The sequence below is a fragment of the Lactuca serriola genome, chromosome 8 (genome assembly GCF_051521515.1).
Source record: "Lactuca serriola cultivar US96UC23 chromosome 8, Lser_US96UC23_V15, whole genome shotgun sequence".
NCBI classification, from domain to species: domain Eukaryota; kingdom Viridiplantae; phylum Streptophyta; class Magnoliopsida; order Asterales; family Asteraceae; genus Lactuca; species Lactuca serriola.
The window spans coordinates 234,186,315-234,258,403 of NC_136415.1; the positions used below are offsets into that span (position 1 = coordinate 234,186,315).

Consider the following 72,089-nt stretch of genomic DNA (forward strand, 5'->3'; position numbering starts at 1 on the left):
CCAAGGATGCCTCCTAGCTCTCTAATTGTCCCAGGTACCTCAAAGGTTCAAATTCCCGCTTCAGCATTTTCTGAACTGCTGTCACTGACTCGGGACATGAGTCAGCGTCTAGTTCGCATTGAGGCTGATGTTCAACAAATCAAGGAGGTTCTCCTACTTACTCCTCCCGCTGGTCCCAACCTTGATGATGCTCAAAAAGGGGGAGATACTGATGAAGATGCTGATGCTGATGATCATGCTGATGGTGCACCTCATTTTGATGGTGAACCAAATGAGAAAGACACTGAACCTGCTGCTGATAACACTATCATTCAGCATGAATCTCCCAATTCGGTTCCCGTTCGTGAATCTGATTCTGCGGGGCATAATAGTCCAGCAGCTACTGAAAAGTTGTTTGAAGATAGTGAGCATGATGAAGAGCATGATGAACCTGATGACGAATGTCAAATTCTTGACATGAACTTCATTGATCCTCTCATTCCAGTTCAGCAAGAAAGCTCAGATGACCTTGAAGAATCTCATCCGATACTAGCTGATGATATTGCTGATCCCATCATTCCGGTCCAAGGAGAGGATTCGGACGTTGCCAGTGAAGAATCTCATCCGTTGTCTCGAAAGCGGAAGGTAGTAGATACTGACTTGGATCATTCTCAAACTGATAATTCTTCGTCTGTGAAGAAACCTAAGTCCATTGTCAGTATCTCAAACCTTGCCACTGAATGGAACATGTCCCCTGATCAAGTCAAGCAAATTCTTGATGAAGCCAATCGAGCTCAGCTTCTAAAGAACATTGCTCAAGCTGATGAATCCCTTATTCAGCACAAACTTCAGGCCAAGGGATCGTTTTAAGCTCAGATGCAGAAGTTCCTGGAATTCCGGTCCAAAGCTCAGTCTTCTCAACCTCCTACTGGCTCTAGTAAGCCTAAGGCTGACAGTGTTCTTGACCGGATTGATCGAAAGAGATTTGAAGATGTTTTCAATCGGCGAATGTGTGGTGACAAGATCATCAAGGTCAAAGCTTCCAAACCTCGAAACGAGAAAATCCTTTCGTTGCTGATTACTCGTCAAGGTCCTCAGCATTCATATACTGAGGTTGTCAAAAGAGATGAGCTGATCAGATATGGGTTTTCGGAATGGATGGAACTGCTTGATCTAGCATCCAAGCAAACCTCAGCTCACTCTTCCGAACTGACTTGTGCTCTTCATCTACTGATCAAGAAGGTTCAGCGTTTGGATCTTGTTCCCAAAGAACGACCTCAGCATCAAGGACAAAGGTCGTCAGTTCCTAGATCTCAAAGGACCAAGTTTCATGTTGATGGTGAAGAAGTACTGGTTTTAGACTTCGGTGCTGATGTGATTAATAATTCTCTTCCTCTCGGTGTTGATCCGGTTCAACATCAATTCATCTCAGCTCCTGAACACGGAATGTTCTACCTTGATAAAAACAGGAGAATGTGTTTTCAGCGCACTACTGAGATTCCAAAAGCTCCAACCACTCACCTTGTTGGCTTAAGGCAAATGTGCATGAGTCATCAAGATCTATCAGGAGAATTTCACATTCTTATCTCAATGGAGCTGCTGAACAGAAGACAGGAGTTGCTGGACAGTCCTTACTGGCCAGTTAAAATTGAAGCTGAAGCTGAGTATGAAGAATTCCTTTCCAGAGGTGTCTTAATTTAGTTTGTTTTGAACATCATCATATTGGGGGAGATTGAAAGGTCAAGCCTTGAAATATGATAATGTTTAAAAGAGACTCAGCGTCAGCGTATGTCTCAGCGTCAGCACCAACGAATCAGCAGTTCAGTTTATAATAGTTTAGTGTATTCAGTACGTTGTAACAAATCTTGTATTTATCCTATTTCCTTAGTTATCTTGATTTATTAGCTGGCGTATCCCTGAATTGTAGGGATCGTCTAGAATAGCAGTATATATTATTCTGTATAGGTTTGGGAATTAAAAAAAAAAAAAAAAAAACGCTTTTCACAAACCCTAATTGTCGCTTTGTGCACACGATAATCTCTTTGTGAGATTATCTTTCTTAGTGAAAGTTTTTCTTTGTGAATTTCTCTTGTTCTTATTTATAGTCATTGTTTGATATTTCGATTGATCTAAAGACCTCTTCAATACGGGTATCATCTAAGGAGGGTATGGCTTAGTTAGGGAGTTTACTCTTCAAGAGTAAACCCTTAAGGAATATTACGGCCCAAAGACCATATCCCCATGAGTTTACAGCGGTAAACTCATGGGTGGGATGTTTTTGTTTGCTCAAAAGTCTTATATCACTTGGGGAAATAAGTTAGGTTCAATTTTAGGGCATAGGAAGTGACTAAGGTTTCAAATGGACCACTTAGGGGAGTTCATGGATGTAAACATAGAGTTTATGGCTGTAAACTCATACTTGCCCCCTCATTGCATGCTTTGATGGTTCTAGGTTAAGCATACATGTTTCTACTCCTTTATACAAGCCATGGAGGGAAGTTAGGGCACCATTTGACCTACTTAAGGGAGTTTACGGCCAAGGGACCAATTCCTTGGGGGTTTATGACTGTAATCTCATTAAGGTATTGGTTTCTTTGATGTTTAAGGTCCCTACTTCGATGCGGGTTGGTTCTAGACATTAATCCAAGCCATAGGAGGTGTTTAAGGGCAATTTAACACTTTAAAAAGCTGTTTACGGTCCATGAATGGGTGTTTACGGTCCATGAATGGGTGTTTACGATCCATGAATGTTCATGGGCCGTAAACTCATGTTTACCCCTAATTGACATGTTTTTGGTGTTCTAAACTCATTCATGCAAGTCCCTAAATCATAGCTAAGCACTAGAAATGATTTGGAAGGGTTTTGGGGCTTCAAAAACCCACTTATGGGTGTTTACGTTTTTGAGAGTGTTCCTCAACCGTAAACACATGATTTTGAGGGTTTTGGATGATTTAAACACAAATTTTCATGAATACCAAGCTAAACAATAAGCTAGGAAGGACTACTTACGATTTTGGAGCTCGAAAAGGCCAGTTTTGGATCAAAATCGACTTGTAGAGAGAGAGTAGATAGAGAAAGCAATGAGGGGTGTGAAAAAGCTTCAAATGGTGACTACTCAATCTCTTAAATAGGGTTCTAGTTTGTGGCCAGGTGGGGATCCACCCAATACCGACGTTAAACGGAGCTTATGGCCGTACCCGATTAAATGTTCGTAACCCGACTTGGTCATAACTAATAACCTTTTAAGGGATATTGAAGGTATTTCACATGTTTTTATTTCGTTCTGACACTTAAGAAATCATAACAAGAATCTTACCTGATTTGCTTAACCCAAAAGTTAACGGAAAATTTCAATAAAAGTAAATTTCACTAACAGAAATGGGTTACAGTGACGGAATAAATTCCGGGTTGTCACATCTACAATACTGAAAGTTTTAAGCTTGTTCCTTATGATAAGTTGATATGTAAGAAGCCTTTCAAAGGATTGTTGTTTGATTCATTGGGCATTGGTCTTGACTTTTACAAGACTTATGGTCAAGAATGTGGTTTTGATGTGAATATGTCAAGTCAAAAAAGATACAATGTTGGCACAATTCGTATTAGATATTCGACATGTAGTAGATCTGGTTGCACGGAGTTATTCAAGAATGAAAATGTTAATGTGAAATTTTCAGATGTTAAGAGAAGGAGAACTTCTTCTAAGAAGAATGGATGCCCTGCTGTTTCAAAGTTCAAAAATCTCTGATGTTCTTTAATGTTCTACATTTATGTGTTTGTTGAAGATCAGAACCATGAACCTGTTGCTCAAGATCAGTTGCACTTATTAAGGATTAATAGGACAATGGATTTTCTTGATGAATCCTTTATACATAAGGTTGGTACTTGTAACATTAGTGCTTCAAAGGCTTATAACTTGGTGAGTAGTATGAAGGGTGGCCTTGATTCTAGGGGAGGGACTGCAGTTGACTTTAAAAATTTTCATAGAGATTTGAATTGTAAAATTGGTGTCAAAGATTCCCAAATGGTTGTGGATATATTGGCAAACAGAAAATTGTGTTTCTCTAATTTTTCATTTGAGTTTCAAAAAGATGTTGATGATCATCTTACTGGACTTTTTTGGGCTGATGATACTTTATATGCCAACTATAAGGAATTTGGAGATGTACTATCTTTTGATGCCACTTATCAAACAAACAAGTAATTCCTAATCCTTACTTGTTCTTTTTATGGTATTTTTTCTTTTTAATAATACCTATCAAAAAAATTTAGGTATTCTATGTTATTTGTTCTTTTTACTGGAGTTGACTACCACAAGCGTTGTGTTACTTTTGTTGCTGGTTTACTAGCTCGTGAGACAGCAGATGCATATGTGTGGTTGCTTGAAGTGTTTCTTAAAGCATTTGTCAAGCCTCCTATGATGATTGTAACAGATCAGGATTCATCAATGAAGAAAGCTGTTAATTTTGTTTTTCCTGAATCGAAGCATAGACTATGCATGTGGCACATAACTCAAAAACATGAGGAAAAGGTATAATTTTTGTTTCTTGATTCCTATATATGTTTATAACCATATAGATCATAAAGCATATAGTGAATTCACAATGTAAGTTTTCATATGATGAAAGGAACAAATCTAAATCATAAATCACATTGTGAATTCATAATGTGAACCAAATGTTATGTTAATATGAATTACATCAAATACTCAACATATGTAATGATTCTTATGTGTTTCTTTTTTTTAGATTCCTATCGATGTTTATAACCATCCGGACTTCCAGAAGACATTTTTTGATATTATATGGAATCTTCAATGTTCTCCACAAGATTTTGAAAGTTCGTGGTCAACAATGTTAGATAATTTTCATCTAAAAGAAAATGGTTGGCTAAGGTCTATTTTTAAAATAAGGGATTTATGGATTCCAGCTTTTATGAGAGATCTTGAACTTTCTGGTTTGATGTGAACTACTTCAAGATCAGAGAGTCTGAATAATGCTTTCTCACATTGTTTGCATCATAAATCAAATTTGGTGAAGTTCAAGATGTCGTTTGATAGTGCAATGGAGAAGCAAAGGCATCATCAATATTTATTAGATTATCAGTCCACAACTACTACCCCCAAGCTAAGGACTCCTTTGGCTATTGAAAAGCATGCATCGGAAATTTATACACATAATATTTTCTTGGACATTCAGAAAGAGTTATATAAATCCGTGTTTTATTGTGTTCAAGTATCTGTAGTTATTTAACATGAAAGTGAAGTTTATGTTTTGAGAGATAAGAAGAAAAAAAGTTGATTGATAAAAATGTGAATGAGGATGAAGAATCTGATGACTTTTATCGAAATAGTCTTCCTTCTCATTGTCCTAATACTCGTTACAAGGTATGTCTCTTTGTCCTAATATAGTTTATTAAATATAAAATGTAGTTTCAAAATTCTTACTGTGAATGTAGGATGTTTTGCTAATTAATAGTGTGAATTTTTATAGAGTTATAAATTGGTTTGTACTTTTCATTAGATTAGTATGGAATATGTTTTTTTTTCTTTTGTGAATTTGATTTGAAGTACATATTTATATTATAGTATTATGATTTCTAATGTCATGTTGATTAATAATGTGAATTGATGTTAATTTGTATAATATTTATCGAATGGTATGAGATAGAATTTCTTATTCACATATTAATTTGTTTGTTAAAGATAATTTTGTAGGTTCTACTTAGTAGCTGCATGCTTTTTGTCCAGGAAGGATTGTTATGTCGTCATATGTTTTTCATATTAAATATGAAAGAGTATGATGAAATTCCATCAAATTTCATTTTGAGATTGGGAAAAGATATCATAGGTGATGGATTGTTGAGAAAAAAGTACTCATATCCTCATTAAGGCAGTAAAAATGAATGTTTGATTCAAGATGCATATGCTATTCTTCGTTTGTCTATTAACAAGATAGCAAATAATGAGGATGAGTTGGCTAAATATATAAAGCAACTTCAGGAGGTTGATAGTGGTATTCCTTTATGTACCTCATCAAGGGCATCTTCGAGTAGATCAGTTCACATTGAAAAAATTATTGGAGTTGCAGTACCTGATGTTATCAACATTCATAATCTAGAGGGGATCAGAAACAAGGGATGGGCTAGTGGTAAAAGAATCAAGGGCACTAGAGAGAAAGTGATTGAGAAATCTAAAAAGGGTACTAGGTTGCGAAGTTTATTTCATAAACCAAATCACAATGCTAGGAGTTGCATTTTGAGGTTTAAGAAGTCTGATTTAGAATCGGAGGTTATAGAAGGCTGATTGTTTCTAACTTTTTCTTTTTAAGACGACTAAAAAAGATTTGATTTTTGTAATGATCATTCAATGGATAGAAATGTTAAAATATTGATCTTAATTTTGATATTCATTGTTGTAGAGATTATTCCTAATAATAGAATATATTTTTTTTCAAATTTATTGTTTTTGGTTAAAGATATTTTTTTATAGTTAGTTTTTTTAATATTTTCTAATAAAAATTTCATGCTAATGATTTAATTTATGTATATTAATTATCATTGATAATCTCATATATAAAATTTTCATGTTAAAGATTGTCTTAATGTAATTTTATTTATATTATAAGTCTATTAATACTTATATTTATAATGTAAATTTAATATTCTTACCAATTCATTAGGTGCATCACGATAAGCTCTAGAAAACTTTGCAACTGAATTCCTATTATTAATGACATCCATCGCTGGTTCCTCTAAGTTTATGCAGATGATGTAAATGTGAGTTTTTTGATGAACTAGTAAAAACACCTATTTAATAATCTAAATTGTTAAACTTTGTTAAAAATATGTAACATATTCAACAAAAAGAACAGTTTATTACCAAGTGAACTTTTTCAAATGTCATAAGTTCTTTGTCCTTTTTCATTGCATCTTTGATATTTGACTCAAATTTATCAAATCTTTGATTGAAAGGGATATTTTTGTCAAATATGAACTGTCTCAGCAAAAAAAAAAAAAATTTAAATATACATCAATCTTTAAAGAGTAAATTGTTAAATTCACAATAAGTTAAGTTTTAAATTTAAAATTATTCACATTGTGAATTATAATGGGATTTACTATGTGAATTTTATTACTTATTCAGAACTATTGAAAATTATATTTATTATATTATCAACATTATCATTATATATATATTTTTAATTAACTTACCACAATTGATGAGAAATACCGATTCACTGTAGAATTTGATTTAAGCTTTTCTTCATAGTTCAAAATATCAGTCCAAGCATCAATGACATGTGCATGTACCCATAATCCTACCTGCATTGTTTCAATCATTCCTCTTCCAAGCACATACCCTCCCTTAGTCTGAAATACCTTCTCACCTAATTTGTAATCAAATAAAACAAAAAAGCAGTTAATAGAAAATTAATTTGAATTTGTATTTTATATACTATTGTATTTAAATAAAAGATAACATGAATTGTTACCTACTATTACCAATTCTGGAAATCTGATACTTTTACTTCATTTGGATCTACAAATTTCGATGCACAGACCTATTTTTTATTATAAGGAGAATATAGCTTCAGTGATGGTTTTTTTAATCTTTTTCTTGCTTCTCTTTTTTTGTCTTCATCATCTTCAATTCCCAAGATATTATTGTCACATTCTGTTTCTTCTGAATCATAACTTTCTCATTCATCAAGTTTTTCATCTTTTATTTCTTTCTTCATGTATTCATCTTCACTGCTTTCATCTCCTTCCTGAAACTCTTGTGTTAGACCAAGACCATGTCCAAGTGAAAAACTAGGCATTGATGATTTTCTAGTATTTTTTTCTTTTTTTATCATCTATTTTTTGTTCTCTAAAACTTTTTACATTTTCAAAATCATCATAATTATCAAAATTTAAAATACATTGAATATAATCGGCAATCTCATGCACTATTGGATCATTGTACAAATTTCCTGGTGTTACCATGATTGTTTGATTCTTTATTTCATGTTCATTCAAATTCTCTTCGCTTTTTTTTCATCTTCATCCCTGTCACCTTTTGCATCATCTTCATTTTGAGTTTTATAAATGAATTCTTGTTCAAAGACTTTCTTCATATCTTTCAACTCATCGCTTTTCTGTGAATTTTGTTGTTGAAAACTCAATTAACTTTCCAAACTTCATTTTATCATTCAGTAGTTTTTCGTAATCCTTTTCGCTTTGAATACCAATTCCTGCGAAATGAGATAAAAAATGTCAAAGAAAATGATTCTTTTTTAACTTTTTTCTATAATAAATTACAGTTTTAGAATATGAATGCGTTAATGAGGTATCATATTTTTAATGCATTTTAATAAATTACATATTCACTTTGATAATTTATTATAGAGAAAGTAATAAAATAAACTTTTATATTTACAATGTGAATCACTTTATGAATTTCATTTTAACTACACTTTTATAACATATATCTGTAATTTCACTTCAATTTTTTTAATTATATAGATTATTAACTTACATCGAGTTTCATATCTTCATTTTCATCGGTGTCGGATTCTTCATCATTCTCTATAACATCATCATTCCATTCCAAAGTTCCAAAGTCACCACTCTTTAACTCAGTTTTTTCCCTTTTCACCATCATTTCATAATTCCAAAAATATAGTGCATGTATTTGTCTTTTTTCATTCTTATCATTTCTCATAAACTCCAAATAAGCTAGCTGTTTATGTAAACAAAATTATGATTAATTAGTTTTCTTATAATAATATAAATAAAAGTGTTAATTATAAGAATATTCCTTACCAATAATACAAGAAGTGGCCCACAATAGTAGTTTCCTCTATCGGTTTCATCCCATGTCGTCTTTGACATTTTCAAGCAATTGGTTACAAAACCACACCAGTCAATTTCTCTCATAGGTATTTTGCCTAACAAATGTGACAATATTGTTGTCTTACACGTTCCAGGCTTATTCTGTTCACAAATGGTATTAACAAATAGTAATACAAAGTTTGTTCTGAAAATAATCCATGAATCTGATGATTTTTTAATTTTCTCTTCAACATCCGATGGTCTCATAGCCTTGAAATTGTATTGTTGCTTCCAGTCCATTAATTCTTTTCCTTTACATTGATCAGTGTTATATATATATATATATATATATATATATCTTTTCCACCTAGAGGAATTCCAAGAAAATCATGAACAAGTTCTGGTGTTATGTCTATCTTTGCATTAGGTAGATGGATTTTCGTATTTGATGGATTAAATGAATTCACAACAAAACGTGCCAATTTCCCAGAAATTCCATTGGTTGCAATTCTCAACAAAGATCCCAATCCCATTTCTCTGACAGCTTTTCTTTGTTCTTTGTTTGTAGATTTAACAATATCACAAAACTTTTTTGGGCTCATTCTTGTTCTCAAAGATACTCTGTGATTTGGATTTATTGGCACTTTTTCCTTATTTTTCTTTGACTACTTCCAGAGTCTTTGTTTTTCTTTTTCTTTTTCCTGTTAGTCAATAATTTTCGTAAACTTCTCATAATATAACATATATAATATAAAATAACTAACAATACAAGAAATTCACATGTGAATTTGTTTTGCAAAATATAATAGAATACATAAAATAAACATGTGAATTTGTTTATAACTTTGTAAATTAAACATGTGAATAGTAATAAACAAACCTGTTATTTTTTCATCTGATTCTTTCTTTACAAGGCTATCTTCAACTTTAATAGGAGTCGCAAATTTTTTGTATTCAATCATTTTAAGTCTTGGACTCAGTCTGATTTATGTTCATGTTTTAACAAATTTATAAAGAATTAATTTTATAATACCAAATTCAATTATAATTTTATAAATATTAACCTTCAGTTGTTTTCTTTTTAGGTGTCTCAAGTGTTGGAAGTGATACGGGTATCATCTAAGGAGGGTATGGCTTAGTTAGGGAGTTTACTCTTCAAGAGTAAACCCTTTAGGAAGATTACAGCCCAAAGACCATATCCCCATGAGTTTACGGCGGTAAACTCATGGGTGGGATGTTTTTGTTTGCTCACAGGTCTTATATCACTTGGGGAAATAAGTTAGGTTCAATTCTAGGGCATAGGAAGTGACTAAGGTTTCAAATGGACCACTTAGGGGAGTTCATGGCTATAAACATAGAGTTTATGGCCGTAAACTCATACTTTCCCCCTCATTGCATGCTTTGATGGTTCTAGGTTAAGCATACATGTTTCTAGTCCTTTATACAAGCCATGGAGGGAAGTTAGGGCACCATTTGACCTACTTAAGGGAGTTTACGGCCAAGGAACCAATTCCTTGGGGGTTTACGACTGTAATTTCATTAAGGTCTTGGTTTCTTTGATGTTTAAGGTCCCTACTTCGATGGTGGTTGGTTCTAGACATTAATCCAAGCCATAGGAGGTGTTTAAGGGCAATTTAACACTTTAAAAAGGTGTTTACGGTCCATGAATGGGTGTTTACGGTCCATGAATGTTCATGGGCCGTAAACTCATGTTTACCCCCTAATTGACATGTTTTTGGTGTTCTAAACTCATTCATGCAAGTCCCTAAATCATATCTAAGCACTAGAAATGATTTGGAAGGGTTTTGGGGCTTCAAAAACCCACTTATGGGTGTTTACGGTTTTGAGGGTGTTCCTCAACCGTAAACACATGATTTTGAGGGTTTTGGATGATTTAAACACAAATTTGCATGAATACCAAGCTAAACAATAAGCTAGGAAGGATTACTTTCGATTTTGGAGCTCGAAAGGGGCGGTTTTGGATCAAAATCGACTTGTAGAGAGAGAGTAGATAGAGAAAGAAATGAGGGGTGTGAAAAAGCTTCAAATGGTGACTACTCAATCTCTTAAATAGGGTTCTAGTTTGTGGCCAGGTGGGGATCCACCCAATACCGACGTTAAACGGAGCTTATGGCCGTACCCTATTAAATGTTCATAACCCGACTTGGTCGTAACTAAGAACCTTTTAAGGGATATTGAAGGTATTTCACGTGTTTTTATTTCGTTCCGAAACTTAAGAAATCATAATAAGAATCTTAACTGATTTTCTTAACCCAAAAGTCAACGGAAAATTTCAATAAAAGTAAATTTCACTAACAGAAATGGGTTACAGTGACGGAATAAATTCTGGGTTGTCACATCTACAATACTGAAAGTTTTAAGCTTGTTCCTTATGATAAGTTGATATGTAAGAAGCCTTTCAAAGGATTGTTGTTTGATTCATTGGGCATTGGTCTTGACTTTTACAAGACTTATGGTGAAGAATGTGGTTTTGATGTGAATATGTCAAGTCAAAAAAGATACAATGTTGGCACAATTCGTATTAGATATTCGACATGTAGTAGATCTGGTTGCACGGAGTTATTCAAGAATGAAAATGTTAATGTGAAATTTTCAGATATTAACAGAAGGAGAACTTCTTCTAAGAAGAATGGATGCCCTGCTGTTTCAAAGTTCAAAAATCTCTGATGTTCTTTCATGTTCTACATTTATGTGTTTGTTGAAGATCAGAACCATGAACCTATTGCTCAAGATCAGTTGCACTTATTAAGGATTAATAGGACAATGGATTTTCTTGATGAATCCTTTATACATAAGGTTGGTACTTGTAACATTAGTGCTTCAAAAGCTTATAACTTGGTGAGTAGTATGAAGGGTGGCTTTGATTCTAGGGGAGGGACTGCAGTTGACTTTAAAAATTTTCATAGAGATTTGAATTGTAAAATTGGTGTTTAAGATTCCCAAATGGTTGTGGATATATTGACAAACAGAAAATTGTGTTTCTCTAATTTTTCATTTGAGTTTCAAAAAGATGTTGATGATCATCTTACTGGACTTTTTTGGGCTGATGATACTTCATAAGCCAACTGTAAGGAATTTGGAGATGTACTATCTTTTGATGCCACTTATCAAACAAACAAGTAATTCCTAATCCTTACTTGTTCTTTTTATGGTATTTGATCTTTTTAATAATACCTATCAAAAAAATTTAGGTATTCTATGTTATTTGTTCTTTTTACTGGAGTTGACTACCACAAGCGTTGTGTTACTTTTGTTGCTGGTTTACTAGCTCGTGAGACAGCAGATGCATATGTGTGGTTGCTTGAAGTGTTTCTTAAAGCATTTGTCAAGCCTCCTATGATGATTGTAACAGATCAGGATTCATCAATGAAGAAAGCTGTTAATTTTGTTTTTCCTGAATCGAAGCATAGACTATGCATGTGGCACATAACTCAAAAACATGAGGAAAAGGTATAATTTTTGTTTCTTGATTCCTATATATGTTTATAACCATATAGATCATAAATCATATAGTGAATTCACAATGTAAGTTTTCATATGATGAAAGGAACAAATCTAAATCATAAATCACATTGTGAATTCATAATGTGAACCAAATGTTATGTTAATATGAATTACATCAAATATTCAACATATGTAATGATTCTTATGTGTTTCTTTTTTTTAGATTCCTATCGATGTTTATAACCATCCGGACTTCCAGAAGACATTTTTTGATATTATATGGAATCTTCAATGTTCTCCACAAGATTTTGAAAGTTCGTGGTCAACAATGTTAGATAATTTTCATCTAAAAGAAAATGGTTGGCTAAGGTCTATTTTTAAAATAAGGGATTTATGGATTCCAGCTTTTATGAGAGATCTTGAACTTTCTGGTTTGATGTGAACTACTTCAAGATCAGAGAGTCTGAATAATGCTTTCTCACATTGTTTGCATCATAAATCAAATTTGGTGAAGTTCAAGATGTCGTTTGATAGTGCAATGGAGAAGCAATGGCATCATCAATATTTATTAGATTATCAGTCCACAACTACTACCCCCAAGCTAAGGACTCCTTTGGCTATTGAAAAGCATGCATCGGAAATTTATACACATAATATTTTCTTGGACATTCAGAAAGAGTTATATAAATCCGTGTTTTATTGTGTTCAAGTATCTGTAGTTATTTAACATGAAAGTGAAGTTTATGTTTTGAGAGATAAGAAGAAAAAAAGTTGATTGATAAAAGTGTGAATGAGGATGAAGAATCTGATGACTTTTATCGAAATAGTCTTCCTTCTCATTGTCCTAATACTCGTTACAAGGTATGTCTCTTTGTCCTAATATAGTTTATTAAATATAAAATGTAGTTTCAAAATTCTTACTGTGAATGTAGGATGTTTTGCTAATTAATAGTGTGAATTTTTATAGAGTTATAAATTGGTTTGTACTTTTCATTAGATTAGTATGGAATATGTTTTTTTTTCTTTTGTGAATTTGATTTGAAGTACATATTTATATTATAGTATTATGATTTCTAATGTCATGTTGATTAATAATGTGAATTGATGTTAATTTGTATAATATTTATCGAATGGTATGAGATAGAATTTCTTATTCACATATTAATTTGTTTATTAAAGATAATTTTGTAGGTTCTACTTAGTAGCTGCATGCTTTTTGTCCAGGAAGGATTGTTATGTCGTCATATGTTTTTCATATTAAATATGAAAGAGTATGATGAAATTCCATCAAATTTCATTTTGAGATTGGGAAAAGATATCATAGGTGATGGATTGTTGAGAAAAAAGTACTCATATCCTCATTAAGGCAGTAAAAATGAATGTTTGATTCAAGATGCATATGCTATTCTTCGTTTGTCTATTAACAAGATAGCAAATAATGAGGATGAGTTGGCTAAATATATAAAGCAACTTCAGGAGGTTGATAGTGGTATTCCTTTATGTACCTCATCAAGGGCATCTTCGAGTAGATCAGTTCACATTGAAAAAATTATTGGAGTTGCAGTACCTGATGTTATCAACATTCATAATCCAGAGGGGATCAGAAACAAGGGATGGGCTAGTGGTAAAAGAATCAAGGGCACTACAGAGAAAGTGATTGAGAAATCTCAAAAGGGTACTAGGTTGCGAAGTTTATTTCATAAACCAAATCACAATGCTAGGAGTTGCATTTTGAGGTTTAAGAAGTCTGATTTAGAATCGGAGGTTATAGAAGGCTGATTGTTTCTAACTTTTTCTTTTTAAGACGACTAAAATAAGATTTGATTTTTGTAATGATCATTCAATGGATAGAAATGTTAAAATATTAATGTTAATTTTGATATTCATTGTTGTAGAGTTTATTCCTAATAATAGAATATATTTTTTTTCAAATTTATTGTTTTTGGTTAAAGATATTTTTTTATAGTTAGTTTTTTGAATATTTTCTAATAAAAATTTCATGCTAATGATTTAATTTATGTATATTAATTATCATTGATAATCTCATATATAAAATTTTCATGTTAAAGATTGTCTTAATGTAATTTTATTTATATTATAAGTCTATTAATACTTATATTTATAATGTAAATTTAATATTCTTACCAATTCATTAGGTGCATCACGATAAGCTCTAGAAAACTTTGCAACTAAATTCCTATTATTAATGACATCCATCGCTGGTTCCTCTAAGTTTATGCAAATGATGTAAATGTGAGTTTTTTGATGAACTAGTAAAAACACCTATTTAATAATCTAAATTGTTAAACTTTGTTAAAAATATGTAACATATTCAACAAAAAGAACAGTTTATTACCAAGTGAACTTTTTCAAATGTCATAAGTTTTTTGTCCTTTTTCATTGCATCTTTGATATTTGACTCAAATTTATCAAATCTTTGATTGAAAGGGATATTTTTGTCAAATATGAACTGTCTCTGCAAAAAAAAAAAAAAAAAAAAAAAATTAAATATACATCAATCTTTAAAGAGTAAATTGTTAAATTCACAATAAGTTAAGTTTTAAATTTAAAATTATTCACATTGTGAATTATAATGGGATTTACTATGTGAATTTTATTACTTATTCAGAACTATTGAAAATTGTATTTATTATATTATCAACATTATCATTATATATATATTTTTAATTAACTTACCACAATTGATGAGAAATACCGATTCACTGTAGAATTTGATTTAAGCTTTTCTTCATAGTTCAAAATATCAGTCCAAGCATCAATGACATGTGCATGTACCCATAATCCTACCTGCATTGTTTCAATCATTCCTCTTCCAAGCACATACCCTCCCTTAGTCTGAAATACCTTCTCACCTAATTTGTAATCAAATAAAACAAAAAAGCAGTTAATAGAAAATTAATTTGAATTTGTATTTTATATACTATTGTATTAAAATAAAAGATAGCATGAATTGTTACCTACTATTACCAATTCTGGAAAAAATTCTATCTGATACTTTTACTTCATTTGGATCTACAAATTTCGATGCACAGACCTATTTTTTATTATAAGGAGAATATAGCTTCATTGATGGTTTTTTTAATCTTTTTCTTGCTTCTCTTTTTTTGTCTTCATCATCTTCAATTCCCAAGATATTATTGTCACATTCTGTTTCTTCTGAATCATAACTTTCTCATTCATCAAGTTTTTCATCTTTTATTTCTTTCTTCATGTATTCATCTTCACTGCTTTCATCTCCTTCCTGAAACTCTTGTGTTAGACCAAGACCATGTCCAAGTGAAAAACTAGGCATTGATGATTTTCTAGTATTTTTTTCTTTTTTTGTCATCTATTTTTTGTTCTCTAAAACTTTTTACATTTTCAAAATCATCATAATTATCAAATTTTAAAATACATTGAAGATAATCGGCAATCTCATGCACTATTGGATCATTGTATAAATTTCCTGGTGTTACCATGATTGTTTGATTCTTTATTTCATGTTCATTCAAATTCTCTTCGCTTTTTTTTCATCTTCATCCCTGTCACCTTTTGCATCATCTTCATTTTGAGTTTTATAAATGAATTCTTGTTCAAAGACTTTCTTCATATCTTTCAACTCATCGCTTTTCTGTGAATTTTGTGGTTGAAAACTCAATTAAGTTTCCAAACTTCATTTTATCATTCACTAGTTTTTTGTAATCCTTTTCGCTTTGAATACCAATTCCTGCGAAATGAGATAAAAAATGTCAAAGAAAATGATTCTTTTTTAACTTTTTTCTATAATAAATTACAGTTTTAGAATATGAATGCGTTAATGAGGTATCATATTTTTAATGCATTTTAATAAATTACATATTCACTTTGATAATTTATTATAGAGAAAGTAATAAAATAAACTTTTATATTCACAATGTGAATGACTTTATGAATTTCATTTTAACTACAATTTTATAACATATATCTGTAATTTCACTTCAATTTTTTTAATTATATAGATTATTAACTTACATCGAGTTTCATATCTTCATTTTCATCGGTGTCGGATTCTTCATCATTCTCTATAACATCATCATTCCATTCCAAAGTTCCAAAGTCACCACTCTTTAACTCAGTTTTTTCCCTTTTCACCATCATTTCATAATTCCAAAAATATAGTGCATGTATTTGTCTTTTTTCATTCTTATCATTTCTCATAAACTCCGAATAAGCTAGCTGTTTATGTAAACAAAATTATGATTAAGTAGTTTTCTTATAATAATATAAATAAAAGTGTTAATTATAAGAATATTCCTTACTAAAATTACAAGAAGTGGCCCACAATAGTAGTTTCCTCTATCGGTTTCATCCCATGTCGTCTTTGACATTTTCAAGCAATTGGTTACAAAACCACACCAGTCAATTTCTCTCATAGGTGTTTTGCCTAACAAATGTGACAATATTGTTGTCTTACAAGTTCTAGGCTTATTCTGTTCACAAATGGTATTAACAAATAGTAATACAAAGTTTGTTCTGAAAATAATCCCTGAATCTGATGATTCTTTAATTTTCTCTTCAACATCCGATGGTCTCATAGCCTTGAAATTGTATTGTTGCTTCCAGTCCATTAATTCTTTTCCTTTACATTGATCAGTGTTATATATATATATATATATATATATATATATATATATATATATCTTTTCCACCTAGAGGAATTCCAAGAAAATCATGGACAAGTTCTGGTGTTATGTCTATCTTTGCATTAGGTAGATGGATTTTCGTATTTGATGGATTAAATGAATTCACAACAAAACGCGCCAATTTCCCAGAAATTCCATTGGTTGCAATTCTCAACAAAGATCCCAATCCCAATTCTCTGACAGCTTTTCTCTGTTCTTTGTTTGTAGATTTAACAATATCACAAAACTTTTTTGGGCTCATTCTTGTTCTCAAAGATACTCTGTGATTTGGATTTATTGGCACTTTTGCCTTATTTTTCTTTGACTACTTCCAGAGTCTTTGTTTTTCTTTTTCTTTTTCCTGTTAGTCAATAATTTTCGTAAACTTCTCATAATATAACATATATAATATAAAATAACTAACAATACAAGAAATTCACATGTGAATTTGTTTTGCAAAATATAATAGAATACATAAAATAAACATGTGAATTTGTTTATAACTTTGTAAATTAAACATGTGAATAGTAATAAACAAACCTGTTATTTTTTCATCAGATTCTTTCTTTCCAAGGCTATCTTCAACTTTAATAGGAGTCACAAATTTTTTGTATTCAATCATTTTAAGTCTTGGACTCTGTCTGATTTCTGTTCATGTTTTAACAAATTTATAAAGAATTAATTTTATAATACCAAATTCAATTATAATTTTATAAATATTAACCTTCAGTTGTTTTCTTTTCAGGTGTCTCAAGTGTTGGAAGTGATACGGGTATAGGGTATGGCTTAGTTAGGGAGTTTACTCTTCAAGAGTAAACCCTTAATGAAGATTACGGCCCAAAGACCATATCCCCATGAGTTTACGACGGTAAACTCATGGGTGGGATGTTTTTGTTTGCTCACAGGTCTTATATCACTTGGGGAAATAAGTTAGGTTCAATTCTAGGGCATAGGAAGTGACTAAGGTTTCAAATGGACCACTTAGGGGAGTTCATGGCTGTAAACATAGAGTTTATGGCCGTAAACTCATACTTGCCCCCTCATTGCATGCTTTGATGGTTCTAGGTTAAGCATACATGTTTCTAGTCCTTTATACAAGCCATGGAGGGAAGTTAGGGCACCATTTGACCTACTTAAGGGAGTTTACGGCCAAGGAACCAATTGCTTGGGGGTTTACGACTGTAATCTCATTAAGGTCTTGGTTTCTTTGATGTTTAAGGTCCCTACTTCGATGGTGGTTGGTTCTAGACATTAATCCAAGCCATAGGAGGTGTTTAAGGGCAATTTAACACTTTAAAAAGGTGTTTACGGTCCATGAATGGGTGTTTACGGTCCATGAATGTTCATGGGCCGTAAAATCATGTTTACCCCCTAATTGACATGTTTTTGGTGTTCTAAACTCATTCATCCAAGTCCCTAAATCATATCTAAGCACTAGAAATGATTTGGAAGGGTTTTGGGGCTTCAAAAACCCACTTATGGGTGTTTACGGTTTTGAGGGTTTTCCTCAACCGTAAACACATGATTTTGAGGGTTTTGGATGATTTAAACACAAATTTGCATGAATACCAAGCTAAACAATAAGCTAGGAAGGATTACTTACGATTTTGGAGCTCGAAAGGGGCGGTTTTGGATCAAAATCGACTTGTAGAGAGAGAGTAGATAGAGAAAGAAATGAGGGGTGTGAAAAAGCTTCAAATGGTGACTACTCAATCTCTTAAATAGGGTTCTAGTTTGTGGCCAGGTGGGGATCCACCCAATACCGACGTTAAAATGAGCTTTTGGCCGTACCCGATTAAATGTTCGTAACCCGACTTGGTCGTAACTAAGAACCTTTTAAGGGATATTGAAGGTATTTCACATGTTTTTATTTCGTTCCGACACTTAAGAAATCATAATAAGAATCTTAACTGATTTGCTTAACCCAAAAGTTAACGGAAAATTTCAATAAAAGTAAATTTCACTAACAGAAATGGGTTACAGTGACAGAATAAATTCCGGGTTGTCACATCTACAATACTGAAAGTTTTAAGCTTGTTCCTTATGATAAGTTGATATGTAAGAAGCCTTTCAAAGGATTGTTGTTTGATTCATTGGGCATTGGTCTTGACTTTTACAAGACTTATGGTGAAGAATGTGGTTTTGATGTGAATATGTCAAGTCAAAAAAGATACAATGTTGGCACAATTCGTATTAGATATTCGACATGTAGTAGATCTGGTTGCACGGAGTTATTCAAGAATGAAAATGTTAATGTGAAATTTTCAGATGTTAAGAGAAGGAGAACTTCTTCTAAGAAGAATGGATGCCCTGCTGTTTCAAAGTTCAAAAATCTCTGATGTTCTTTAATGTTCTACATTTATGTGTTTGTTGAAGATCAGAACCATGAACCTGTTGCTCAAGATCAGTTGCACTTATTAAGGATTAATAGGACAATGGATTTTCTTGATGAATCCTTTATACATAAGGTTGGTAGTTGTAACATTAGTGCTTCAAAAGCTTATAACTTGGTGAGTAGTATGAAGGGTGGCTTTGATTCTAGGGGAGGGACTGCAGTTGACTTTAAAAATTTTCATAGAGATTTGAATTGTAAAATTGGTGTTTAAGATTCCCAAATGGTTGTGGATATATTGACAAACAGAAAATTGTGTTTCTCTAATTTTTCATTTGAGTTTCAAAAAGATGTTGATGATCATCTTACTGGACTTTTTTGGGCTGATGATACTTCATAAGCCAACTGTAAGGGATTTGGAGATGTACTATCTTTTGATGCCACTTATCAAACAAACAAGTAGTTCCTAATCCTTACTTGTTCTTTTTATGGTATTTGTTCTTTTTAATAATACCTATCAAAAAAATTTAGGTATTCTATGTTATTTGTTCTTTTTACTGGAGTTGACTACCACAAGCGTTGTGTTACTTTTGTTGCTGGTTTACTAGCTTGTGAGACAGCAGATGCATATGTGTGGTTTTTGAAGTGTTTCTTAAAGCATTTGTCAAGCCTCCTATGATGATTGTAACAGATCAGGATTCATCAATGAAGAAAGCTTTCTGGTTTGATGTGAACTACTTCAAGATCAGAGAGTCTGAATAATGCTTTCTCACATTGTTTGCATCATAAATCAAATTTGGTGAAGTTCAAGATGTCGTTTGATAGTGCAATGGAGAAGCAAAGGCATCATCAATATTTATTAGATTATCAGTCCACAACTACTACCCCCAAGCTAAGGACTCCTTTGGCTATTGAAAAGCATGCATCGGAAATTTATACACATAATATTTTCTTGGACATTCAGAAAGAGTTATATAAATCCGTGTTTTATTGTGTTCAAGTATCTGTAGTTATTTAACATGAAAGTGAAGTTTATGTTTTGAGAGATAAGAAGAAAAAAAGTTGATTGATAAAAATGTGAATGAGGATGAAGAATCTGATGACTTTTATCGAAATAGTCTTCCTTCTCATTGTCCTAATACTCGTTACAAGGTATGTCTCTTTGTCCTAATATAGTTTATTAAATATAAAATGTAGTTTCAAAATTCTTACTGTGAATGTAGGATGTTTTGCTAATTAATAGTGTGAATTTTTATAGAGTTATAAATTGGTTTGTACTTTTCATTAGATTAGTATGGAATATGTTTTTTTTTCTTTTGTGAATTTGATTTGAAGTACATATTTATATTATAGTATTATGATTTCTAATGTCATGTTGATTAATAATGTGAATTGATGTTAATTTGTATAATATTTATCGAATGGTATGAGATAGAATTTCTTATTCACATATTAATTTGTTTGTTAAAGATAATTTTGTAGGTTCTACTTAGTAGAAGCGATGATAGCAATAGCATCAGTTGTAGCTGCATGCTTTTTGTCCAGGAAGGATTGTTATGTCGTCATATGTTTTTCATATTAAATATCAAAGAGTATGATGAAATTCTATCAAATTTCATTTTGAGATTGGGAAAAGATATCATAGGTGTTGGATTGTTGAGAAAAAAGTACTCATATCCTCATTAAGGCAGAAAAAATGAATGTTTCATTCAAGATGCATATGCTATTCTTCGTTTTTCTATTAACAAGATAGCAAATAATGAGGATGAGTTGGCTAAATATATAAAACAACTTCAGGAGGTTGATAGTGGTATTCCTTTATGTACCTCATAAAGGGCATCTTCGAGTAGATCAGTTCACATTGAAAAAATTATTGGAGCTGCAGTACCTGATGTTATCAACATTCATAATCCAGAGGGAATCAGAAACAAGGGATGGGTAGTGGTAAAAGAATCAAGGGCACTAGAGAGAAAGTGATTGAGAAATCTAAAAAGGGTACTAGGTTGCGAAGTTTATTTCATAAACCAAATCACAATGCTAGGAGTTGCATTTTGAGGTTTAAGAAGTCTGATTTAGAATCTGAGGTTATAGAAGGCTGATTGTTTCTAACTTTTTCTTTTTAAGACGACTAAAATAAGATTTGATTTTTGTAATGATCATTCAATGGATAGAAATGTTAAAATATTGATGTTAATTTTGATATTCATTGTTTTAGAGTTTATTCCTAACAATAGAATATATTTTTTTTCAAATTTATTGTTTTTGGTTGAAGATATTTTTTTTATTGTTAGTTTTTTTAATATTTTCTAATAAAAACTTCATGCTAATGATTTAATTTATGTATATTAATTATCATTGATAATCTCATATATAAAATTTTCATGTTAAAGATTGTCTTAATGTAATTTTATTTAGATTATAAGTCTATTAATACTTATATTTATAATGTAAATTTAATATTCTTACCAATTCATTAGGTGCATCACGATAAGCTCAAGAAAACTTTGCAACTGAATTCCTATTGTTAATGACATCAATCGCTGGTTCCTCTAAGTTTATGCAGATGATGTAAAAGTGAGTTTTTTGATGAACTAGTAAAAACACCTATTTAATAATCTAAATTGTTAAACTTGGTTAAAAATATGTAACATATTCAACAAAAAGAACAGTTTATTACCAAGTGAACTTTTTCAAATGTCATAAGTTCTTTGTCCTTTTTCATTGCATCTTTGATATTTGACTCAAATTTATCAAATCTTTGATTGAAAGGGATATTTTTGTCAAATATGAACTGTCTCTGCAAAAAAAAAAAATTAAATATACATCAATCTTTAAAGAGTAAATTGTTAAATTCACAATAAGTTAAGTTTTAAATATAAAATTATTCACATTGTGAATTATAATGGGATTTACTGTGTGAATTTTATTACTTATTCAGAACTATTGAAAATTGTATTTATTATATTATCAACATTATCATTATATATATATATATATATATATATATATATATTTAATTAACTTACCATAATTGATGAGAAATACCGATTCACTGTAGAATTTGATTTAAGCTTTTCTTCATAGTTCAAAATATCAGTCCAAGCATCAATGACATGTGCATGTACCCATAATCCTACCTGCATTGTTTCAATCATTCCTCTTCCAAGCACATACCCTCCCTTAGTCTGAAATACCTTCTCACTTAATTTGTAATCAAATAAAACAAAAAAGCAGTTAATAGAAAATTAATTTGTATTTGTATTTTATATACTATTGTATTTAAATAAAAGATAACATGAATTATTACCTACTATTACCAATTCTGGAAAAATATTCTATCTGATACTTTTACTTCATTTGGATCTACAAATTTCGATGCACATACCTATTTTTTATTATAAGGAGAATATAGCTTCAGTGATGTTTTTTTTAATCTTTTTCTTGCTTCTCTTTTATTGTCTTCATCATCTTCAATTCCCAAGATATTATTGTCACATTCTGTTTCTTCTGAATCATAACTTTCTCATTCATCAAGTTTTTCATCTTTTGTTTCTTTCTTCATGTATTCATCTTCACTGCTTTCATCTCCTTCCTGAAACTCTTGTGTTAGACCAAGACCATGTCCAAGTGAAAAACTAGGCATTGATGATTTTCTAGTATTTTTTTTCTTTTTTTATCATCTATTTTTTGTTCTCTAAAACTTTTTACATTTTCAAAATCATCATAATTATCAAAATTTAAAATACATTGAATATAATCAGCAATCTCATGCACTATTGGATCATTGTACAAATTTCCTGGTGTTACCATGATTGTTTGATTCTTTATTTCATGTTCATTCAAATTCTCTTCGCTTTTTTTTCATCTTCATCCCTGTCACCTTTTGCATCATCTTCATTTTGAGTTTTATAAATGAATTCTTGTTCAAAGACTTTCTTCGTATCTTTCAACTCATCGCTTTTCTGTGAATTTTGTTGTTGAAAACTCAATTAACTTTCCAAACTTCATTTTATCATTCACTAGTTTTTTGTAATCCTTTTCGCTTTGAATACCAATTCCTGCGAAATGAGATAAAAAATGTCAAAGAAAATGATTCTTTTTAACTTTTTTCTATAATAAATTACAGTTTTAGAATATGAATGCGTTAATGAGGTATCATATTTTTAATGCATTTTAATAAATTACATATTCACTTTGATAATTTATTATAGAGAAAGTAATAAAATAAACTTTTATATTCACAATGTGAATCACTTTATGAATTTCATTTTAACTACAATTTTATAACATATATCTGTAATTTCACTTCAATTTTTTTAATTATATAGATTATTAACTTACATCGAGTTTCATATCTTCATTTTCATCGGTGTCGGATTCTTCATCATTCTCTATAACATCATCATTCCATTCCAAAGTTCCAAAGTCACCACTCTTTAACTCAGTTTTTTCCCTTTTCACCATCATTTCATAATTCCAAAAATATAGTGCATGTATTTGTCTTTTTTCATTCTTATCATTTCTCATAAACTCCGAATAAGCTAGCTGTTTATGTAAACAAAATTATGATTAAGTAGTTTTCTTATAATAATATAAATAAAAGTGTTAATTATAAGAATATTCCTTACCGAAATTACAAGAAGTGGCCCACAATAGTAGTTTCCTCTATCGGTTTCATCCCATGTCGTCTTTGACATTTTCAAGCAATTGGTTACAAAACCACACCAGTCAATTTCTCTCATAGGTGTTTTGCCTAACAAATGTGACAATATTGTTGTCTTACAAGTTCCAGGCTTATTATGTTCACAAATGGTATTAACAAATAGTAATACAAAGTTTGTTCTGAAAATAATCCCTGAATCTGATGATTCTTTAATTTTCTCTTCAACATCCGATGGTCTCATAGCCTTGAAATTGTATTGTTGCTTCCAGTCCATTAATTCTTTTCCTTCACATTGATCAGTGTTATATATATATATATATATATATATATATATATATATATATATATATATATCTTTTCCACCTAGAGGAATTCCAACAAAATCATGAACAAGTTCTGGTGTTATGTCTATCTTTGCATTAGGTAGATGGATTTTCGTATCTGATGGATTAAATGAATTCACAACAAAACGTGCCAATTTCCCAGAAATTTCATTGGTTGCAATTCTCAACAAAGATCCCAATCCCATTTCTCTGACAGCTTTTCTCTGTTCTTTGTTTGTAGATTTAACAATATCATAAAACTTTTTTGGGCTCATTCTTGTTCTCAAAGATACTCTGTGATTTGGATTTATTGGCACTTTTGCCTTATTTTTCCTTGACTACTTCCAGAGTCTTTGTTTTTCTTTTTCTTTTTCCTGTTAGTCAATAATTTTCATAAACTTCTCATAATATAACATATATAATATAAAATAACTAACAATACAAGAAATTCACATGTGAAATTGTTTTGCAAAATATAATAGAATACATAAAATAAACATGTGAATTTGTTTATAACTTTGTAAATTAAACATGTGAATAGTAATAAACAAATCTGTTATTTTTTCATCAGATTCTTTCTTTACAAGGCTATCTTCAACTTTAATAGGTGTTGCATATTTTTTGTATTCAATCACTTTAACTCTTCGACTCTTTCTGATTTCTGTTCATGTTTTAACAAATTTATAAAGAATTAATTTTATAATACCAAATTCAGTTATAATTTTAGAAATATTAACCTTGAGTTGTTTTCTTTTCAGGTGTCTCAAGTGTTGGAAGTGATACGTGTATCATCTAAGGAGGGTATGGCTTAGTTAGGGAGTTTACTCTTCAAGAGTAAACCCTTAAGGAAGATTACAGCCCAAAGACCATATCCCCATGAGTTTACGGCGGTAAACTCATGGGTGGGATGTTTTTGTTTGCTCACAGGTCTTATATCACTTGGGGAAATAAGTTAGGTTCAATTCTAGGGCATAGGAAGTGACTAAGGTTTCAAATGGACAACTTAGGGGAGTTCATGGCTGTAAACATAGAGTTTATGGCCGTAAACTCATACTTGCCCCCTCATTGCATGCTTTGATGGTTCTAGGTTAAGCATACATGTTTCTAGTCCTTTATACAAGCCATGGAGGGAAGTTAGGGAACCATTTGACCTACTTAAGGGAGTTTACGGCCAAGGGACCAATTCCTTGGGGGTTTACGACTGTAATCTCATTAAGGTCTTGGTTTCTTTGATGTTTAAGGTCCCTACTTCGATGGTGGTTGGTTCTAGACATTAATCCAAGCCATAGGAGGTGTTTAAGGGCAATTTAACACTTTAAAAAGGTGTGTTTACGGTTCATGAATGGGTGTTTACGGTCCATGAGTGGGTGTTTACGGTCCATGAATGTTCATGGGCCGTAAACTCATGTTTACCCCCTAATTGACATGCTTTGGTGTTCTAAACTCATTCATGCAAGTCCCTAAATCATAGCTAAGCACTAGAAATGATTTGGAAGGGTTTTGGGGCTTCAAAAACCCACTTATGGGTGTTTACGGTTGTGAGGGTGTTCCTCAACCGTAAACACATGATTTTGAGGGTTTTGGATGATTTAAACACAAATTTGCATGAATACCAAGCTAAACAATAAGCTAGGAAGGATTACTTACGATTTTGGAGCTCGAAAGGGGCGGTTTTGGATCAAAATCGACTTGTAGAGAGAGAGTAGATAGAGAAAGCAATGAGGGGTGTGAAAAAGCTTCAAATGGTGACTACTCAATCTCTTAAATAGGGTTCTAGTTTGTGGCCAGGTGGGGATCCACACAATACCGTCGTTAAACGGAGCTTATGGCCGTACCCGATTAAATGTTCGTAACCCGACTTGGTCGTAACTAAGAACCTTTTAAGGGATATTGAAGGTATTTCACGTGTTTTTATTTCGTTACGACACTTAAGAAATCATAACAAGAATCTTAACTGATTTGCTTAACCCAAAAGTTAACAGAAATTTTCAATAAAAGTAAATTTCACTAACAAAAACGGGTTACAGTGACGGAATAAATTCCGGGTTGTCACATCTACAATACTGAAAGTTTTAAGCTTGTTCCTTATGATAAGTTGATATGTAAGAAGCCTTTCAAAGGATTGTTGTTTGATTCATTGGACATTGGTCTTGACTTTTACAAGACTTATGGTCAAGAATGTGGTTTTGATGTGAATATGTCAAGTCAAAAAAGATACAATGTTGGCACAATTCGTATTAGATATTCGACATGTAGTAGATCTGGTTGCACGGAGTTATTCAAGAATGAAAATGTTAATGCGAAATTTTCAGATGTTAAGAGAAGGAGAACTTCTTCTAAGAAGAATGGATGCCCTGCTGTTTCAAAGTTCAAAAATCTCTGATGTTCTTTAATGTTCTACATTTATGTGTTTGTTGAAGATCAGAACCATGAACCTGTTGCTCAAGATCAGTTGCACTTATTAAGGATTAATAGGACAATGGATTTTCTTGATGAATCCTTTATACATAAGGTTGGTACTTGTAACATTAGTGCTTCAAAAGCTTATAACTTGGTGAGTAGTATGAAGGGTGGCTTTGATTCTAGGGGAGGGACTGCAGTTGACTTTAAAAATTTTCATAGAGATTTGAATTGTAAAATTGGTGTCAAAGATTCCCAAATGGTGGTGGATATATTGACAAACAGAAAATTGTGTTTCTCTAATTTTTCATTTGAGTTTCAAAAAGATGTTGATGATCATCTTACTGGACTTTTTTGGGCTGATGATACTTCATAAGCCAACTGTAAGGAATTTGGAGATGTACTATCTTTTGATGCCACTTATCAAACAAACAAGTAATTCCTAATCCTTACTTGTTCTTTTTATGGTATTTTTTCTTTTTAATAATACCTATCAAAAAAAATTAGGTATTCTATGTTATTTGTTCTTTTTACTGGAGTTGACTACCACATGCGTTGTGTTACTTTTGTTGCTGGTTTACTAGCTTGTGAGACAGCAGATGCATATGTGTGGTTTTTGAAGTGTTTCTTAAAGCATTTGTCAAGCCTCCTATGATGATTGTAACAGATCAGGATTCATCAATGAAGAAAGCTGTTAATTTTGTTTTTCCTGAATCGAAGCATAGACTATGCATGTGGCACATCACTCAAAAACTTGAGGAAAAGGTATAATTTTTGTTTCTTGATTCCTATATATGTTTATAACCATATAGATCATAAAGCATATAGTGAATTCACAATGTAAGTTTTCATATGATGAAAGGAACAAATCTAAATCATAAATCACATTGTGAATTCATAATGTGAACCAAATGTTATGTTAATATGAATTACATCAAATATTCAACATATGTAATGATTCTTATGTGTTTCTTTTTTTTAGATTCCTATCGATGTTTATAACCATCCGGACTTCCAGAAGACATTTTTTGATATTATATGGAATCTTCAATGTTCTCCACAAGATTTTGAAAGTTCGTGGTCAACAATGTTAGATAATTTTCATCTAAAAGAAAATGGTTGGCTAAGGTCTATTTTTAAAATAAGGGATTTATGGATTCCAACTTTTATGAGAGATCTTGAACTTTCTGGTTTGATGTGAACTACTTCAAGATCAGAGAGTCTGAATAATGCTTTCTCACATTGTTTGCATCATAAATCAAATTTGGTGAAGTTCAAGATGTCGTTTGATAGTGCAATGGAGAAGCAAAGGCATCATCAATATTTATTTGATTATCAGTCCACAACTACTACCCCCAAGCTAAGGACTCCTTTGGCTATTGAAAAGCATGCATCGGAAATTTATACACATAATATTTTCTTGGACATTCAGAAAGAGTTATATAAATCCGTGTTTTATTGTGTACAAGTATCTGTAGTTATTGAACATGAAAGTGAAGTTTATGTTTTGAGAGATAAGAAGAAAAAAAGTTGATTGATAAAAATGTTAATGAGGATGAAGAATCTAATGACTTTTATCGAAATAGTCTTCCTTCTCATTGTCCTAATACTCGTTACAAGGTATGTCTCTTTGTCCTAATATAGTTTATTAAATATAAAATGTAGTTTCAAAATTCTTACTGTGAATGTAGGATGTTTTGCTAATTAATAGTGTGAATTTTTATAGAGTTATAAATTGGTTTGTACTTTTCATTAGATTAGTATGGAATATGTTTTTTTTTTCTTTTGTGAATTTGATTTGAAGTACATATTTATATTATAGTATTATGATTTCTAATGTCATGTTGATTAATAATGTGAATTGATATTAATTTGTATAATATTTATCGAATGGTATGAGATAGAATTTCTTATTCACATATTAATTTGTTTATTAAAGATAATTTTGTAGGTTCTACTTAGTAGAAGCGATGATAGCAATGGCATCAGTTGTAGCTGCATGCTTTTTGTCCAGGAAGGATTGTAATGTTGTCATATGTTTTTCATATTAAATATGAAAGAGTATGATGAAATTCCATCAAATTTCATTTTGAGATTGGGAAAAGATATCATAGGTGATGGATTGTTGAGAAAAAAGTACTCATATCCTCATTAAGGCAGTAAAAATGAATGTTTGATTCAAGATGCATATGCTATTCTTCGTTTGTCTATTAACAAGATAGCAAATAATGAGGATGAGTTGGCTAAATATATAAAGCAACTTCATGAGGTTGATAGTGGTATTACTTTATGTACCTCATCAAGGGCATCTTCGAGTAGATCAGTTCACATTGAAAAAATTATTGGAGCTGCAGTACCTGATGTTATCAACATTCATAATCCAGAGGGGATCAGAAACAAGGGATGGGCTAGTGGTAAAAGAATCAAGGGCACTAGAGAGAAAGTGATTGAGAAATCTAAAAAGGGTACTAGGTTGCGAAGTTTATTTCATAAACCAAATCACAATGCTAGGAGTTGCATTTTGAGGTTTAAGAAGTCTGATTTAGAATCTGAGGTTATAGAAGGCTGATTGTTTCTAACTTTTTCTTTTTAAGACGACTAAAATAAGATTTGATTTTTGTAATGATCATTCAATGGATAGAAATGTTAAAATATTGATGTTAATTTTCATATTCATTGTTTTAGAGTTTATTCCTAATAATAGAATATATTTTTTTTCAAATTTATTGTTTTTGGTTAACGATATTTTTTTATTGTTAGTTTTTTGAATATTTTCTAATAAAAATTTCATGCTAATGATTTAATTTATGTATATTAATTATCATTGATAATCTCATATATAAAATTTTCATGTTAAAGATTGTCTTAATGTAATTTTATTTAGATTATAAGTCTATTAATACTTATATTTATAATGTAAATTTAATATTCTTACCAATTCATTAGGTGCATCACGATAAGCTCAAGAAAACTTTGCAACTGAATTCCTATTGTTAATGACATCAATCGCTGGTTCCTCTAAGTTTATGCAGATGATGTAAAAGTGAGTTTTTTGATGAACTAGTAAAAACACCTATTTAATAATCTAAATTGTTAAACTTGGTTAAAAATATGTAACATATTCAACAAAAAGAACAGTTTATTACCAAGTGAACTTTTTCAAATGTCATAAGTTCTTTGTCCTTTTTCATTGCATCTTTGATATTTGACTCAAATTTATCAAATCTTTGATTGAAAGGGATATTTTTGTCAAATATGAACTGTCTCTGCAAAAAAAAAAAATTAAATATACATCAATCTTTAAAGAGTAAATTGTTAAATTCACAATAAGTTAAGTTTTAAATTTAAAATTATTCACATTGTGAATTATAATGGGATTTACTGTGTGAATTTTATTACTTATTCAGAACTATTGAAAATTGTATTTATTATATTATCAACATTATCATTATATATATATATATATATATTTAATTAACTTACCACAATTGATGAGAAATACCGATTCACTGTAGAATTTGATTTAAGCTTTTCTTCATAGTTCAAAATATCAGTCCAAGCATCAATGACATGTGCATGTACCCATAATCCTACCTGCATTGTTTCAATCATTCCTCTTCCAAGCACATACCCTCCCTTAGTCTGAAATACCTTCTCACTTAATTTGTAATCAAATAAAACAAAAAAGCAGTTAATAGAAAATTAATTTGTATTTGTATTTTATATACTATTATATTTAAATAAAAGATAACATGAATTATTACCTACTATTACCAATTCTGGAAAAAAAGTCTATCTGATACTTTTACTTCATTTGGATCTACAAATTTCGATGCACATACCTATTTTTTTATTATAAGGAGAATATAGCTTCAGTGATGGTTTTTTTAATCTTTTTCTTGCTTCTCTTTTATTGTCTTCATCATCTTCAATTCCCAAGATATTATTGTCACATTCTGTTTCTTCTGAATCATAACTTTCTCATTCATCAAGTTTTTCATCTTTTGTTTCTTTCTTCATGTATTCATCTTCACTGCTTTCATCTCCTTCCTGAAACTCTTGTGTTAGACCAAGACCATGTCCAAGTGAAAAACTAGGCATTGATGATTTTCTAGTATTTTTTTCTTTTTTTATCATCTATTTTTTGTTCTCTAAAACTTTTTACATTTTCAAAATCATCATAATTATCAAAATTTAAAATACATTGAATATAATCAACAATCTCATGCACTATTGGATCATTGTACAAATTTCCTGGTGTTACCATGATTGTTTGATTCTTTATTTCATGTTCATTCAAATTCTCTTCGCTTTTTTTTTTCATCTTCATCCCTGTCACCTTTTGCATCATCTTCATTTTGAGTTTTATAAATGAATTCTTGTTCAAAGACTTTCTTCGTATCTTTCAACTCATCGCTTTTCTGTGAATTTTGTTGTTGAAAACTCAATTAACTTTCCAAACTTCATTTTATCATTCACTAGTTTTTTGTAATCCTTTTCGCTTTGAATACCAATTCCTGCGAAATGAGATAAAAAATGTCAAAAAAAATGATTCTTTTTTAACTTTTTTCTATAATAAATTACAGTTTTAGAATATGAATGCGTTAATGAGGTATCATATTTTTAATGCATTTTAATAAATTACATATTCACTTTGATAATTTATTATAGAGAAAGTAATAAAATAAACTTTTATATTCACAATGTGAATCACTTTATGAATTTCATTTTAACTACAATTTTATAACATATATCTGTAATTTCACTTCAATTTTTTTAATTATATAGATTATTAACTTACATCGAGTTTCATATCTTCATTTTCATCGGTGTCGGATTCTTCATCATTCTCTATAACATCATCATTCCATTCCAAAGTTCCAAAGTCACCACTCTTTAACTCAGTTTTTTCCCTTTTCACCATCATTTCATAATTCCAAAAATATAGTGCATGTATTTGTCTTTTTTCATTCTTATCATTTCTCATAAACTCCGAATAAGCTAGCTGTTTATGTAAACAAAATTATGATTAAGTAGTTTTCTTATAATAATATAAATAAAAGTGTTAATTATAAGAATATTCCTTACTAAAATTACAAGAAGTGGCCCACAATAGTAGTTTCCTCTATCGGTTTCATCCCATGTCGTCTTTGACATTTTCAAGCAATTGGTTACAAAACCACACCAGTCAATTTCTCTCATAGGTGTTTTGCCTAACAAATGTGACAATATTGTTGTCTTACAAGTTCTAGGCTTATTCTGTTCACAAATGGTATTAACAAATAGTAATACAAAGTTTGTTCTGAAAATAATCCCTGAATCTGATGATTCTTTAATTTTCTCTTCAACATCCGATGGTCTCATAGCCTTGAAATTGTATTGTTGCTTCCAGTCCATTAATTCTTTTCCTTCACATTGATCAGTGTTATATATATATATATATATATATATATATATATATATATATATATATATATATATTTATATATATCTTTTCCACCTAGAGGAATTCCAACAAAATCATGAACAAGTTCTGGTGTTATGTCTATCTTTGCATTAGGTAGATGGATTTTCGTATCTGATGGATTAAATTAATTCACAACAAAACGCGCCAATTTCCCAGAAATTCCATTGGTTGCAATTCTCAACAAAGATCCCAATCCCATTTCTCTGACAGCTTTTCTCTCTTCTTTGTTTGTAGATTTAACAATATCACAAAACTTTTTTGGGCTCATTCTTGTTCTCAAAGATACTCTGTGATTTGGATTTCTTGGCACTTTTGCGTTATTTTTCTTTGACTACTTCCAGAGTCTTTGTTTTTCTTTTTCTTTTTCCTGTTAGTCAATAATTTTCGTAAACTTCTCATAATATAACATATATAATATAAAATAACTAACAATACAAGAAATTCACATGTGATTTTGTTTTGCAAAATATAATAGAATACATAAAATAAACATGTGAATTTGTTTATAACTTTGTAAATTAAACATGTGAATAGTAATAAACAAACCTGTTATTTTTTCATCAGATTCTTTCTTTACAAGGCTATCTTCAACTTTAATAGGAGTCACAAATTTTTTGTATTCAATCATTTTAAGTCTTGGACTCTGTCTGATTTCTGTTCATGTTTTAACAAATTTATAAAGAATTAATTTTATAATACCAAATTCAATTATAATTTTATAAATATTAACCTTCAGTTGTTTTCTTTTCAGGTGTCTCAAGTGTTGGAAGTGATACGGGTATCATCTAAGGAGGGTGTGGCTTAGTTAGGGAGTTTACTCTTCAAGAGTAAACCCTTAAGGAAGATTACGGCCCAAAGACCATATCCCCATGAGTTTACGACGGTAAACTCATGGGTAGGATGTTTTTGTTTGCTCACAGGTCTTATATCACTTGGGGAAATAAGTTAGGTTCAATTCTAGGGCATAGGAAGTGACTAAGGTTTCAAATGGACCACTTAGGGGAGTTCATGGCTGTAAACATAGAGTTTATGGCCGTAAACTCATACTTGCCCCCTCATTGCATGCTTTGATGGTTCTAGGTTAAGCATACATGTTTCTAGTCCTTTATACAAGCCATGGAGGGAAGTTAGGGAACCATTTGACCTACTTAAGGGAGTTTACGGCCAAGGGACCAATTCCTTGGGGGTTTACGACTGTAATCTCATTAAGGTCTTGGTTTCTTTGATGTTTAAGATTTGTACTTCGATGGTGGTTGGTTCTAGACATTAATCCAAGCCATAGGAGGTGTTTAAGGGCAATTTAACACTTTAAAAAGGTGTTTACGGTCCATGAATGGTTGTTTACGGTCCATGAATGTTCATGGGCCGTAAACTCATGTTTACCCCCTAATTGACATGTTTTTGGTGTTCTAAACTAATTTATGCAAGTCCCTAAATCATAGCTAAGCACTAGAAATGATTTGGAAGGGTTTTGGGGCTTCAAAAACCCACTTATGGGTGTTTACGGTTTTGAGGGTGTTCCTCAACCGTAAACACATGATTTTGAGGGTTTTGGATGATTTAAACACAAATTTGCATGAATACCAAGCTAAACAATAAGCTAGGAAGGATTACTTACGATTTTGGAGCTCGAAAGGGGCGGTTTTGGATCAAAATCGACTTGTAGAGAGAGAGTAGATAGAGAAAGCAATGAGGGGTGTGAAAAAGCTTCAAATGGTGACTACTCAATCTCTTAAATAGGGTTCTAGTTTGTGGCCAGGTGGGGATCCACACAATACCGTCGTTAAACGGAGCTTATGGCCGTACCCGATTAAATGTTCGTAACCCGACTTGGTCGTAACTAAGAACCTTTTAAGGGATATTGAAGGTATTTCACGTGTTTTTATTTTGTTACGACACTTAAGAAATCATAACAAGAATCTTAACTGATTTGCTTAACCCAAAAGTTAACGGAAATTTTCAATAAAAGTAAATTTGACTAACAAAAATGGGTTACAGTGACGGAATAAATTCCGGGTTGTCACATCTACAATACTGAAAGTTTTAAGCTTGTTCCTTATGATAAGTTGATATGTAAGAAGCCTTTCAAAGGATTGTTGTTTGATTCATTGGACATTGGTCTTGACTTTTACAAGACTTATGGTCAAGAATGTGGTTTTGATGTGAATATGTCAAGTCAAAAAAGATACAATGTTGGCACAATTCGTATTAGATATTCGACATGTAGTAGATCTGGTTGCACGGAGTTATTCAAGAATGAAAATGTTAATGTGAAATTTTCAGATGTTAAGAGAAGGAGAACTTCTTCTAAGAAGAATGGATGCCCTGCTGTTTCAAAGTTCAAAAATCTCTGATGTTCTTTAATGTTCTACATTTATGTGTTTGTTGAAGATCAGAACCATGAACCTGTTGCTCAAGATCAGTTGCACTTATTAAGGATTAATAGGACAATGGATTTTCTTGATGAATCCTTTATACATAAGGTTGGTACTTGTAACATTAGTGCTTCAAAAGCTTATAACTTGGTGAGTAGTATGAAGGGTGGCTTTGATTCTAGGGGAGGGACTGCAGTTGACTTTAAAAATTTTCATAGAGATTTGAATTGTAAAATTGGTGTCAAAGATTCCCAAATGGTTGTGGATATATTGACAAACAGAAAATTTTGTTTCTCTAATTTTTCATTTGAGTTTCAAAAAGATGTTGATGATCATCTTACTGGACTTTTTTGGGCTGATGATACTTTATATGCCAACTATAAGGAATTTGGAGATGTACTATCTTTTGATGCCACTTATCAAACAAACAAGTAATTCCTAATCCTTACTTGTTCTTTTTATGGTATTTGTTCTTTTTAATAATACCTATCAAAAAAATTTAGGTATTCTATGTTATTTGTTCTTTTTACTGGAGTTGACTACCACAAGCGTTGTGTTACTTTTGTTGCTGGTTTACTAGCTTGTGAGACAGCAGATGCATATGTGTGGTTTTTGAAGTGTTTCTTAAAGCATTTGTCAAGCCTCCTATGATGATTGTAACAGATCAGGATTCATCAATGAAGAAAGCTTTCTGGTTTGATGTGAACTACTTCAAGATCAGAGAGTCTGAATAATGCTTTCTCACATTGTTTGCATCATAAATCAAATTTGGTGAAGTTCAAGATGTCGTTTGATAGTGCAATGGAGAAGCAAAGGCATCATCAATATTTATTAGATTATCAGTCCACAACTACTACCCCCAAGCTAAGGACTCCTTTGGCTATTGAAAAGCATGCATCGGAAATTTATACACATAATATTTTCTTGGACATTCAGAAAGAGTTATATAAATCCGTGTTTTATTGTGTTCAAGTATCTGTAGTTATTTAACATGAAAGTGAAGTTTATGTTTTGAGAGATAAGAAGAAAAAAAGTTGATTGATAAAAATGTGAATGAGGATGAAGAATCTGATGACTTTTATCGAAATAGTCTTCCTTCTCATTGTCCTAATACTCGTTACAAGGTATGTCTCTTTGTCCTAATATAGTTTATTAAATATAAAATGTAGTTTCAAAATTCTTACTGTGAATGTAGGATGTTTTGCTAATTAATAGTGTGAATTTTTATAGAGTTATAAATTGGTTTGTACTTTTCATTAGATTAGTATGGAATATGTTTTTTTTTCTTTTGTGAATTTGATTTGAAGTACATATTTATATTATAGTATTATGATTTCTAATGTCATGTTGATTAATAATGTGAATTGATGTTAATTTGTATAATATTTATCGAATGGTATGAGATAGAATTTCTTATTCACATATTAATTTGTTTGTTAAAGATAATTTTGTAGGTTCTACTTAGTAGAAGCGATGATAGCAATAGCATCAGTTGTAGCTGCATGCTTTTTGTCCAGGAAGGATTGTTATGTCGTCATATGTTTTTCATATTAAATATCAAAGAGTATGATGAAATTCTATCAAATTTCATTTTGAGATTGGGAAAAGATATCATAGGTGTTGGATTGTTGAGAAAAAAGTACTCATATCCTCATTAAGGCAGAAAAAATGAATGTTTCATTCAAGATGCATATGCTATTCTTCGTTTTTCTATTAACAAGATAGCAAATAATGAGGATGAGTTGGCTAAATATATAAAACAACTTCAGGAGGTTGATAGTGGTATTCCTTTATGTACCTCATAAAGGGCATCTTCGAGTAGATCAGTTCACATTGAAAAAATTATTGGAGCTGCAGTACCTGATGTTATCAACATTCATAATCCAGAGGGAATCAGAAACAAGGGATGGGTAGTGGTAAAAGAATCAAGGGCACTAGAGAGAAAGTGATTGAGAAATCTAAAAAGGGTACTAGGTTGCGAAGTTTATTTCATAAACCAAATCACAATGCTAGGAGTTGCATTTTGAGGTTTAAGAAGTCTGATTTAGAATCTGAGGTTATAGAAGGCTGATTGTTTCTAACTTTTTCTTTTTAAGACGACTAAAATAAGATTTGATTTTTGTAATGATCATTCAATGGATAGAAATGTTAAAATATTGATGTTAATTTTGATATTCATTGTTTTAGAGTTTATTCCTAACAATAGAATATATTTTTTTTCAAATTTATTGTTTTTGGTTGAAGATATTTTTTTTATTGTTAGTTTTTTTAATATTTTCTAATAAAAACTTCATGCTAATGATTTAATTTATGTATATTAATTATCATTGATAATCTCATATATAAAATTTTCATGTTAAAGATTGTCTTAATGTAATTTTATTTAGATTATAAGTCTATTAATACTTATATTTATAATGTAAATTTAATATTCTTACCAATTCATTAGGTGCATCACGATAAGCTCAAGAAAACTTTGCAACTGAATTCCTATTGTTAATGACATCAATCGCTGGTTCCTCTAAGTTTATGCAGATGATGTAAAAGTGAGTTTTTTGATGAACTAGTAAAAACACCTATTTAATAATCTAAATTGTTAAACTTGGTTAAAAATATGTAACATATTCAACAAAAAGAACAGTTTATTACCAAGTGAACTTTTTCAAATGTCATAAGTTCTTTGTCCTTTTTCATTGCATCTTTGATATTTGACTCAAATTTATCAAATCTTTGATTGAAAGGGATATTTTTGTCAAATATGAACTGTCTCTGCAAAAAAAAAAAATTAAATATACATCAATCTTTAAAGAGTAAATTGTTAAATTCACAATAAGTTAAGTTTTAAATTTAAAATTATTCACATTGTGAATTATAATGGGATTTACTGTGTGAATTTTATTACTTATTCAGAACTATTGAAAATTGTATTTATTATATTATCAACATTATCATTATATATATATATATATATATATTTAATTAACTTACCACAATTGATGAGAAATACCGATTCACTGTAGAATTTGATTTAAGCTTTTCTTCATAGTTCAAAATATCAGTCCAAGCATCAATGACATGTGCATGTACCCATAATCCTACCTGCATTGTTTCAATCATTCCTCTTCCAAGCACATACCCTCCCTTAGTCTGAAATACCTTCTCACTTAATTTGTAATCAAATAAAACAAAAAAGCAGTTAATAGAAAATTAATTTGTATTTGTATTTTATATACTATTATATTTAAATAAAAGATAACATGAATTATTACCTACTATTACCAATTCTGGAAAAAAAGTCTATCTGATACTTTTACTTCATTTGGATCTACAAATTTCGATGCACATACCTATTTTTTTATTATAAGGAGAATATAGCTTCAGTGATGGTTTTTTTAATCTTTTTCTTGCTTCTCTTTTATTGTCTTCATCATCTTCAATTCCCAAGATATTATTGTCACATTCTGTTTCTTCTGAATCATAACTTTCTCATTCATCAAGTTTTTCATCTTTTGTTTCTTTCTTCATGTATTCATCTTCACTGCTTTCATCTCCTTCCTGAAACTCTTGTGTTAGACCAAGACCATGTCCAAGTGAAAAACTAGGCATTGATGATTTTCTAGTATTTTTTTCTTTTTTTATCATCTATTTTTTGTTCTCTAAAACTTTTTACATTTTCAAAATCATCATAATTATCAAAATTTAAAATACATTGAATATAATCAACAATCTCATGCACTATTGGATCATTGTACAAATTTCCTGGTGTTACCATGATTGTTTGATTCTTTATTTCATGTTCATTCAAATTCTCTTCGCTTTTTTTTTTCATCTTCATCCCTGTCACCTTTTGCATCATCTTCATTTTGAGTTTTATAAATGAATTCTTGTTCAAAGACTTTCTTCGTATCTTTCAACTCATCGCTTTTCTGTGAATTTTGTTGTTGAAAACTCAATTAACTTTCCAAACTTCATTTTATCATTCACTAGTTTTTTGTAATCCTTTTCGCTTTGAATACCAATTCCTGCGAAATGAGATAAAAAATGTCAAAAAAAATGATTCTTTTTTAACTTTTTTCTATAATAAATTACAGTTTTAGAATATGAATGCGTTAATGAGGTATCATATTTTTAATGCATTTTAATAAATTACATATTCACTTTGATAATTTATTATAGAGAAAGTAATAAAATAAACTTTTATATTCACAATGTGAATCACTTTATGAATTTCATTTTAACTACAATTTTATAACATATATCTGTAATTTCACTTCAATTTTTTTAATTATATAGATTATTAACTTACATCGAGTTTCATATCTTCATTTTCATCGGTGTCGGATTCTTCATCATTCTCTATAACATCATCATTCCATTCCAAAGTTCCAAAGTCACCACTCTTTAACTCAGTTTTTTCCCTTTTCACCATCATTTCATAATTCCAAAAATATAGTGCATGTATTTGTCTTTTTTCATTCTTATCATTTCTCATAAACTCCGAATAAGCTAGCTGTTTATGTAAACAAAATTATGATTAAGTAGTTTTCTTATAATAATATAAATAAAAGTGTTAATTATAAGAATATTCCTTACTAAAATTACAAGAAGTGGCCCACAATAGTAGTTTCCTCTATCGGTTTCATCCCATGTCGTCTTTGACATTTTCAAGCAATTGGTTACAAAACCACACCAGTCAATTTCTCTCATAGGTGTTTTGCCTAACAAATGTGACAATATTGTTGTCTTACAAGTTCTAGGCTTATTCTGTTCACAAATGGTATTAACAAATAGTAATACAAAGTTTGTTCTGAAAATAATCCCTGAATCTGATGATTCTTTAATTTTCTCTTCAACATCCGATGGTCTCATAGCCTTGAAATTGTATTGTTGCTTCCAGTCCATTAATTCTTTTCCTTCACATTGATCAGTGTTATATATATATATATATATATATATATATATATATATATATTTATATATATCTTTTCCACCTAGAGGAATTCCAACAAAATCATGAACAAGTTCTGGTGTTATGTCTATCTTTGCATTAGGTAGATGGATTTTCGTATCTGATGGATTAAATTAATTCACAACAAAACGCGCCAATTTCCCAGAAATTCCATTGGTTGCAATTCTCAACAAAGATCCCAATCCCATTTCTCTGACAGCTTTTCTCTCTTCTTTGTTTGTAGATTTAACAATATCACAAAACTTTTTTGGGCTCATTCTTGTTCTCAAAGATACTCTGTGATTTGGATTTCTTGGCACTTTTGCGTTATTTTTCTTTGACTACTTCCAGAGTCTTTGTTTTTCTTTTTCTTTTTCCTGTTAGTCAATAATTTTCGTAAACTTCTCATAATATAACATATATAATATAAAATAACTAACAATACAAGAAATTCACATGTGATTTTGTTTTGCAAAATATAATAGAATACATAAAATAAACATGTGAATTTGTTTATAACTTTGTAAATTAAACATGTGAATAGTAATAAACAAACCTGTTATTTTTTCATCAGATTCTTTCTTTACAAGGCTATCTTCAACTTTAATAGGAGTCACAAATTTTTTGTATTCAATCATTTTAAGTCTTGGACTCTGTCTGATTTCTGTTCATGTTTTAACAAATTTATAAAGAATTAATTTTATAATACCAAATTCAATTATAATTTTATAAATATTAACCTTCAGTTGTTTTCTTTTCAGGTGTCTCAAGTGTTGGAAGTGATACGGGTATCATCTAAGGAGGGTGTGGCTTAGTTAGGGAGTTTACTCTTCAAGAGTAAACCCTTAAGGAAGATTACGGCCCAAAGACCATATCCCCATGAGTTTACGACGGTAAACTCATGGGTAGGATGTTTTTGTTTGCTCACAGGTCTTATATCACTTGGGGAAATAAGTTAGGTTCAATTCTAGGGCATAGGAAGTGACTAAGGTTTCAAATGGACCACTTAGGGGAGTTCATGGCTGTAAACATAGAGTTTATGGCCGTAAACTCATACTTGCCCCCTCATTGCATGCTTTGATGGTTCTAGGTTAAGCATACATGTTTCTAGTCCTTTATACAAGCCATGGAGGGAAGTTAGGGAACCATTTGACCTACTTAAGGGAGTTTACGGCCAAGGGACCAATTCCTTGGGGGTTTACGACTGTAATCTCATTAAGGTCTTGGTTTCTTTGATGTTTAAGATTTGTACTTCGATGGTGGTTGGTTCTAGACATTAATCCAAGCCATAGGAGGTGTTTAAGGGCAATTTAACACTTTAAAAAGGTGTTTACGGTCCATGAATGGTTGTTTACGGTCCATGAATGTTCATGGGCCGTAAACTCATGTTTACCCCCTAATTGACATGTTTTTGGTGTTCTAAACTAATTTATGCAAGTCCCTAAATCATAGCTAAGCACTAGAAATGATTTGGAAGGGTTTTGGGGCTTCAAAAACCCACTTATGGGTGTTTACGGTTTTGAGGGTGTTCCTCAACCGTAAACACATGATTTTGAGGGTTTTGGATGATTTAAACACAAATTTGCATGAATACCAAGCTAAACAATAAGCTAGGAAGGATTACTTACGATTTTGGAGCTCGAAAGGGGCGGTTTTGGATCAAAATCGACTTGTAGAGAGAGAGTAGATAGAGAAAGCAATGAGGGGTGTGAAAAAGCTTCAAATGGTGACTACTCAATCTCTTAAATAGGGTTCTAGTTTGTGGCCAGGTGGGGATCCACACAATACCGTCGTTAAACGGAGCTTATGGCCGTACCCGATTAAATGTTCGTAACCCGACTTGGTCGTAACTAAGAACCTTTTAAGGGATATTGAAGGTATTTCACGTGTTTTTATTTTGTTACGACACTTAAGAAATCATAACAAGAATCTTAACTGATTTGCTTAACCCAAAAGTTAACGGAAATTTTCAATAAAAGTAAATTTGACTAACAAAAATGGGTTACAGTGACGGAATAAATTCCGGGTTGTCACATATACAATACTGAAAGTTTTAAGCTTGTTCCTTATGATAAGTTGATATGTAAGAAGCCTTTCAAAGGATTGTTGTTTGATTCATTGGACATTGGTCTTGACTTTTACAAGACTTATGGTCAAGAATGTGGTTTTGATGTGAATATGTCAAGTCAAAAAAGATACAATGTTGGCACAATTCGTATTAGATATTCGACATGTAGTAGATCTGGTTGCACGGAGTTATTCAAGAATGAAAATGTTAATGTGAAATTTTCAGATGTTAAGAGAAGGAGAACTTCTTCTAAGAAGAATGGATGCCCTGCTGTTTCAAAGTTCAAAAATCTCTGATGTTCTTTAATGTTCTACATTTATGTGTTTGTTGAAGATCAGAACCATGAACCTGTTGCTCAAGATCAGTTGCACTTATTAAGGATTAATAGGACAATGGATTTTCTTGATGAATCCTTTATACATAAGGTTGGTACTTGTAACATTAGTGCTTCAAAAGCTTATAACTTGGTGAGTAGTATGAAGGGTGGCTTTGATTCTAGGGGAGGGACTGCAGTTGACTTTAAAAATTTTCATAGAGATTTGAATTGTAAAATTGGTGTCAAAGATTCCCAAATGGTTGTGGATATATTGACAAACAGAAAATTTTGTTTCTCTAATTTTTCATTTGAGTTTCAAAAAGATGTTGATGATCATCTTACTGGACTTTTTTGGGCTGATGATACTTTATATGCCAACTATAAGGAATTTGGAGATGTACTATCTTTTGATGCCACTTATCAAACAAACAAGTAATTCCTAATCCTTACTTGTTCTTTTTATGGTATTTTTTCTTTTTAATAATACCTATCAAAAAAATTTAGGTATTCTATGTTATTTGTTCTTTTTACTGGAGTTGACTACCACAAGCGTTGTGTTACTTTTGTTGCTGGTTTACTAGCTCGTGAGACAGCAGATGCATATGTGTGGTTGCTTGAAGTGTTTCTTAAAGCATTTGTCAAGCCTCCTATGATGATTGTAACAGATCAGGATTCATCAATGAAGAAAGCTGTTAATTTTGTTTTTCCTGAATCGAAGCATAGACTATGCATGTGGCACATAACTCAAAAACATGAGGAAAAGGTATAATTTTTGTTTCTTGATTCCTATATATGTTTATAACCATATAGATCATAAAGCATATAGTGAATTCACAATGTAAGTTTTCATATGATGAAAGGAACAAATCTAAATCATAAATCACATTGTGAATTCATAATGTGAACCAAATGTTATGTTAATATGAATTACATCAAATACTCAACATATGTAATGATTCTTATGTGTTTCTTTTTTTTAGATTCCTATCGATGTTTATAACCATCCGGACTTCCAGAAGACATTTTTTGATATTATATGGAATCTTCAATGTTCTCCACAAGATTTTGAAAGTTCGTGGTCAACAATGTTAGATAATTTTCATCTAAAAGAAAATGGTTGGCTAAGGTCTATTTTTAAAATAAGGGATTTATGGATTCCAGCTTTTATGAGAGATCTTGAACTTTCTGGTTTGATGTGAACTACTTCAAGATCAGAGAGTCTGAATAATGCTTTCTCACATTGTTTGCATCATAAATCAAATTTGGTGAAGTTCAAGATGTCGTTTGATAGTGCAATGGAGAAGCAAAGGCATCATCAATATTTATTAGATTATCAGTCCACAACTACTACCCCCAAGCTAAGGACTCCTTTGGCTATTGAAAAGCATGCATCGGAAATTTATACACATAATATTTTCTTGGACATTCAGAAAGAGTTATATAAATCCGTGTTTTATTGTGTTCAAGTATCTGTAGTTATTTAACATGAAAGTGAAGTTTATGTTTTGAGAGATAAGAAGAAAAAAAGTTGATTGATAAAAATGTGAATGAGGATGAAGAATCTGATGACTTTTATCGAAATAGTCTTCCTTCTCATTGTCCTAATACTCGTTACAAGGTATGTCTCTTTGTCCTAATATAGTTTATTAAATATAAAATGTAGTTTCAAAATTCTTACTGTGAATGTAGGATGTTTTGCTAATTAATAGTGTGAATTTTTATAGAGTTATAAATTGGTTTGTACTTTTCATTAGATTAGTATGGAATACGTTTTTTTTTCTTTTGTGAATTTGATTTGAAGTACATATTTATATTATAGTATTATGATTTCTAATGTCATGTTGATTAATAATGTGAATTGATGTTAATTTGTATAATATTTATCGAATGGTATGAGATAGAATTTCTTATTCACATATTAATTTGTGTATTAAAGATAATTTTGTAGGTTCTACTTAGTAGAAGCGATGATAGCAATAGCATCAGTTGTAGCTGCATGCTTTTTGTCCAGGAAGGATTATTATGTCATCATATGTTTTTCATATTAAATATGAAAGAGTATGATCAAATTCCATCAAATTTCATTTTGAGATTGGGAAAAGATATCATAGGTGTTGGATTGTTGAGAAAAAAGTACTCATATCCTCATTAAGGCAGTAAAAATGAATGTTTGATTCAAGATGCATATGCTATTCTTCGTTTGTCTATTAACAAGATAGCAAATAATGAGGATGAGTTGGCTAAATATATAAAGCAACTTCAGGAGGTTGATAGTGGTATTCCTTTATGTACCTCATCAAGGGCATCTTCGAGTAGATCAGTTCACATTGAAAAAATTATTGGAGCTGCAGTACCTGATGTTATCAACATTCATAATCCAGAGGGAATCAGAAACAAGGGATGGGCTAGTGGTAAAAGAATCAAGGGCACTAGAGAGAAAGTGATTGAGAAATCTAAAAAGGGTACTAGGTTGCGAAGTTTATTTCATAAACCAAAACACAGTGCTAGGAGTTGCATTTTGAGGTTTAAGAAGTCTGATTTAGAATCTGAGGTTATAGAAGGCTGATTGTTTCTAGCTTTTTCTTTTTAAGACGACTAAAATAAGATTTGATTTTTGTAATGATCATTCAATGGATAGAAATGTTAAAATATTGATGTTAATTTTGATATTCATTGTTTTAGAGTTTATTCCTAATAATAGAATATATTTTTTTTCAAATTTATTGTTTTTGGTTAAAGATATTTTTTTATTGTTAGTTTTTTGAATATTTTCTAATAAAAAGTTCATGCTAATGATTTAATTTATGTATATTAATTATCATTGATAATCTCATATATAAAATTTTCATGTTAAAGATTGTCTTAATGTAATTTTATTTAGATTATAAGTCTATTAATACTTATATTTATAATGTAAATTTAATATTCTTACCAATTCATTAGGTGCATCACGATAAGCTCAAGAAAACTTTGCAACTGAATTCCTATTGTTAATGACATCAATCGCTGGTTCCTCTAAGTTTATGCAGATGATGTAAAAGTGAGTTTTTTTATGAACTAGTAAAAACACCTATTTAATAATCTAAATTGTTAAACTTTGTTAAAAATATGTAACATATTCAACAAAAAGAACAGTTTATTACCAAGTGAACTTTTTCAAATGTCATAAGTTCTTTGTCCTTTTTCATTGCATCTTTGATATTTGACTCAAATTTATCAAATCTTTGATTGAAAGGGATATTTTTGTCAAATATGAACTGTCTCTACAAAAAAAAAAAAAAAATTAAATATACATCAATCTTTAAAGAGTAAATTGTTAAATTCACAATAAGTTAAGTTTTAAATATAAAATTATTCACATTGTGAATTATAATGGGATTTACTGTGTGAATTTTATTACTTATTCAGAACTATTGAAAATTGTATTTATTATATTATCAACATTATCATTATATATATATATATATATATATATATATATATATATATATATTTAATTAACTTACCATAATTGATGAGAAATACCGATTCACTGTAGAATTTGATTTAAGCTTTTCTTCATAGTTCAAAATATCAGTCCAAGCATCAATGACATGTGCATGTACCCATAATCCTACCTGCATTGTTTCAATCATTCCTCTTCCAAGCACATACCCTCCCTTAGTCTGAAATACCTTCTCACTTAATTTGTAATCAAATAAAACAAAAAAGCAGTTAATAGAAAATTAATTTGTATTTGTATTTTATATACTATTGTATTTAAATAAAAGATAACATGAATTATTACCTACTATTACCAATTCTGGAAAAATATTCTATCTGATACTTTTACTTCATTTGGATCTACAAATTTCGATGCACATACCTATTTTTTATTATAAGGAGAATATAGCTTCAGTGATGTTTTTTTTAATCTTTTTCTTGCTTCTCTTTTATTGTCTTCATCATCTTCAATTCCCAAGATATTATTGTCACATTCTGTTTCTTCTGAATCATAACTTTCTCATTCATCAAGTTTTTCATCTTTTGTTTCTTTCTTCATGTATTCATCTTCACTGCTTTCATCTCCTTCCTGAAACTCTTGTGTTAGACCAAGACCATGTCCAAGTGAAAAACTAGGCATTGATGATTTTCTAGTATTTTTTTTCTTTTTTTATCATCTATTTTTTGTTCTCTAAAACTTTTTACATTTTCAAAATCATCATAATTATCAAAATTTAAAATACATTGAATATAATCAGCAATCTCATGCACTATTGGATCATTGTACAAATTTCCTGGTGTTACCATGATTGTTTGATTCTTTATTTCATGTTCATTCAAATTCTCTTCGCTTTTTTTTCATCTTCATCCCTGTCACCTTTTGCATCATCTTCATTTTGAGTTTTATAAATGAATTCTTGTTCAAAGACTTTCTTCGTATCTTTCAACTCATCGCTTTTCTGTGAATTTTGTTGTTGAAAACTCAATTAACTTTCCAAACTTCATTTTATCATTCACTAGTTTTTTGTAATCCTTTTCGCTTTGAATACCAATTCCTGCGAAATGAGATAAAAAATGTCAAAGAAAATGATTCTTTTTAACTTTTTTCTATAATAAATTACAGTTTTAGAATATGAATGCGTTAATGAGGTATCATATTTTTAATGCATTTTAATAAATTACATATTCACTTTGATAATTTATTATAGAGAAAGTAATAAAATAAACTTTTATATTCACAATGTGAATCACTTTATGAATTTCATTTTAACTACAATTTTATAACATATATCTGTAATTTCACTTCAATTTTTTTAATTATATAGATTATTAACTTACATCGAGTTTCATATCTTCATTTTCATCGGTGTCGGATTCTTCATCATTCTCTATAACATCATCATTCCATTCCAAAGTTCCAAAGTCACCACTCTTTAACTCAGTTTTTTCCCTTTTCACCATCATTTCATAATTCCAAAAATATAGTGCATGTATTTGTCTTTTTTCATTCTTATCATTTCTCATAAACTCCGAATAAGCTAGCTGTTTATGTAAACAAAATTATGATTAAGTAGTTTTCTTATAATAATATAAATAAAAGTGTTAATTATAAGAATATTCCTTACCGAAATTACAAGAAGTGGCCCACAATAGTAGTTTCCTCTATCGGTTTCATCCCATGTCGTCTTTGACATTTTCAAGCAATTGGTTACAAAACCACACCAGTCAATTTCTCTCATAGGTGTTTTGCCTAACAAATGTGACAATATTGTTGTCTTACAAGTTCCAGGCTTATTATGTTCACAAATGGTATTAACAAATAGTAATACAAAGTTTGTTCTGAAAATAATCCCTGAATCTGATGATTCTTTAATTTTCTCTTCAACATCCGATGGTCTCATAGCCTTGAAATTGTATTGTTGCTTCCAGTCCATTAATTCTTTTCCTTCACATTGATCAGTGTTATATATATATATATATATATATATATATATATATATATATATATATATATATATATATCTTTTCCACCTAGAGGAATTCCAACAAAATCATGAACAAGTTCTGGTGTTATGTCTATCTTTGCATTAGGTAGATGGATTTTCGTATCTGATGGATTAAATGAATTCACAACAAAACGTGCCAATTTCCCAGAAATTTCATTGGTTGCAATTCTCAACAAAGATCCCAATCCCATTTCTCTGACAGCTTTTCTCTGTTCTTTGTTTGTAGATTTAACAATATCATAAAACTTTTTTGGGCTCATTCTTGTTCTCAAAGATACTCTGTGATTTGGATTTATTGGCACTTTTGCCTTATTTTTCCTTGACTACTTCCAGAGTCTTTGTTTTTCTTTTTCTTTTTCCTGTTAGTCAATAATTTTCATAAACTTCTCATAATATAACATATATAATATAAAATAACTAACAATACAAGAAATTCACATGTGAAATTGTTTTGCAAAATATAATAGAATACATAAAATAAACATGTGAATTTGTTTATAACTTTGTAAATTAAACATGTGAATAGTAATAAACAAATCTGTTATTTTTTCATCAGATTCTTTCTTTACAAGGCTATCTTCAACTTTAATAGGTGTTGCATATTTTTTGTATTCAATCACTTTAACTCTTCGACTCTTTCTGATTTCTGTTCATGTTTTAACAAATTTATAAAGAATTAATTTTATAATACCAAATTCAGTTATAATTTTAGAAATATTAACCTTGAGTTGTTTTCTTTTCAGGTGTCTCAAGTGTTGGAAGTGATACGTGTATCATCTAAGGAGGGTATGGCTTAGTTAGGGAGTTTACTCTTCAAGAGTAAACCCTTAAGGAAGATTACAGCCCAAAGACCATATCCCCATGAGTTTACGGCGGTAAACTCATGGGTGGGATGTTTTTGTTTGCTCACAGGTCTTATATCACTTGGGGAAATAAGTTAGGTTCAATTCTAGGGCATAGGAAGTGACTAAGGTTTCAAATGGACAACTTAGGGGAGTTCATGGCTGTAAACATAGAGTTTATGGCCGTAAACTCATACTTGCCCCCTCATTGCATGCTTTGATGGTTCTAGGTTAAGCATACATGTTTCTAGTCCTTTATACAAGCCATGGAGGGAAGTTAGGGAACCATTTGACCTACTTAAGGGAGTTTACGGCCAAGGGACCAATTCCTTGGGGGTTTACGACTGTAATCTCATTAAGGTCTTGGTTTCTTTGATGTTTAAGGTCCCTACTTCGATGGTGGTTGGTTCTAGACATTAATCCAAGCCATAGGAGGTGTTTAAGGGCAATTTAACACTTTAAAAAGGTGTGTTTACGGTTCATGAATGGGTGTTTACGGTCCATGAGTGGGTGTTTACGGTCCATGAATGTTCATGGGCCGTAAACTCATGTTTACCCCCTAATTGACATGCTTTGGTGTTCTAAACTCATTCATGCAAGTCCCTAAATCATAGCTAAGCACTAGAAATGATTTGGAAGGGTTTTGGGGCTTCAAAAACCCACTTATGGGTGTTTACGGTTGTGAGGGTGTTCCTCAACCGTAAACACATGATTTTGAGGGTTTTGGATGATTTAAACACAAATTTGCATGAATACCAAGCTAAACAATAAGCTAGGAAGGATTACTTACGATTTTGGAGCTCGAAAGGGGCGGTTTTGGATCAAAATCGACTTGTAGAGAGAGAGTAGATAGAGAAAGCAATGAGGGGTGTGAAAAAGCTTCAAATGGTGACTACTCAATCTCTTAAATAGGGTTCTAGTTTGTGGCCAGGTGGGGATCCACACAATACCGTCGTTAAACGGAGCTTATGGCCGTACCCGATTAAATGTTCGTAACCCGACTTGGTCGTAACTAAGAACCTTTTAAGGGATATTGAAGGTATTTCACGTGTTTTTATTTCGTTACGACACTTAAGAAATCATAACAAGAATCTTAACTGATTTGCTTAACCCAAAAGTTAACAGAAATTTTCAATAAAAGTAAATTTCACTAACAAAAACGGGTTACAGTGACGGAATAAATTCCGGGTTGTCACATCTACAATACTGAAAGTTTTAAGCTTGTTCCTTATGATAAGTTGATATGTAAGAAGCCTTTCAAAGGATTGTTGTTTGATTCATTGGACATTGGTCTTGACTTTTACAAGACTTATGGTCAAGAATGTGGTTTTGATGTGAATATGTCAAGTCAAAAAAGATACAATGTTGGCACAATTCGTATTAGATATTCGACATGTAGTAGATCTGGTTGCACGGAGTTATTCAAGAATGAAAATGTTAATGCGAAATTTTCAGATGTTAAGAGAAGGAGAACTTCTTCTAAGAAGAATGGATGCCCTGCTGTTTCAAAGTTCAAAAATCTCTGATGTTCTTTAATGTTCTACATTTATGTGTTTGTTGAAGATCAGAACCATGAACCTGTTGCTCAAGATCAGTTGCACTTATTAAGGATTAATAGGACAATGGATTTTCTTGATGAATCCTTTATACATAAGGTTGGTACTTGTAACATTAGTGCTTCAAAAGCTTATAACTTGGTGAGTAGTATGAAGGGTGGCTTTGATTCTAGGGGAGGGACTGCAGTTGACTTTAAAAATTTTCATAGAGATTTGAATTGTAAAATTGGTGTCAAAGATTCCCAAATGGTGGTGGATATATTGACAAACAGAAAATTGTGTTTCTCTAATTTTTCATTTGAGTTTCAAAAAGATGTTGATGATCATCTTACTGGACTTTTTTGGGCTGATGATACTTCATAAGCCAACTGTAAGGAATTTGGAGATGTACTATCTTTTGATGCCACTTATCAAACAAACAAGTAATTCCTAATCCTTACTTGTTCTTTTTATGGTATTTGTTCTTTTTAATAATACCTATCAAAAAAAATTAGGTATTCTATGTTATTTGTTCTTTTTACTGGAGTTGACTACCACATGCGTTGTGTTACTTTTGTTGCTGGTTTACTAGCTTGTGAGACAGCAGATGCATATGTGTGGTTTTTGAAGTGTTTCTTAAAGCATTTGTCAAGCCTCCTATGATGATTGTAACAGATCAGGATTCATCAATGAAGAAAGCTGTTAATTTTGTTTTTCCTGAATCGAAGCATAGACTATGCATGTGGCACATCACTCAAAAACTTGAGGAAAAGGTATAATTTTTGTTTCTTGATTCCTATATATGTTTATAACCATATAGATCATAAAGCATATAGTGAATTCACAATGTAAGTTTTCATATGATGAAAGGAACAAATCTAAATCATAAATCACATTGTGAATTCATAATGTGAACCAAATGTTATGTTAATATGAATTACATCAAATATTCAACATATGTAATGATTCTTATGTGTTTCTTTTTTTTAGATTCCTATCGATGTTTATAACCATCCGGACTTCCAGAAGACATTTTTTGATATTATATGGAATCTTCAATGTTCTCCACAAGATTTTGAAAGTTCGTGGTCAACAATGTTAGATAATTTTCATCTAAAAGAAAATGGTTGGCTAAGGTCTATTTTTAAAATAAGGGATTTATGGATTCCAACTTTTATGAGAGATCTTGAACTTTCTGGTTTGATGTGAACTACTTCAAGATCAGAGAGTCTGAATAATGCTTTCTCACATTGTTTGCATCATAAATCAAATTTGGTGAAGTTCAAGATGTCGTTTGATAGTGCAATGGAGAAGCAAAGGCATCATCAATATTTATTTGATTATCAGTCCACAACTACTACCCCCAAGCTAAGGACTCCTTTGGCTATTGAAAAGCATGCATCGGAAATTTATACACATAATATTTTCTTGGACATTCAGAAAGAGTTATATAAATCCGTGTTTTATTGTGTACAAGTATCTGTAGTTATTGAACATGAAAGTGAAGTTTATGTTTTGAGAGATAAGAAGAAAAAAAGTTGATTGATAAAAATGTTAATGAGGATGAAGAATCTAATGACTTTTATCGAAATAGTCTTCCTTCTCATTGTCCTAATACTCGTTACAAGGTATGTCTCTTTGTCCTAATATAGTTTATTAAATATAAAATGTAGTTTCAAAATTCTTACTGTGAATGTAGGATGTTTTGCTAATTAATAGTGTGAATTTTTATAGAGTTATAAATTGGTTTGTACTTTTCATTAGATTAGTATGGAATATGTTTTTTTTTTCTTTTGTGAATTTGATTTGAAGTACATATTTATATTATAGTATTATGATTTCTAATGTCATGTTGATTAATAATGTGAATTGATATTAATTTGTATAATATTTATCGAATGGTATGAGATAGAATTTCTTATTCACATATTAATTTGTTTATTAAAGATAATTTTGTAGGTTCTACTTAGTAGAAGCGATGATAGCAATGGCATCAGTTGTAGCTGCATGCTTTTTGTCCAGGAAGGATTGTAATGTTGTCATATGTTTTTCATATTAAATATGAAAGAGTATGATGAAATTCCATCAAATTTCATTTTGAGATTGGGAAAAGATATCATAGGTGATGGATTGTTGAGAAAAAAGTACTCATATCCTCATTAAGGCAGTAAAAATGAATGTTTGATTCAAGATGCATATGCTATTCTTCGTTTGTCTATTAACAAGATAGCAAATAATGAGGATGAGTTGGCTAAATATATAAAGCAACTTCATGAGGTTGATAGTGGTATTACTTTATGTACCTCATCAAGGGCATCTTCGAGTAGATCAGTTCACATTGAAAAAATTATTGGAGCTGCAGTACCTGATGTTATCAACATTCATAATCCAGAGGGGATCAGAAACAAGGGATGGGCTAGTGGTAAAAGAATCAAGGGCACTAGAGAGAAAGTGATTGAGAAATCTAAAAAGGGTACTAGGTTGCGAAGTTTATTTCATAAACCAAATCACAATGCTAGGAGTTGCATTTTGAGGTTTAAGAAGTCTGATTTAGAATCTGAGGTTATAGAAGGCTGATTGTTTCTAACTTTTTCTTTTTAAGACGACTAAAATAAGATTTGATTTTTGTAATGATCATTCAATGGATAGAAATGTTAAAATATTGATGTTAATTTTCATATTCATTGTTTTAGAGTTTATTCCTAATAATAGAATATATTTTTTTTCAAATTTATTGTTTTTGGTTAACGATATTTTTTTATTGTTAGTTTTTTGAATATTTTCTAATAAAAATTTCATGCTAATGATTTAATTTATGTATATTAATTATCATTGATAATCTCATATATAAAATTTTCATGTTAAAGATTGTCTTAATGTAATTTTATTTAGATTATAAGTCTATTAATACTTATATTTATAATGTAAATTTAATATTCTTACCAATTCATTAGGTGCATTACGATAAGCTCAAGAAAACTTTGCAACTGAATTCCTATTGTTAATGACATCAATCGCTGGTTCCTCTAAGTTTATGCAGATGATGTAAAAGTGAGTTTTTTGATGAACTAGTAAAAACACCTATTTAATAATCTAAATTGTTAAACTTTGTTGAAAATATGTAACCTATTCAACAAAAAGAACAGTTTATTACCAAGTGAACTTTTTCAAATGTCATAAGTTCTTTGTCCTTTTTCATTGCATCTTTGATATTTGACTCAAATTTATCAAATCTTTGATTGAAAGGGATATTTTTGTCAAATATGAACTGTCTCTGCAAAAAAAAAAAAAAAAAAAAAAAAAAAAAAAAAAAAAAAATTAAAGATACATCAATCTTTAAAGAGTAAATTGTTAAATTCACAATAAGTTTTAAATTTTAAATTATTCACATTGTGAATTATAATGGGATTTACTGTGTGAATTTTGTTACTTATTCCGAACTATTGAAAATTGTATTTATTATATTATCAACATTATCATTATATATATATATATATATATATATATATATATATATATATATATATATTTAATTAACTTACCACAATTGATGAGAAATACCGATTCACTGTAGAATTTGATTTAAGCTTTTCTTCATAGTTCAAAATATCAGTCCAAGCATCAATGACATGTGCATGTACCCATAATCCTACCTGCATTGTTTCAATCATTCCTCTTCCAAGCACATACCCTCCCTTAGTCTGAAATACCTTCTCACTTAATTTGTAATCAAATAAAACAAAAAAGCAGTTAATAGAAAATTAATTTGTATTTGTATTTTATATACTATTGTATTTAAATAAAAGATAACATGAATTATTACCTACTATTACCAATTTTGGAAAAAAATTCTATCTGATACTTTTACTTCATTTGGATCTACAAATTTCGATGCACATACCTATTTTTTATTATAAGGAGAATATAGCTTCAGTGATGGTTTTTTTAATCTTTTTCTTGCTTCTCTTTTATTGTCTTCATCATCTTCAATTCCCAAGATATTATTGTCACATTCTGTTTCTTCTGAATCATAACTTTCTCATTCATCAAGTTTTTCATCTTTTGTTTCTTTCTTCATGTATTCATCTTCACTGCTTTCATCTCCTTCCTGAAACTCTTGTGTTAGACCAAGACCATGTCCAAGTGAAAAAACTAGGCATTGATGATTTTCTAGTATTTTTTTTCTTTTTTTATAATCTATTTTTTGTTTTCTAAAACTTTTTACATTTTCAAAATCATCATAATTATCAAAATTTAAAATACATTGAATATAATCAGCAATCTCATGCACTATTGGATCATTGTACAAATTTCCTGGTGTTACCATGATTGTTTGATTCTTTATTTCATGTTCATTCAAATTCTCTTCGCTTTTTTTTCATCTTCATCCCTGTCACCTTTTGCATCATCTTCATTTTCAGTTTTATAAATGAATTCTTGTTCAAAGACTTTCTTCGTATCTTTCAACTCATCGCTTTTCTGTGAATTTTGTTGTTGAAAACTCAATTAACTTTCCAAACTTCATTTTATCATTCACTAGTTTTTTGTAATCCTTTTCGCTTTGAATACCAATTCCTGCGAAATGAGATAAAAAATGTCAAAGAAAATGATTCTTTTTTAACTTTTTTCTATAATAAATTACAGTTTTAGAATATGAATGCGTTAATGAGGTATCATATTTTTAATGCATTTTAATAAATTACATATGCACTTTGATAATTTATTATAGAGAAAGTAATAAAATAAACTTTTATATTCACAATGTGAATCACTTTATGAATTTCATTTTAACTACAATTTTATAACATATATCTGTAATTTCACTTCAATTTTTTTAATTATATAGATTATTAACTTACATCGAGTTTCATATCTTCATTTTCATCGGTGTCGGATTCTTCATCATTCTCTATAACATCATCATTCAATTCCAAAGTTCCAAAGTCACCACTCTTTAACTCAGATTTTTCCCTTTTCACCATCATTTCATAATTCCAAAAATATAGTGCATGTATTTGTCTTTTTTCATTCTTATCATTTCTCATAAACTTCGAATAAGCTAGCTGTTTATGTAAACAAAATTATGATTAATTAGTTTTCTTATAATAATATAAATAAAAGTGTTAATTATAAGAATATTCCTTACCAATAATACAAGAAGTGGCCCACAATAGTAGTTTCCTCTATCGGTTTCATCCCATGTCGTCTTTGACATTTTCAAGCAATTGGTTACAAAACCACACCAGTCAATTTCTCTCATAGGTGTTTTGCCTAACAAATGTGACAATATTGTTGTCTTACAAGTTCCAGGCTTATTATGTTCACAAATGGTATTAACAAATAGTAATACAAAGTTTGTTCTGAAAATAATCCCTGAATTTGATGATTCTTTAATTTTCTCTTCAACATCCGATGGTCTCATAGCCTTGAAATTGTATTGTTGCTTCCAGTCCATTAATTCTTTTCCTTTACATTGATCAGTGTTATATATATATATATATATATATATATATATATATATATATATATATATATATATATATATATATATATATATATATATATATATATATCTTTTCCACCTAGAGGAATTCCAAGAAAATCATGAACAAGTTCTGGTGTTATGTCTATCTTTGCATTAGGTAGATGGATTTTCGTATCTGATGGATTAAATGAATTCACAACAAAACGTGCCAATTTCCCAGAAATTCCATTGGTTGCAATTCTAAACAAAGATCCCAATCCCATTTCTCTGGCAGCTTTTCTCTGTTCTTTGTTTGTAGATTTAACAATATCATAAAACTTTTTTGGGCTCATTCTTGTTCTCAAAGATAATCTGTGATTTGGATTTATTGGCACTTTTGCCTTATTTTTCTTTGACTACTTCCAGAGTCTTTGTTTTTCTTTTTCTTTTTCATATTAGTCAATAATTTTCATAAACTTCTCATAATATAACATATATAATATAAAATAACTAACAATACAAGAAATTCACATGTGAATTTGTTTTGCAAAATATAATAGAATACATAAAATAAACATGTGAATTTGTTTATAACTTTGTAAATTAGACATGTGAATAGTAATAAACAAACCTGTTATTTTTTCCTCAGATTCTTTCTTTACAAGGCTATCTTCAACTTTAATAGGAGTCGCAAATTTTTTGTATTCAATCATTTTAAGTCTTGGACTCTGTTTGATTTCTGTTCTTGTTTTAACAAATTTATAAAGAATTAATTTTATAATACCAAATTCAATTATAATTTTATAAATATTAACCTTGAGTTGTTTTCTTTTCAGGTGTCTTGAAAACAGATTTTTCTTGCTTCATCAACTTTTTCGTTTTTGTTTTATGTAATCTTGGACTCTGTCTGATTTCTGTTCATTTAAAAAAATAAAATTAAAGATAATTGATTTTATATATTAAAGTAAATTATAATTTTATAAATACTAACCTTGAGTTGTTTTCTTTTCAAGTGTCTTCAAAACAAATTCATCTTGCTTCATCATTTTTTTTGTTTGCTTTTTTTGAATCTCATCAGCTTCTAAACTTTTTTCTTTTTCAACATTTTCTTCAATAGTCTTTTCATCTTCTTTTTTTCTTAACTTATTAACTATTTCCACCACAGTTCTCCTTGCTGTGTTTTTGGTATATTTTTTTGAACCTTCAACTACATAATGTGAAATTTTTAATATGAATGTCAAAAATACAAGTAGTATTAATACATGTCAAAGAATTTAAAATTGAACATGTGATGATCAAATTGCAAAAACTTTTTAGAAATTCACATTGTGCTGTTAGGCTATGAGCTATATTCAAGATTCACATTGTGAATTTATGCATTTAACAACAAAAGAGTTTGAGGTTCACCAAATGATGTACTCATACACATGGTGAATTTTTACAATTACATTGAGCATAGTGAAATACAAACAAAAGTGCTGATCAAATTGCAAAAAAAAATTATGTTTTTAAGAGATTCACATTGTGAATCTGTTTGAATGTGAGATACACATCCAAGATTCACATTGTGAATTTATGCATTTAATAGCAAAAGAGTTTGGGGTTCACCAAGCGATATACACATACACATTGTGAATTTTTACAATTACTTTGTGCATACTGAATACAAAAAAAAAAGTGTTGATCACCTTGCAAAAAAAACATTTTTTTATCAGATTCACATTGTGAATCTGTGTGAATGTGAGATACACATCCAAGGTTCACATTGTGAATTTATGCATTTAACAGAAAAAATGTTTGAGTTTCACGAAGTGATGTACACATACACATGGTGAATTTTTACAATTACATTGTCCATAGTCAAATACAAACAAAAGTGTTGATCAAGTTGCAAAAGAAAAAAAAAACATTTTTTTAACAAATTCACATTGTGAATTTGTGCGAATGTGAGATACACATCCAAGATTCACATTGTGAATTTATGCATTTAACAGCAAAAGTGTTTAAGGTTCACCAAATGATCTATTTATACACATGGTAAGTTTTTACAATTACATTATGTATAGTGAAATACAAACAAAAGTGTTGATCAATTTGCAAAAAATATGTTTTTAAGAGATTCACATTGTGAATCTGTTTGAATGTGAGATACACATCCAAGATTCACATTGTGAATTTTTTTTAATAAGTGTGTAGTATATGATTAGATAATTAGTTATTTTAATCTGAATGCAAATGTTCTAACCTTTTTTTTTATCTTGAATATCTTCAACTTTTTCACTTGTAGTTGAAGGTAGAACATCTTTTAGACTTCTTGTCAATTTCATTCTTTTCTTATTATCGTTTTTTCGTTGATCTTTTCTTCATTTCCTGTTTTTGATTAACAAATTAATTCAAACATCAATTTCATGGTATGAAAGTTATGATTTATTCACATTGTGAATTCAGTTTGAATCAAAACATTACCAATGCAACTCTTTATAAATTTACAATGAGAAGCACAACACGAGATACAATATGAATTAAACATAGATGATATGTTAAATTGATATATAATCATGAAAAAATCAAATGTAAATGATAAATCACCCTTTGAATTCACAATTTGAATAAATGATATGTTAAATTGATATATAATCATGATTCACTTTGTGAATTGTCAAATAATATAATACTCAGAAACATTGAATCCTTTCAAAATAATCAAACGTAAATCACGAAGCACATTGTGAATTCAAAATGTAAAATTAGTTTTTCAGTTTAATGAATAAATTTAGAAACCACTTAGATTCACAAAGTTTTTAGGAAATTACAGTTTGTAATTTAGATATTCATGATTTCTGTATCGATTTGAAGAAATTTATATCATTAGGTTTTTGGTAATTATACGAATTCTCAAAACTTAATGAAATTAGGGTTTCGATTTACTTAATAAACTCATATTCAAGTTAGATTCACAAAGTTTTAGGAAATTTCAGTTTGTAATATAGATATTCATTAGGTTTTCATTATGTATACAAATTATTAAAAGTTCATCATCCGAAGAGGGATTCAAATCAGTCTAAAATGACACTACTACAAAAAAGCTTATAAGACCCGGTTAAATCAATTAAGAGACCCGGTTTCGAACCGGGTCCTAAAGCCAGCGAGACCTATTTGAAAAAACAAATAGAACCCGGTTTTAAAACCAGCTCCTATCCGACATAAAAGAATCCGGTTATTCATAAATCTGGGACATATAAGAGGAATATAACGGCTAATGTTTGATCATATATACAGATTAGGACACGGCTCAACCATACAAAACCGGGTCTTATATGGCTAAAAGAGCATGGTTCTAATTCTCAAACCCGGTCATATAAGGATTAAATATGGACCGGTTCCAGTCAAATAACCGGGTCTTTTTAGCCTTGCAAAAACCAACTATAATCACAGTACCAAAAAGCAATGGTTATAAAAATTAAATTGATGACAATTTTATCAGAATAACCATAATATAATGAAAACAATTGATAAAAATCACAAACTAATACTTGCATCCAAAGAACACATTCAAAACAAAACAAAAATTGTTCATTAATGAACAAATTATATTAATTTAAACATGCTAAATAACCAATCATTATAGTCATCAACAAAAACATGCTTAAGTGCTGCTAAAAACTCTTTGATTTGGTCATTACATAAAACTTACATAAATAAATTCAAAAAAAATTGTTTTCCCATGGAGAGGTATTGTCCAATAATCAAGTGTTGCAGCTATCCTTCAACCGCATTAAAAACAAAACACAACAGCTATCCTTGTTTCTCACTGAAAAATAAAACACAACAAATAATTAGTTTTTTGTCTAGCATTTTAAAAGAGTTGACTTTAGCAAACAATCATTAAACTAAAAGTAGGATGTTATAAAAATTAACAACTAACCTTATATACACTTTTAGACAATCACATCATTCATAAAATTTTTCAGAAATCTCTGGCCCATGTAGCAACAGTTGTAACCAACGCCTTTTCCTCAAATGCAATTTTATCATTCCAAAGGGTACCAAACTATATGAAAATAAAATTAAAACTACTAAATAACAAAACAATTTGTTTCTTGCTTTGGAAGAAATGATTTTTGTAAGAAGTACTTACTCTACTCGGAAATCCATGTAGTCTGTTCAACACAAAATTAAAGATCCAATTCATTACATAATACCCACTCACTTCACGTTCTGATACACCGACTTGGTTGCACTAAAATTGTGATAGAAGGTAAACATAAATCACAAACGAAACAACATCTAACTAGTGGATAAGTAATAAGATAAGTTACCTCAATGAGCTTCCATACAATTGGAATTGATGTGTTCTTTTCATACCTCTAAAAAGCCCTAAAAATAAACCAGCAGCAGAGTTGTATTCAAACTTATAGAAAGAATGTTATTTTTATGTCATATTAAGAAATTTCTTACTTTTCCAAAAGTTTGAGCAGGTAGTAGTTGTCAACAGGATTTTTCATAGGCTTCATCAGAGAATCCAAAATGTATACAATATTATTTGAAGGGCAAATCACCAAGAGGACCCAATGCGTACTAGTAATGGTTTGAAATTTTAGTATTAATAAAAACAAAAAAAAGAAAACAAATAACTATTAATATAGATAGCAACTTACGATACTTTTGCAGGTATGGTGCAATAAGAAACAATTTTCCATGATGAAGTTGCATCGCATCAACGAGATAATTGACGACATTAATCGGAGTTTCCTGACAGGCTTTCCCAAGAATCTTATATGGGTTTAGGAAAGCACACTTTCACATACGTTTCCGAAGCATTAAGTGTAGAAGGCTACAAACAATATTACAAAAAATTTATAATCAAGTAATATCTTATAAGCAGCCTAAAAAGAAAATATCATCGAAAAAATTAATAGTAAAATTTGAATGCACTTACATCTGCCAAGTTGTTATGATGGACAAATCAGCTGTTTGTTTTTTCAACAAACAATAATATTCTTCATATGTAACTGAAAAATCAAACGCCCCAACATCGAGATGTCCAACATCGGCTACCACATGAACCATTAGGTTGGTCATCAAAAGGTCACGAAGTGATTCTATTGGCCTTGGTTTATTGATCTTTTGGTTAGGCATGTTTTTTTCCATAACAACCTTTTCGGTTGATGGTCGCGCACCTGTTGTCTGAATTTGTTGTTGTGATGGCGCCTTGCTTTGTTGTTCCTATTAATAAGTCATTTTAATTAGCGAGAACGTCGTATATGCCATTCTTAAACATCAAAATATTTTATTTGTCGGCCTAAATATAATATTTTGATGTTTAATCGGAGCATATATGGAATTCTCTCATTTTCAGAAAATGTATATATGGTAGATAAAAAATTAAAGGATAATGAAGATGTACCTTACTAAGAACAATTGCGATCCGCAGCCATTGAATTATAGTGCCAAATGCATCTTCTAGGATATCAACTTCATTTGTCATCACAGGAACAGGAATACCTTTATATCTTTCATCAATGTTGTCTATCATAACCTTCAAGTGATTTTCGCGTAGAGGAAGTGAGTGAATTAACCCATCATTATAAGGAAAGACCATCCCTCTGGCACATTTTTGGTTCATATCACCATAAGGTAACACCAAATCACAATGAGTAATAGTCTGCAATCATATAACATGTAGTATATTTCATGTGTCAACATGTTAGAAAATTTGATATAAAACATAATTTGACAGCAAAGTTCAAAGTAAAATGATATCAAGAAATTCAAAAAACATAAACCTAACACATTAAAACAGAAAAATATGCTAAATACAAAAGTTTGGAACTATTTTAATATATTTTCCATCACACATGGACCATTATTGTACATTTGTATAACATAGTGACCAATTCTACATTTCTATACACTTTTGGTTCATATCACCACAAGATAACACCAAATCACAATGAGTAATAGTTTGCAATCATATAGCATGTAGTGTATTTCATGTGTAAATATGTTAGAAAATTCGATGTAAAACATAATTTGACAACAAAGTTCAAAGTCAAGAAATTCAAAAAACATAAACCTAACACATTAAAACAAAAAAAATATGCTAAATTATGCATTCTATACATTAGAGGTACCTGTTTTGTAATTTTTTTCTACATAGTGCGTTCTTTTGTATATTCAGGGATTTGTAATTGTTTCTTACAGGGACCATTTCTGTAAAAAAACTTTTAGGGACCATTTCTATAGAAAAAACTTACAGGCACCATTTCTGTAATTGTTGTAACATAAGGATCATTCTGTAATTTTTACACAAGTTCTATTTATCTAGTTTTATTGCTCTATACAGCAGATACATAACACATACAGGGGAATATTTTGTAGTTTTTTTTTTTGAAACACTTGGACATTACAGAAGACTATGATCGGTCATCAACTCTTACTCAATTATGTATCTATTTTCATACTTTGTTTTTCCCAAAACAATAAACTATTGAATTTTATTACTCTTTTCCCAACTTGTACCACATAATTATAATAAATTTATGTAATCAACTAGACTTAGTGATAAAAATAAATAAACTGACTCATTAAGTTGTGGATTTTTTTAGTTGTTAAAGGTTGTTGTTATAATAAAAAATTACCTTTATCGTATCTAAAGCATCCAATGTTGACGCCGAACCAGACCTATTGTTTTGAACACAGAAGCATAAATTATTCGGGACTTCGTTCCTAGACTGTTGCATCAGAAACAATGTTCTTAACTCTGCCAATTCGGTCACAGCTTCATCTAACTGGACCTGCATCTTACTAACAACTTCTTTGTCCACGGCTTTCCTCTTTTTTTGTCAAGTCCTTGCATCCCTTTTCTTAAGCCAATATCATGTCCCACCGCCTTAGTACGACCAGGGTGCTCCGGTCCTATCGCCATAGTCAACAAATCCTCTCCGGGACCCAACAACAAATCACCGTTGGATATTTCTTTTTGGACATCTATCTGTTAATGCAAACAACATAATAGTCAATACAATTACTTAGACAAAAAAAAGATAAAAATAAAAATAAAAAAATAACAATCTTACAAGCTTTTTTACTATGGGTTCCATGTTAGGTGGTATTATTTTTGACCCTGACTCATTTTTAGATCTTCTCCCCAACACATAATCTAATGAACGCTCGCTTTTTATCTCATACAACTGTGACGGCAGCTGACCCGATGCCTTCTCTTGTTCCCACTTAGGTTTGTTGCCCCGATAACCATGTGGGCCTACTCGGGTTGGATTCGTATTACACATTGAACTCATCCTTGCTTTCTCACTTATATCTTTCCGACAAAAACAACAACCACAATTATAAAACTGGAACATAATGATTAATATTATCAAGAGACATTATATCCTACAAACCTGGAATTATTTTGATGATATTCTTTCCTTAAACTTTTGCAATGCAGTCTTTTCCAGATATGAGTAGGTTTCAAGTGGATTTCTCTCATTCTCATTGACCAAGAAATTCTTTTTAAGCCTCTTTTTGTATGATCTCCACTTGTGCTTGCAAGTCATAAGCACATATGATTTGCGGTTTTCATCATGGATATTCCAACGTTTCTGTTTTAGTTTTTTTTTGTTTTTAAAAAAATCTATTAGTAGCATATATTAATTAAATGAAAGCACATGTAATGTGTATTAGATTAAAAGCCTTGATGGTCAACCATAAGTTCTCCTTTTCATTTGCTGGCACTTTCTTCCAAGTCGGATATTTGATAGAAATTAACTTTCTCGTAACAACCCCGCGGTCATTGGCGAACTTATTTTGATTATCGCCACAATGCTGACCAATACTGTTAAATTCAACTTCTAGTGGCTCTGTTATATCCATTAGACGTGTGGTTGTTCTTTTTTTCCACGGTTTTGGTTGTGGTTGTGGTACCGGTTGTTGTTGTGGCTGATCATTCATCATCTTTATTGTAGATGATTTGCAAATAGCTCAACCACCTACCTGAACAGATTACAAAAACAATTCAACATGATATCACAATGCTTACTTTGTCATTTGATTGATATCTATATGTAGTAAGGCTAGTAACTGTATGCCTGTGTAACTAACCCATGAGTTACATTATAACAAATTCGTTTGATTGATATCTATTAAGCTTTTTCTAGAGCCAATTAGATGACAGTTTTTTTAAGTACTTTAAAAACAGCATCAAATCAAATCAATATATACAACATAATCAGCCATTTAATGTTGTATTCCTATAACACTATTAGTTTCCAAAATATAAACATATTGTCACACCTCGAAAACCGAAGGTGGAAACATTTCCGGGGTTGACTCCACGTTGAGTATCAAATCCAATGCACATAGTAAGTAAAGTAAATAACCATTACATTACATATATGAAAGTTTACATTTGTTTCAAAAGTAAGTTGTACAAGTGTGATACATAATATATATATATATATATATATATATATATATATATATATATATATATATATATATATATATATATATATATATATATATATATATGAACAAAAGTAAGACGAGTCTTCTACGCACTCCGTCTTCGCCAAAAGGAATCATTGGGTACCTGTCTAATGTGGACCTGATTTTGAAAATCAGCATAACGTTGGTGAGTTCATAAGCGGTTTTGTTTTCTAAAAATGTACAAGTTCCTTTTTGTTTTCGGAAAAAGTTACACACCAAGAAAATCCCATATTTTCTTAAAAGTTGGTTATTAAATCCAAAATGTAATGTAAAAGATGTACACTAAAAAACATGTTTACCTTTGTGAACTGTAAAGTTTAGTTATCTGAATTGTTACACGTTTCTGGTTATGTACAAATGTTACCCCGAGAAAATCCCATATTTTCCTGAATGTTGGTTACCAAATGTGAAAGATGTATGCTGGAAACTTAGTTATCCTTGTGAAATATATTAGTTTTAACACGTATATAAAACTAATATATACAAAGTAAATTAATTACTTTATTCATTATTACTTTTTAGTAAATCTATGTTATCCTAATTGCGAGTTCCATAACCATACAATAGACTAGATATGGCAATAAGTAGTCCACATCATCTTATGACTTTAGTCACCCTTGAACCTTTCAGTTCTGTTGTACCTAGCAGCCAGGTGTGGGGTAGTCAGCCCCGTATAGATCTATACACTCAAGTCACACTCCATATCTAAGAGATTCTGGTTACGGGTGCGGTCCTCCACTCGCGTATCTCTGTGGAGTGTTCACCGAGGACGTGTCTCCAATTTATAGGAATAACAAATTTACTAGAATAATACAGGAAGTTCCTGTTATGAACAATAATCCTCCACTCGCGTATCTCTGTGGAGTGTTACCGAGGACAAAACAGTGTACAAAGTTTTATGCTCAAGGTTCAAATGTCATGCTTTTAACTGATATAATGTGGAAAACCATTTGTGAAAATATAAAATACAACATTTTATAACATGTTTCACAAATAATATGTTTACGTGTTCAGCATGTTCAAATGGTTATCTGTTATGACTATCAGTGTTAAAGCATATGAATTATGAAACACACACATGTAAAACAAGTTTTTAAGTACAAGTATCCCTTGTACTTTGCTTGTATTCCCCCCTGAAAACAGTGAAAAACATTGAAAAAGAATAGGGGTATGAACTCACTAGACGAGAAAATGTGACAGTTTGGATGTTAAGCGTTGGTTCGGGGCTTGTTAACACGCGAGGTTCCTTACAGATTTGAAGCCTTAAATCAATGTTTTTGGACTTAGATCTTTGGTTGAGGAGAGAGGTTAGAGAGAGAGTAGTGAGAGAGAGAAAAAGCTTCAAATGGAAGGTTAAACAACTTTAAATAGTGTTCAAGATTTGGACACGGTGGAATTCGACCTGATACTGACGTTAGACGGGGCTTTTGGTCGCACCCGATCAAGTTGCCGTAACCCGATATGGTTGATTCTAAATATTTTTCCGATTACTAGAATGGGGTGTTAAAATGAGTTCTAAATGCGTTGGGACACCCATTAAGTCATAATAACAAACTCAAATTAATGACTTAATTAAATGACGTAAACGGAAACTAATTTGGAAACGACGAATGGATTTACGAAATGGGTTACGATAAGGATTACAATTAATGATACGAATTTCGGGTTGTTACACATATCTAGTAGGTAAGACAAGAGAATAAAAGAATAGCATAAACTGGTACATATGCTATATATAGTTACAATGTTTTGCTAGAGATGAGATACAATTCATAATGCTTACTTTGTCGTTTGATTGATATCTATATGTAGTCAGGCTAGTAACTGTATGGCTGTGTAACTAACCCATGAGCTACATTATAACAAATTCGTTTGATTGATATCTATTATGCTTTTTCTAGAGCCAATTAGATGACAGGTTTTTGTAATTACTTTAAAAACAGCATCAAATCAAATCAATATATACAACATAATCAGCCATTTAATGTTGTATTCCTATAAAACTATTAGTTACCAAAATATAAACATATCTAGTAAGTAAGACAAGAGAATAAAAGAATAGCATCAACCGGTACAGATGCTATATATAGTTATAATGTTTTACTGGAGATGAGATACAATTCACAATGCTTACTTTGCCCTTTGATTGATACAAAAGGCCTATATCCTTAAGATAATGAGGAATGGTTTTGAGTCTAAAAATGAAATATCTTATCCCATCATTGCAGGGGCAGAACATGAGACATGAGCATTAGAACTACAGGGGCCAAACATTGAAACATAGTAGCCCTATGATGCCTTGCCTATGTAGTAATCTCATAAAATAAAAGTTTAACCCCACTTGGAAGAATCTATGTACTTAATAAAGTAAAGCAAAACCAAAAAGAGTAAAAGAAACCTAACCCTCTGACCACACTGTAACATTATCAAGTACTACCCAATAAACCATGAGACTAAAGGGAAGTTTGGATGTGCTGCTAAGTGCTAGATGAATCGGATTTTAATTTTAAATTTCTATGGCCAAAACAATCAAATTCCTTAGAGCTAATTTTGTTTTAGTTGAATGAAAAATTATGTTAATGATAATTAACTTAATTATTATAATCATTGTAGCAGGTACATATAACATCCTTTAAGCAAAACAGATTATCGAATTAAAAAGGAAGCGTGTGATTCATACAGTCTTATTAGAGATAGCAAATCTCCACAAAAAAGAAGTAAACTGTTAAAGACCAAGTGAAATAATTTTATGCATATCTTACTAACAAAAAAAGATTACAATTTATAGGATGACTACAAGGTACTCTATGCTAAAAATAAGGACCCTACATGCAGTAATACTAAATCGTGGGACTACTAACAGAGGCACTAGCTCCTTTATTGACTCAAGCACAAAACCAAGTCTTTCTGCTTAAACATGCATGTAACAAACAAGTGATGCTTCAATTCTAAAAACGTGTTGCTTATTCCATCAGGAGGTGTTCGTATCAGTGATTAAGCAACAAATTACCATTCAAATCAGTTTAATCTAAAGCAAAAAATGATAAATTACCAATAAAAAGTAAACATAACCAACGAGGAAGATGATACAACTGATATCTATAATTGTTCATCAACAAAAAAGTGATTCAAATAGCATACAACTTACGTGACAAGAATTAACGATACTCTAGGAGACAGTGGGAAACATTAAATGATCAGGAAGTGTACTTACCGCCACTACCACCACCAACACCATCACCGTTGTCATCATGATGCAGGCCCTAGTGTGGAGGATCGGGCCCTTGCGTTCCTAGAGGCCCACGATCGTGTGACTAAAGGGGCTTCACGGAAATGCCATAACTTTGGCTACGAATCTCCGTTTTGGGCCTACGACCAGTCAAATCGAAGCTTGGAGCAAGGAGCACGTCTAGATAAGTCAACCGAAGGGGACTTACCCATTTTTGATTCCAAACATCGCTTTCTAAATGGAGTTATGAACATTTTTGTTATTTTTCCTTAATTTTTGGGTTTTGTTTTTGGGTTTGTATTTGGCCCATGGACTTTTAGGGTTTCGTTTTAATTTCTGCTTCTTATTTAACTGTTTTTGATGTAATTTGGATGGTCGATCATCAATTTTATGAACTTTCGATTTTCTCCCAAATTTTGCGTGTGTTAACCCAGATATTGAAGCCAACCCCACGGTATTCGTAGAATCAACGTGGTTTTGAAGAGATTGTCCCGGCTATTCTTTTAGAATCAATAGGTTCTTTCTTGGTTATCTTTGTGTTGTTTTTTTGCGCTGCATCACATCACCACCACCAACCTCTACTGCTACCATCACCACAACGCGACAGCCTCCTGTAACGCCCTAATTCTCAGGTATTGATTTATGTATGAGTCTTTTTTGGTTTTTGGGTCTACTCGACGAGTTGGTCGCCCTACTCGTCGAGTAGTAGCGGGTTGGTCCGCGTGTTTTAATGATCTACTCGCCGAGTCTAAGAGTGGACTCGACGAGTAGGAGCTGGCAGATGAAACCCTAGATTTCGGGGCATTTCACCCTATTTAAAGGATCATTGGCCTCCCCCAGCCTCCCCTTTACTGCTTCTTGTCCCTACCAAACCCTAAATCGTGTGTGTGTTCTTTAAGTGTGTTCAAGCTTGAAGGAGGAATTTTGGGAGAAGAAACAATCATATAATTTTCCTTAGCTTCTACCAGGACTTCTTCCATGTGTATCTTCAATCATCAATTCTGCTTCACTCGGTTGGTGATGGAAACGTCAGACGATGGGATAACTTCATGGATTATATGAAAAATCTTTCTTTCTGCTAGTCGAACATGTACTTCTCCAGTACTAGACGTATTATTTATTAGACGCATTCTAAAGGCATGATATCACTCTTACGATATCTTCTGATAGGTACCATTCTGTATCGTAAGCCTTCTCATTTCCTCCATTCACTCAGTGGGTGAGATTTTGGTTCATAGGTTCATGGGCCAGATTTGGGTTCGTGGGTCAGATTTCATAAATAAAATTGATAATTAAACATGAATAAATTCTTAATGCAAACATATCCGAATTTTATAAACTTAAGTCTTAAACATCCAAATGAAAATCAAAAACATTCATGGAAACATGTTCAAACTAAAACATTAATACAAACATAAATAGTTAAAATTCAAATGACACTAAAACATATTAAATAATGACACGTCTCATCCTTAATCATATATTTGTCTTGTCTTTGTCTAAGACCTCACCCAAATCCTCTTCATTTTGCCCTAGATGTGGGTTATAATATCCATATTCCTTCATTGTGATCTGATCGTAAGTAAGTGGTGTCATCGACATCATCATTTGAAGATGCAATGCCGATAGAAAATGGGGGTAGTTCATCAAGCTGATCGTACTCTTCCTCGTCCACAACATCATCAACACCAAGTATATGTCGTTTGCTATGCATAACGATGTGTTTTCCCGATTCCTTTGGGTCGTCAACATAGAATACCTGGGTAGCTTGTTTAGCTAGGATGAATGGATCTGATACATATCTTTTTGTGGTAAGGTCAACAACTGTAAAACCATCATTGTCAACTTTAACACCTCGTTGGTTGTCAACCCATTTGCATTATAACATAGGTATAATGACGGGATCATATTTCAATTCCCATATTTCCTGAATGACGCCATAGTATGATTCTTTGGCGATCCTCACCCTTGTATCATGACTACCTCCATATACTTCAGTTGAGGCTATTACTGTTACACCACTATTTTGAAGCGTACTTTTTCCATCTTGTTGATTAGTGTAAAATGTATAACCATTAAGGTCATATCCTTGGTATGTTGCCACGAGATCATCAGGACCATTCCCTAGATGTACTACAACTTGATCCACACTATCGATGCCATAACTTGCTCTCACTTTATCTTTTAACCATTGTGAGAACGTTTTGTAATGTTCGTTAACCAACCATCTATTGCTCCTACCACGATTTGACAATTCCAGTGTTCTTTTGTGCTCATTTATATATGGAGCAATGATTTTCATATGTTGTAGGACTGTAAAATGTGCAAGTTGTAAGTCTTCTCGATTTGGAATGATCTTTTTCAATCCAATTGTCCCACTCCCTACAAGTCTACCCTCGTGTCGAGATTTTGGAATGCCAATACTATCAACACCTTGTAAATAGTCAGTACAATATTCAATTACCTCCTCTGTTGCGTATCCTTCAACAATACTACCCTCTAGTCGATGTCTATTCCTTAAATACCCTTTTAAGACACCCATATGTCTCTCAAATGGATACATGTATCGTAAGAATATTGGCCCACAATACTTTATCTCTCTAACAATATGGGATGTTAGATGAACGATGACATCAAAAAATGAAGGTGGGAAATACATCTCGAGTTGGCATAATGTCAAGATAATATCACTTTCCCATGAATCTAATACCTCGGGATCAATAACTTTAGAATGAATCATGTTGAAAAACAAGCATAGCTTTGTGATTGTGTGTCGAATGCGGTCTGGTAGTATTCCACGAATTGCAATGGGAATCATAAGTGCCATTAAAACATGACAATCATGGGACTTCATACCAAATAGTTTTAGTTCTTTCATGGACACTAACTTCTTAATGTTAGTAGAATAGCCTGATGGAACCTTTACACCATGTAAGCACTTACAAAATTTTGTTTTCTCATCCTTTGACATGTTATAACAAGCTACTGGCAGATACGTACGCTTTCCAGGATTCCTAATAGGAGTAAGCTCGGGGCGAATTCCCATTTCAACCATGTCTTCTCCAACATTAATCCCGTCTTTTGACTTTCCCTTGATGTTCAACAATAAGGCTATCAAGCTTTCACAAACATTTTTTTCAATATGCATAATGTCAAGACAATGGCGAACCTATAAGTGCTTCCAGTATGGTAACTACCAAAATATAGATCTTTTCTTCCAAATAATTTTGGGAGGGGTTGTACCTGCACGTTTACGTTTACGTTTTCCTTTACCATTACCTTTGAATTTTCCGAATGTAATGTTTAGATTTTCAACACGAGAAAATACAGTCTCTCCTGTGACATCCCCAATTTCTCGGCTAGAAAAGACCGATTTGTTTATGCTTTGTTTTATAAATCAGAGTGATCGTTTAAAGAAAACGGTTGCGGAATTTGTTTCCAAAATAAAATATGATAACCATTTATCAAAACGTTTCTCAAAGAGAATGTATTTTCATTAAATAATAAAACCTCGGGATGTCATGTTCCGATACAGACCAAAAGCATAAACAATATAAAATAGACCTTACAACAGTTATTCATAACTACTGGCTTATAATCCAAAATCTCTCGTCAAGTCCACCAACTTATACTCTTGTGTCATTACCTGTAATGCAAAGAAAACTGAGTGGGTCAGGCTTGGGAGCCTGGTAAGCATATAGGGTTTTCAACTCACAATAATATAATTATTATATTCAACCATCAAACAATCAACTCAATTGCTCATCCCTGTTATCTTTCTTAGGATTTTACCCTAGGAATTCAACTACTCGTCATTCATTCATTCCTAAGGATTGACCTAAGGAATTAGCACAAACTTCCATTGCTACATAAGGCGCATCTGCCAACATTATCCTTTAAGCGCCTCTGCCAGGATTACGTCATACACTATGAGGCGCGACTGCCAGGTTTATGACATTCTCTTTTAGGCGCATCTTCCGACATTATCTTATAAGCGCATCTGCCAAGATTACCCTATAAGCGCATCTGCTATTATTATGACAATCTCTATTTGGCGCATCTGCCAAGATCACGACATTCACTACTTGGTGCATCTACCGATATTATTCTCAAGCGCATCTGCTAGCATTATGGCATGCTCTTTTAGGTTCATCTACCAATACTATACTTAAGTGCATCTACTAGTATTATGTCACTCTCTCTTTGGTGCATCTACCAATACTATGCTTGAGCGCATCTGCTAGCATTATGACATTCTCTAATTGGTGCATCTGCCAATATCATTCTTAATCATCTTTCATACCTCATCATTTTATCACATACCAACTATCTCATCTACCCATGTTCTACCCAACATATTTGTAGATATAAAATACATATACAGTTTAACTCATTTAAAAACTATATAAAACATTCATTCCATACTCATATCAAATAAACAACAATATATAAACACATAGCACGTATTTTATAACAAATACTTCATATTTATGTGTTAGAAGAAAGTAACTATACACTCACTCGTATAAATAGCAATATACTTAATACACTCAAACCATACTTGTATTATTATCGTATTTGTGAAAGGTAGTATACACTCACTTGATCAGAAGATGATCGGACAACACTACGACTTGCAGAAGTAGTAATCCTCAGCAGATCTGGAAGATCTCCACAAAAATCGAACTTCTCGCGGGCAGAGCTTCGGCTCGGGAACCGCACTTCTCGGGATCTCGGGACTTGCTTCGGGGCTCGAGAATAATACCGGGGCTTCTGGGTATTTCTGGCACGCAAATCGATGCAAAACGGGAGAGAGAAGAGAGAAAATAGCAAAAGAACTCGGCTGCCCTCGCATCCTATTTATAGGAGGCTGGAGCCTCGGAGTACGCGGGGCGTACTGCCTCAGAATCGTCATTGCTTACGTATCCGAAGAACTCTAGTGCGAGTGTCGACATACCTCGGTGTACGCGGGGCGTAACTCGGATCAGATCGGTGACTTCTTCGGATAATTGTCTGAATTAAAGATTAAATTTAAATACAAATTATTTAATAAACTTCGGAAATTCATATCTTCTTCATACGAACTCTGTTTTCGACGTTATTTATATCCACGCGAAGGTGAGACTACGCTCTACAACTTTCGTTTAGACTCCGTCCGCTAATTTTGAATTTATTTTTATTATTCATTTTTAGTAGGTCGGGACAGGAAAACTCCGTTATAAAATCATAAC

At 31.1% G+C, this 72,089-nt stretch overlaps 3 protein-coding genes across 3 annotated transcripts; all 3 read left to right on the plus strand.

Annotated features, from left to right (window-relative positions):
• The first annotated feature begins 3,821 nt into the window (after positions 1-3,821).
• Positions 3,822-6,281, plus strand: LOC145067935 (protein FAR1-RELATED SEQUENCE 5-like). Its single transcript, XM_079014958.1, has 7 exons — positions 3,822-4,177; positions 4,250-4,508; positions 4,726-4,871; positions 4,956-5,211; positions 5,298-5,363; positions 5,694-5,826; positions 5,896-6,281. Exons 1-7 carry the CDS (start codon positions 3,822-3,824, stop codon positions 6,279-6,281), a joined length of 1,602 nt encoding a protein of 533 aa, XP_078871084.1.
• A 27,989-nt stretch (positions 6,282-34,270) lies between these two features.
• Positions 34,271-35,211, plus strand: LOC145067936 (protein FAR1-RELATED SEQUENCE 5-like). Its single transcript, XM_079014960.1, has 4 exons — positions 34,271-34,432; positions 34,499-34,908; positions 34,981-35,060; positions 35,141-35,211. Exons 1-4 carry the CDS (start codon positions 34,271-34,273, stop codon positions 35,209-35,211), a joined length of 723 nt encoding a protein of 240 aa, XP_078871086.1.
• Positions 35,212-41,603: 6,392 nt separating this feature from the next.
• Positions 41,604-44,375, plus strand: LOC145067937 (protein FAR1-RELATED SEQUENCE 5-like). Its single transcript, XM_079014961.1, has 5 exons — positions 41,604-41,765; positions 41,832-42,241; positions 42,314-42,572; positions 42,790-42,880; positions 43,990-44,375. The coding sequence occupies exons 1-5, from the start codon at positions 41,604-41,606 to the stop codon at positions 44,373-44,375; spliced, it is 1,308 nt and encodes a 435-aa protein (XP_078871087.1).
• The last annotated feature ends 27,714 nt before the right edge of the window (positions 44,376-72,089 follow it).

What these genes read in the sequence shown, in the direction of transcription:
- LOC145067935 (XM_079014958.1), top strand. Translation starts at nt 3,822, where the DNA reads ATGGATTTTCTTGATGAATCCTTTATACATAAGGTTGGTACTTGTAAC. An exon ending in CTCAAAAACATGAGGAAAAG is followed by an intron (nt 4,509 to 4,725) that starts GTATAATTTTTG and finishes TCTTTTTTTTAG; the next exon opens with ATTCCTATCGATGTTTATAA. An exon ending in GTCCTAATACTCGTTACAAG is followed by an intron (nt 5,364 to 5,693) that starts GTATGTCTCTTT and finishes ATAATTTTGTAG; the next exon opens with GTTCTACTTAGTAGCTGCAT.
- LOC145067937 (XM_079014961.1), top strand. Translation starts at nt 41,604, where the DNA reads ATGTCAAGTCAAAAAAGATACAATGTTGGCACAATTCGTATTAGATAT. An exon ending in GCCACTTATCAAACAAACAA is followed by an intron (nt 42,242 to 42,313) that starts GTAATTCCTAAT and finishes AAAAAAATTTAG; the next exon opens with GTATTCTATGTTATTTGTTC. An exon ending in TTCTCCACAAGATTTTGAAA is followed by an intron (nt 42,881 to 43,989) that starts GTTCGTGGTCAA and finishes GTTTGATTCAAG; the next exon opens with ATGCATATGCTATTCTTCGT.
- LOC145067936 (XM_079014960.1), top strand. Translation starts at nt 34,271, where the DNA reads ATGTCAAGTCAAAAAAGATACAATGTTGGCACAATTCGTATTAGATAT. An exon ending in AGAAGAATGGATGCCCTGCT is followed by an intron (nt 34,433 to 34,498) that starts GTTTCAAAGTTC and finishes GTTGAAGATCAG; the next exon opens with AACCATGAACCTGTTGCTCA. An exon ending in TGTTGCTGGTTTACTAGCTT is followed by an intron (nt 35,061 to 35,140) that starts GTGAGACAGCAG and finishes TGATTGTAACAG; the next exon opens with ATCAGGATTCATCAATGAAG.